Genomic DNA, 54707 nt, shown 5'->3' on the forward strand with positions numbered 1-54707 from the left:
CCAACCAAAATAATGTAAATTGAGCTGAGGAGCAGGCATCAGTTATTTATAACAATATATGTCTATCTGTGTTCTCATGCATTTTCTAAGGAATTTTGAAGTGAAACCAACGGAAGCACTACACAGTCTTCAAGTCATTTTACAGAAATTTATGCAGAATCTGCCAACAGACTGCACAGTATATGACAATACACTAGATGCTATAGGGCATTGGTATTCACTTCGTAAGTATATAGAATACATTTTATATTTTTAAAATATATACTCTTTAAAGATCTAAAATTTTACTCAGTTTGAAGATTTTGGTACCACCCAATATGGTGCCGATATTGCAATATGACTCAACTAGGCCATATCACTGTACAGCTGAAGCTTATTCTTCATTAACATCATATCAATGTATGTAGTGAGTGAGCCAAAAACTACATAAAATGTGTAATCATGTACAAGACAGGACTTACGTTTTCTTAATTTTCCCACTCTTTGTTCAAACGAATTTCAATTAAATGATCAGATACAATTCCCATACTTTTATTTTCTGTAGGAACTGATGAGGTGCCAATAAATTGTAATATATGTTCTTTCCTTACAGCCTTTAACTGCTGAATAGTCACTTGAAAAATTATACAACACCCTTGACTTTCTTGCTCTAAAAATGGTTGCAAAATGTCTATCAGTGTGTGATCTACTCAAAGTAATCCTCATCCGTTCAAAGTGGAAATTAAATTCCAGAATTGTTCTGAAAATAAAAAGGTCCATTAAGGTAGAATAACCCTAGAATACCTCCCCCCATGTGAAAAAAGAAAAACACTGGTTTATGCGCATCAGCATTTTAATTGGACAAAGCAAGAAAACATTGATTACAGTAGCAGAGTCATTATCAATTCTCAGGGCTAACACCTTTCTAAACAAAAGGGTCTGAAAATGTCCGTAGGCACTGCCTAATTAAAAAGAGTGTATCATGTCAGCTAAAAGAAACCAGCTCTATAAGGCAACAATTATAATGTAGGCCTCCCCATTTCTCTGGCAAAAAGGGCAACAGTGTAAAGGTTGAATCCACTCAGGTTTGTGATACAAAATACTGGCGTTTCAATAGATATTAAAAAAAACATCAGAAGTGTCATACATGTTCACCCTTTAACATCTGAATTGTGTTAACTTTTAAGTTTGCACTGCATGGCAATGCTGTCTTGTCCCTGCATGGAAGAATCACGTGTGTTGCACTGTGCCAGTGTCACATTTGATAGTGCCACTCTGCTACGTACAATGTTGGAGTTAACTGTTGAGTTATCAAAACAAAAAAGAAAGCAAGCACCCACAGTTAACAGTAGCATTTTACTTACATTGTTTCAAATGAATGCATGGTTATTTACATGTGGAGAAAAGATTTGAGGCTGTCCGAAAGATATGAAGGAGAGATGGAATGCAAAAATTAAACACTCTTGGTAATCAAATTTGTCCAAGTACAAGAGAGGAAAAACTGTGCAATATTTACCTGCCCTTACAGAGAAACAGCAGTGGCAACAATCCCTGCAATTGGTTTTAATCCAAGAGAAAATGAGAAAAAATTAAACCGATTTCCATTCCTCAAACAATAACTAAGGTTCATAACTTAGCACATGATTCAGACTGAAACAGTTTTTCATCTTTAAAAAAACGACGACCCCTCGTTGACTGTCCGAGAGGGAAGATGTGAAAATGGAAGCAATTTTTGAGTCAAATGTAAAACCCAACAAAAAAAAAAAAGCGCAAATCCAAAAGTTTCTCCTTTACAGTTTTATATTCATTTACAGTTAACTTAAAAATGGTAAGAGCCCTGGTTCATGGCCAGTCTTGCCTACCACAAAGGGCGTAAATACCTGTGTGGGTCAAATTGCTCCTCCCTGGCTCCCCTTACCTCAACCCCCCATGAAATCCCATTTACATCTTCTATAGATGTCAACCTCCCCGTTAGGTTCCACGTCCCAGTAAAAGTCTTAGTCCTGCCGCAAATGGAGGCGGTGTTACACAGCCCCGCGGGGCACCTTACAGCCAGTAAGAGGCTGACGGTTGACAAATCTCCCACCCCACCCCCTTATCAGTGTGTGGGGTATCCCGCGGCTCCCATACCGGGCTGGTTGGCTAGCATACTCCCATTCAATCCCTGCGTAGGCTCCATAACCCCACCGTTACTGATGGCGCTCACGCCAGTCCACCCAGCACTGGCCGGTAAGTGACTGCAAAAACGAGGGAAAGAAAGAGAGAGAGAGAGACAGAAAGACAAAATGCCAGCAGGTTAGAAGAGACAAGGCGACAGGGAGCCAGGGGGAGGGCATATATTAGAGCTACTAGAATCTGGACAGGCTAGAATGAGAACAAGAAGGCAAACAGAGTTATCAGAGGTCGTGAGGATAAGGCAGGCTGGGCGAAAATGAAGCTAGCAAAAACAGGCTAGTAGAGAAAAGTGGAGGGCATTTTGGAAGGGCCAAAGGGAAATGTCATTTGACTAAAATGAGGCAAGCAGACAAAGAGCATACAGGCTAAGAGTGAGCTATATAATCCCTTCTACCACCCTCCCAACTGCTGAAGAACATAAAACAGTAGCGATAATCAAGCTAAAGTAAGAGAAGCTACATTGTGTAGGACAACAATGTAGATTATCTTGATTTGTCTTGCAACATTTCTACATTTGGCCACAATGTACAATACACTAAAAATGTAAATTGTCTTCCAATTCACATAACGTAGTTTGAGTTTTACCATCATTTATGTGAAAACAAAATCCTAAGAACAGAGTGGAGATGGACAGCTTATACAGGATAGACTTTATCTTCAGATTTCAAGTCAAAAAGAGAGGCTTAGCCTTTTTCTTAGGCATAGCGCATTTACATTAGACAATCAAACACACCACCTCTGCTTTTAATTACATTTACCTTACATCTTCGTACATAACCCAGTTCTACAGCGGTTTCACCAGGAATTTTAGACTCAACATATGGCCTTTTGTTTATTTTTTTAGGCGCACAAAAGTCATTGCACATATGTTGTCCTAAATAAAACAAAATTTGAAAACAATCTACAAATGATATTTCACATGGCCTACTGACATTCAGACACATAGCAAATCTTCATGTATTGATGAAAAATAATTCAATGAAATTAAAAAAAAAAGGAAATAATTTGATCTAAAAAGCTATGACATGGATGTAGACACAAATGACTTGACAGCCTTGGAGAACACAGTCAGTCCTTATACACAACAGAGAATCTTAGAAACCTGGGGAAGCTGATCTCCATCAACAAACTATCCGTGTCTAAAAAACTGGGCAACATAAATGAAAATCTTTGTTCCGAAATTTGAAAAACGATTTGAAAGAAAAAAAAAAAAGCAAAGAAATTATACATCATCTTACTGTCATGTCAGCAATTATGTTGTAAAACTCATGTGGGAAAGATAAGGGTAAGTTATCAGCTAATTTAAGACAGTTTCCTACTCACCAGTAACATTTTTGGAATTGTCTACATGTTTGAACTATTGAATGCTAAAATTCAAGTGACAAAAAAACAAAAATATGCCATTTTGGAATGGAACCCTTCAAATATTGAATGTGCTTTACCAGCGAGGGGGTTATAATGACACCCTGAAACACAGTCAATGATAAAATAAAAGTTCAGGTATGTATTTTTTTGGTGTGCTTTTGTCTCAATCTTCATAAGCTGAACATGGTGAGGGGTTGGCGAGGGGAAGAGGAAAGAGGTGGGGTTGGGGGGTTCACGGCTCCCTCCTGTGGCCAGAGCTGGCGCTCCCTTCCCTGGTCTTGGAGGGGGACCCTGGGTGGTGCTGGAGTAGGAGGAGGCGGAGGAAGGGAAGCCCTGTGCGCACCGTGCTACTTACTTGAAGCCCTGCTGGTTCCAGGCCTGGCCGTAGACGCCGTAGGTGGGGACCTGCCAGCCGTTGGGAACATACTGGCTGATCTGAGGCCCGTTGCCGTACCACTGGCCCCACTGGCCGTAGGGCTGGGCCGCGGGGAAGCCCATCTTGTTCTGCTGGAGTGAGAACGGAGCACAGTCAAACAGTGTATGACTTGAGGCAGATTTTTGCCTTCCAGAAAAATCCTTTGTTGGAAGAAAAATAACACTGTTCACTGTGTTCACCTATGCACACACGGCGTGTGGGGTGAATTCACAAGTAATCTGCAAGATACGTGACGATTGCTTAATACCTGGGCACTGGCCCGAGTTCAGCACCAGAGACATATTCTTCTGTCCCTAGGTTACAGTAGCTGATGTGGCCCAAAATTCACCAGCCAACCATTCAATAACTTACAGATTAAAATTTTGGAACAGCATAGGACCTCCAAATGATAGTTGATTATCTGCCAAACTGGCTGGTAGACTAACCCCCTTCAGCCAACATTCCCCAGCATTTCACTGTTGGTTGGCATTACTTTTCATCCCTGATTCAACAATACAAATACATTTCCTCCACGACAGTTGAATTGAGGCTAGAAAAGATTAATGGGAAGTGGAAAGCATCCAGTCACTGAAAACAATGGGCATTGTCTTCAAAAGGGATGGAGGTGAACGAGATACAGAAAACTTAATGTGCAAAACCAACAAACCAAACTGCCCAAACTCAAAATTAATCAGTTTTTTCAAGCATAAATTCTCTGAAAGCTTAGTGGTGTCATTCAGGGATCTGCTGTGAAATTCCCTGACTTTACCAAAAAATTGTATGACTTTCCTCTCCTGTTGCAAACTTCCTTCCAGTTGTAAATGTTCTGAAGGGATAAATGAATGTACAAACATCGGGAGGCCAACAAGTGATACAATAAATTGTTTTGAAAGATACTAATACAGTCAGGATGAGGGGTTCCATTTCCCCATGTATTTCAATGAGTACAGCATGGCTTAAGTTCAGCTCAAGTTGTATGCACTCACAGTACTCTACAGATTGGATTGGATACATGTGTCCATCAAATTGCAGATGTCATGCTTATGTTAGTCTTCAGAGCTTCCAAGAAGGCAGAGATGTGGTCAAGGCAGCCAGTGTTTTGTTTGTGCAGCATGTATGTTATTCTTACCTGGGGCATAGGCAACTGCTGCATGGGGTTCATCATGTCTGGAGTCTCCTTGCCCCAGTAGCATTTGACTATGTGGCCCTCTAGTGAGGTGCCATTCACTGACACGATGGCATGGGCTGCTGACTCATGGGAATTGAACCTGGACAAAGATGGAGGGAGAGATGAGGAAACACCAAGGAATAAAAGCCTCATTTCCTCTATAATCATTCAGCAATAATGACTTCTCCACTGCTGGAAATCTGCTCCGACTGTTAGAAAACTCTAAAGAGGATGAAAATCCATTATCTGGGCTGACTTGTCTCTGATAAAAAAATATATATATATATATACACAGCACAAATATTCTATAACGTGAGCATCCAAATGACATTTTTAAACTACATCAGGAACTAAAACTGATATTGGAACTACGTCTGCGAGCAAAGCCTGGCTCTCGCACCAAAATTATCCCTGCTACCAGAAATTGTAGAGGAAACACATAGGACCAAATGCTTTTGTATATAATTTATACCGGTCACATCACAAAAAAATACATTATACTTTGACTTTGGTTCATTAGGAAAACAAAGTTTAGAGGGCAAGTATAAATCTGCCAGAACTCGTGACATACCTCACGAAAGAGTAGCCTTTGTCTGGGAAAACTCGGATTTCCATGATTTGTCCAAAGGGAGAGAAAGTCTGTCTCATCAGTTGTTCTGGAAGCCACAAAGAAAGGGAACATCAGATATCTTTATGTTTCCATGTGGGTAGATGTGTCATGAAAAAACATTTGCATCAAGAGGAGAATAGTGGCATACTGGTGACGCAGCCTGGGATCCACAGGCCGGCTCTCTTGCCTATTCTAAGTTTAAATTAAAGGCCAATCACTATTTTGGCCAATCACTCATTAAAACACACTTTTATAGACTTGTTCTTAAGTAATTGATTTTAGAGAATTGATTATGTCTGATTTCTGTAGTTTTTAGTATTCCTTTTACTGTTATTACCTCCGCAAAGGAGGTTATGTTTTCGGTGCCATTTGTTTGTTTGTTTGTCTGTCTGTCAGCAGGATTACGGAAAAACTACTGGCCCGATTTTCATGAAACTTTGTGGAAGGGTGTAGCATGGGCCAAGGAAGAACCCATTAAATTTTGGAGCGGATCTGGATCCAACTCACGAACAAGCAATAATAGCACGAACCTTGGCGGAGGTCTGCGCTCTCCAAGTGCCCTTCTAGTTGAGTATTTATTGGCTTTCATTGTAAATAGTTTATTCAACACTTTCAATGTGGATATTTTATTTCCCTGACAGTAGAGCACTTTAGAACTTTGCCTTTGAAAGGTGCTATACAAATATTTTAATCATCATTACTATCATTGTCAGTTTCATTAATAGAAGTAGTAGTATTCTGACCTGTCAGTCCTGTGCTGACACCGCCACAGTACACGGTGCAGTTACTGGGGCTGGACTGGTTCACTACTTCATCAAAGGAGAGGTGCTTGGAGTTATCTGGCAGGAAAAGATGGAGACACGCCTGTTAACACATGAATCTAACAACCCGAGTAGCCAAAAAACTGAGTATGAAAGCAAACATGACAACGCACTTTCATAGGTGGTCTTTGGGGCAGGGGGCTTTCTTGTGGCCCAGTTAGTTCGAATCTGTCTGCCTCCTAACCACTGACCACCCATCTGCTGAATGGCATTCTCTGCATCCTGAAACACAGCAAGAATTGGGTCATCCCATCACGCCACACACTTAAATAATGCAGCATCTACAATGGAACCCCCCGGAAACTAGAGAAATTACAAAGCAAGATGTGCGGGAATAACTGAAAATGTCCATCACTACTTCAAACATGCTACTTTCTCAATTTTTCTACATAGAACGGATGTATTTTTAAGGAGTACGTTTTACAACAATGGTAGTGCTGTAGAGCCCTGCCGATAACAGCAGTGTTGAGGGTTGATGGGGCATCAACAACAATTAACCAAGAGTAGAGGCGTTTTTGACTACTCACCCACTTGTTGAAGAAAGACACAAAGCCATAGCCTTTAGATTTCCCTGTAGCCATATCTTTCACAACACGGGCATCCCTGTGGACAAACACATTGATGGGACTAGATCAGAAACATGTAGCACAACATAATCACTTTGAAATTTTATCATAATCAATGAATGACTAGACTTCAATGACATAAAAGGTGTGGAAGGATAATAATTTAGTTTCTCTTTGAAACCCCTAAAAGTGGTATTAAAGTGACACATGTCCACTCTGAAGCAAACTACACCATAATTCCATTAGATGTTCTGAAAGGAACTGGTAGACCATTTCTAGCAACATAGGTGAAATTAGAGCAATTTTAAAAACAAAATGTATTCAAAATGTCTATCACCTAGAGATTAAGTGTGAATAATTCATAATATGAAATGTTTGTGCAGATTTTAGACAAAATATCCCAGACGAACATAATTTTATTTATATATTGGTTGTGGGGGGGCTGTTAACAGCCACTGTGAGTTCCTTGTAGTTAAGTTGTATGTGCCGACTACCGCCACCTCTCCTTTTTGGATAATCCCTGCCATCACAGCCCAGCTTCCTTTCCCACTGTCTGTCCTTGAGTCAATAATGTTTGTCAGTAAATATTAGCTGGATACTTACGATATCCTGCCAAATGGGCCGAAGGCAGCTTTGACGTCTTCTGTGGTTATTTCTGGGCTGAGGTCTCCGACGAAGACATGGAAGTGATCTGCAGAAAAACACACTGCTTAGGTGACGTATGATATGATACATTTTCTAATAAACTTGCTACACAATCTCCATTTAAAAATGCCATAACAGTTCAAGAGCCTAATTTCTTGACTGGATTAGTAGATTTTGGTCAGTGTTTGTTAATAGTAGATGGGCAACAGGACATCCTGACAACCAAAGATTACTCTTCACAAGTAGATATCATGTGTCATGTATCAATGTGTGACATGACAGTGGTTCCACCACTACATAAAATCTGTAACAGTATGTGCAATGGGATTGAACAACAATAGTTGTACAAACTTTTCCAAAATTTTGTATGATTAACAATCATTAAATCCTAAAAATTATTATATGTGTGCATCAGACTTTCCAGACTGGAAAAACATATTCCCACTGATAAGTGCTTGGACTTACTACTTGTGTCTTTTTTCTGGCTGGTTGGCGTTGTGGCCCAGTTGACTTTGACCTCCTGTGGAGAGGGGCAGAGAGAGGACAGGCCAGGTGGGGTATGTTTACATCATTCACAGTATAACACTACTGCCTTCAGCTGCTGTAGCTCTAAAGAAATAATCTGCCTGTCGCACACACTGGTGGCGACTGGGAAGGAGCTTCACTATGAGCGCTCATAATTTAAAAGCTGACCTAAAGTACTGCGAAAATGAAAAATCCAAATGACTAGGGACATTAAGTTCCATTTAATATATCTCAAATTGTCCCTCATTAACTGTAAAGGATGACATATTGTACTGAAGTTACGCTACTACTACTATTACTGTTGGTATAATGCAGGTTTGACTGCAAAAAATATCCATCATAACAAGTAATTTAATCGTTTAATGAATCTTAAAATCTTTTCTCAAATATTTTTAAAACTGGAAAAAAACTGCCGCCAATAAAGTGAGATAATTTCACTTGTCTCAAGGATACCGTTTTAAAATGAATTGGATTACTCCTCTGATCTGAGGATTATGTCACTAGAGTCAAAAATTATTTTAACAAGTTGATTTGTCTTGAGAAACAAAATTAAAATTATCTTACTTTATCGGCAACTTTGAAAAATTAGACTAAGATTCAATTCGCAATTACATCACTTGTTTGCATGGACATGTGTTACAGTGTAGTCTAAAATTTATTGAAACTGGTCAAACTTAAAATTCTGAGAGCCAACATAGGCTGTTTTGTCGCAAAACAACCTGATGACTGGAATATCAATGCTAAGTAATACGTTAATTCTCTAGAAGGCATATCACATAAAACGTCCACACCCAGAACCCACCCGTCCCCACTCACCCTGTAGATACGATAGCTTACCTTACCCATTATTTTCCGTCCATTCATAGCTGCCAGTGAGGCAGCAGCATGCCTGTGCTCATAGAATTCCACAAAGCAGTACGGATCATTTCCAGCCGTCTGTCAACAGGAAAACAAGACTGATATCAAGTCCACAGCAAAGGTAACATAATATAATCACTGCAGATGACAAGAGCCAACCAGTATATCAGCCAACCAGTTTTGGGCCCCAGTATCAAAGATTGGTAGAGGAAAATTAATATCCGGTACATCTGTGGGTGAAGATTTTCTTTTGCGGTTGCATAAAACATCAATCACTCTTTGAATTCTTCACATTTGGTCCTTGCATAGCTATGCTGAATACTTGACCACTAAATGTTAGTTACTTGACAAACCATCATTATAGCCATTCTTTACACCAAACAGAATTCAGACAAAGCAAACACGCATCTTCTGGTATGTTAACAGAAATATTTTCCCTCAGAGGGACTACATTTAATGTGGACATAAAAAAAAAAAAACATGGATGGTTATGATAAATCCTAATTTTGTGTCAATACCATTGGTCCACCATATTGATGTAATAGGCCCTATTGAGGTATACAAATCTCTTTCAGGCCAGTGTTGATGGCAACATCATTTTTTTGGTCAGTCCCTGAAGACAAAAAACGAAAAGTGTGTCCAATACCATGGTGAACAACACTCACATCAACTATCATTTTACAGCTCTTGCAGGGTCCGATCTGTGTGAAGACCTGCAGAATGAGGGGCTCAGTGACATCCCTGGACAGGTTCCCCACATACCTGCAAACAAGGGGAGAGAGATGGAGGGATGGAGTCTTTGTGAAACAGGAAGTAGCATGCAAACAAAGGCTAGTTACCACAGCTAGCTACAACCCAACCTTCCAAATTTGACAAGAACAATTCATTAAAATCACATGAAAGCAAAAATAACAGTAACTTAAATAAGAATATGAGCAGTCTCTACTTTATATGGCCAAGTAGAGTGTGGTGACCACCTTCTTGGAGCCGTCTAGGCCTGTCTCTCTGAGCGTTGACGTGGCTTGTCTGCCAGCTAGCTAACGATAACGCTAGCCGGTGGAGAAATGCATTCAAACGGGCCTCATGCTAAGCGGTCTGGCAAGCTAGATAATAAAACGACATACTCCATCCGCGAAAGGCCCCATGATTATTCACTAACAATACACACAATTAGTAACTTTGTGAATGCATCATTCGACATATTTGTGCATTTTGGAACGAGTACCTCGCTAGCTGCGTTTGCAGTTTAAGCTACCGTTAGCTAGCATTAGCACTTCAGTTTCATTTTCAGACGAGCTACGGTCCCGTCTATTTACACGGCTCAAACAGACATTACGGAACACGCTCATGTCGAAAAGCCAAACGCTCATTATTACAGTTTTAAATGGTGCTATCGTCGATGTGGAATGATAGCGTGGAAATATCATCGATGTTGTATTAAAATAACAACGATTGGCGGTTTTTGTTTGATAGAACAACGTGGAAACATTGCTAGCGTTTAGGACGCGCCGTAGTTACACGGAGCCTTCCCGTTCCAGGACATAGACAGGGCCGCTGTTACTCACAAGGTTTTGGGTTGATCGTCGTCCATCATCATGGTTCAGTGGTCGCGTCCTGAGAAGTGTTTAATCCGTTGACATACAAATAGCTTGTGCTGAACTTCAGCGACCGCAAACGTAAAGGTTATATCTACTATTTTTATATCAATCGGTCCCCGAATCTGCTCACACACACCGCAGACAGCCTCAGTCTGATGCAAACAATGGGAAGTTGAAGATGGCGGAGGAGCGGCGTCAGCAGCGTCAACCTGCGCGCTGAAATGAAGCCAAAATCAAGCGCTCTCTCTCTCTCCAATACACACGATCGCGCGCGCGCGTACACTCACTAGGCTCTGCCGCCACATCTGCATCATAAAGTCGAAATCTATCGACTCAATACCTATAGTTAACTATGCAGAATAATGATTTGCACGAAGATATTCGTGGTTTTAGTCCAATCAACAAAAGTACAATAGAGGAAATAACAGCTGGGAACATCTGGGAAATGCACGTGACCCAGCCACAGAGTTCAACTACATGGCGAAAGATAGACAACTTGACTGTTATTTACTCGGCTTTTCTGCAGATACGGCGTTGGAACAGCGTTTTACCATTTTTACAACAATATATAATTGCCCGTAATGCATGTATGTAACAAAACACGTGCGCCGCCCGGGAATCGAACCCGGGTCGCAAGAATGGGAATCTTGCATGATACCACTACACCAGCGGCGCCGTTGTAGTAACTACAGGAAGCCCATTTTATTAAAGAATAGAAAGGAATAATGAAAAGTAAGGCAATTGATGGAGATAGGGGAACAAAAAGAAAAAAATAGATAAAACAAGAGGAAAAATAAAATCCATGAGAAACACATATGGCTCTGCTGCTTATCACAAGTTGCCCAAAGTCATTATTTAATAACAGGCCAACACTAATTTAAGAAATAATTGAAAATGTTACAGAGGAGAAGAGCGAGAAGTTTGGATACAAATTCGAGCCCCGCCTGGAACCAAGGTAAACCCAAACATTAAGTGGGAAGTTTTTTTTAAATATTTCGGATCAATTAAAAAATCTTTTAAAAAAAACAAAACAATGGTGGAATATGAAAACACATTAGTCTATATTTTAAACACGGCGTGTATTTAATACACATATGTATTATATGTCGAGACGAGAACTTTTAAATAATGAATAATTGCATTTTGTACTGTTTCATGACAGTGGTAAAATGGTGAGGTTATGTTCATGAACCAGTAGATCTAAAGCGGATAAAGTGCATGTCAGCAGTGTCTTCACAGCAGCAGTGGGAGCTGGAGTGAGGCTGGTGCTGGAACGGAACGCTGGTTGCTAAGGTCTTGTTTCTAGGTGCATCACTTGGCAGAGCTCGGCGTTCTAAACGACGCATTTTGCTCTTAAACACGGAAGGAAACACCCACGCAAATCTTGTTCAGCTAAAACTCAGACATTCTGTAATTCACCTTGAATTCAGCTATTTTGGCCTGTTTTATCGGTATTTTTCCGTCGAGACTTGAGCCCAAGTCCTAAGACTGACTTTGATGGCCAATATGCTAGGAAAGTAGTAGCCTATTATGTGAAATTATCAACACAAATGATGTGATGAATGCAGACGTCCCCTGGTAATAGCCTAGTAAAATCCTGCACAAGCCTAAACTGACTTGGCAGTAGTTTTGAAAAAGAAAACCGTTAGCCTACTTTCTTGATTTGTTTTGACTCCTTGTGAAAATAAAATATTGCAGATGGCACAGTCAGCTGCACATGTATCAATAATACTGCCAAATACACCATGTATCCTAACGTTTTATTTTTGCATTTTGTGCATTCATTGTTTTATTTTTTTCTGATGTGCAAATTATTTTTTTAGTCAGTAAACATGTCTGAATTTAATTAGTTATGAGTCATAAAAAAGTCAGGATAGTTCAATAAAAACAAATTGGTGGATAATTCTCATTTCTTTAACTTCAACTCCTCACTTAATAGGCCTAGAAGTCCCATGAGAATTGTAAAAGCCTATAAAGCCTACATAAGGGAAATGTTTCATTTTTTATAGGACGTATAGGAAATGAAATGCATCTTATTAAACGTAGCAATTCTTCTTTTAAGTTAACATATTCCCATCTTAAAATGTGAATTTACTGTTGCAGAGCTTTGATGTGCCTTGTCATGATTACACCTAGTGGAAGAGAAAGAGCATCACAAGGCCTCTGACCACTGACAGGGAGAAGGTTAAACACTGTAGCATCAACTAACATTACTGAAAAATCTGCTATACACAACTGGACTATGACACTTTTTTTCTTTTCTATGTCCAGTTAGTTTCATTCAGCAAACATTCAACAATCCTAGAGATAAGGCAGGTTGAGGGAAAATGGGTAGACCAAAAAAGTTAATTACACTTCACCACAAAATAACTCCTGGATTGAATTGAACGTGACAAATCGACAATATCTAAGAAAATGCATTCACCCCCGGGTCCTCAGCGGCTCAGCCAATGGCCTGTGAGGTCAAAGACTGCAGAAGAAGCAGAAGCTCCAGTTTGGTCTCCAGGCTGGCTGCCCTGGATCCTGGGAGGAGCTCCTGCAGAGGAACAGGGACACTTGGTTTGCAGGAAGCTATGGCACAGATACACTTCTAACCACATTGTCATCCCAAATACATTAAATGATGTGATGATGCTGAAGTCTTTGGTATGCCTTGTGTCTTTTGTGTTGTCCTCTGTGTAAATTAACTGTGAAGAACATTTGTCCAAGACAAGCCTTAGTTCCAGACTCCAGCTGGTGCACAGAGTCAAAAGTGGTTGCTTTTGCTGCTTTCAACGAACCTTTAAAGGTGCTGGTGTGATAATTTATCTGTGAATGGGTGGCCATGTAGTCTGTAAGGAAAATACAAATGGCAAGAGCCAGTGTAAAAATGCGCAGTATCCAGTTCAGCCGTTAGACGGCGATAATGAGCAGCGTGTCGTGATTCTGGATGACCAGCCTCGTAACACACGAAGAAAAGTCAAACTTTGAAGTAAAAATGGCTTCTCCTGCTGGATGTGAACATTATGTGCGCAGCTGTTTATTGAAAGTGAGTACGTTTTGAATTGTATTTTAGATAATAGCCATATTGTCACGATAGTGCCATATTCTTTGTTGAGTATGCAACATAACTTAGCTGCTAGGTGACGGCGCAGCTAACATGCTAACAACCGCACACAAATATAAAATATCAACAAGCAAGGTAGCTAACTGGCTAGCAGCTACGAAATATTTGCATAATAACCGGTATATTTCTGTGAATTCATTGTTTCATGTTACATGTCAGCTGGTCATTGCTAGCCCCAGGTAAATTATCTGCATATCCAGCATAGGGAAAATGCGAGGGCGACCGAGTTTATTGAGCATGGAAGTGATTGATTCCTCTGTTGCTTGTCAGTCAATCTGTCAGTCACGTGTGCTATTAAACCGTAACTTAAAAGTTAATGCAGCTAGTTTGCTACAATCCGATTCCTCTAGAAACCAAATGCAAAATTCACTAGGCAGCAGTATCAACAGACCTATCATATCGTTAAGCTTCATGTACCCATTCACTTCCTCATGCCACATGTCATAGCATTTTTTTTTTTTAAATCTGCGGTAGGCACCTTGCTGTGGCAAACTGTACGTGTGTCGACTGTGCCATGATGCAGAGGAGAACCATCAGATGGACCGCTTCAAAGTCGAAGAGGTGCAGTGCTCTGACTGTCAGACCGTGCAACAGGTAACCATGAGAGAGAAAACAACTGTACACAGATCATTGTTTATTTTATTCCAAATCCTGTCGGTGATGACAAAATCTCAGTTGATCTTTTTGGGCATCCAGTGAAGAGTTACATTGAATGTGTATGCTGTTATGTTGTTTTGATAAATCTAAACCAGGAAAAACAATTATATACATTTTGGACATCATTCCTCTAGGCACAGCAGACCTGCCAGCAGTGTAATGTGCAGTTTGGGGAGTATTACTGTGATATATGCCACTTGTTTGACAAGGATAAGAAGCAGTACCACTGTCAGCCCTGTGGAATATGCAGGTGAGCAACAGAACGGTTTACATGTCTATATACTTAAAAATATGTAACAGTGCCAAACCCTGGTACAATTACTTCAATATGGTCTCAGTGAATAATATTCTGATACAGGATAGGTATATCCAGTAGTGATATGGATACTTGGGGAGCAAAAATACAAATTTCTCTTAAGATAAAGACTTTTAAATTACATGAAAAAACTGTTTCTTGCAACACTGATTCAAATTTTAACAATCAAAGAGTAAACCCACATTGCTGTGTTGGTTGATTTTAATATTTTAATATTCAATTTCAATGTTTCTAAACCAATTAACACGGCAATACGAGTTAACACAGGTTTTGCACTGAAGTGCCATTGGTGCACGCCTCTTGATGTGATGTGTGAAGTTGCACACAAGATGGAGCCATGTAACCTACTGGGGGGTGAGACTTTTTCCCATCCAGGGATTGGTGGCGTTTACTACACTGATTTTCCAACTGTAACTAACTGTGTGTCTGTGAAATGAAGCAAGGAAGGTGAAGTTCAGTTTGGGAATATTTTACACGCAAGAGTGATGGGGTACATTGCAATTATTGTGATGCAATGTACAAATACAACACTACACTATAGATTATATAATCTTTAGACTATATTCAATCATCCATATTTGATAGATGTTTTTTATAGGCTATAAAATTGAATTACAGTGTTGATTTTCTATCATCTATGTATGCCTACTTTTAGGAAGAGATGATCATACTGAGGTTTTCCAAGCAATTTAAATGAAAAGCCTAGCCTATATAATTTGTCATTTTGTGCTTTCAGATGATGGTTGTCATTCTGCTCTAATGTGTCGGTCACTTTTTGCCGTTATACAATGGATTTAAATTGAACAACTAGCGATCATTTGTTTGTGAACATCGATCAAAGAAATTCACTACACTACACTACAAAGCACTGTAATAAATAGTTTGTGGCTGGTGGTTTTGGTGATGCTAGAATGCTTTGAAGAAACTCACAAATTACAGTTTTGGTGTGTCTGCTTCCAACATGAAGATACGTTTTGTATTGCTTGACATACCTGTCCATGGAGTCACACTGAGCTTTGACACTTACAGGATTGGGCCAAGGGAGAAGTATTTCCATTGTGAAAAGTGCAATCTGTGTTTAGCCAGTGATCTGCGGGGGAACCACAAGGTGACTGTTAATCTGTATCTGTTGACATGTTATGACAAATCATATGTATCATTCTTGATGAGCAAAAGATTACCCTCTCTCCTTTTTACTAATTATGTTCCATCATTTTGTTTGTTTCAGTGTGTTGAAAATGTTTCAAGGCAGAACTGCCCAGTGTGTATGGAGGTACTGTAAGATATTAAGCATGAGGGGACGGGATGGCGAGGGATATTTTGAATTTAATGTATTCCTGCGTGTTATTTGTTTTCATTCACAGTTAATATATACTGTTGTATGATTTCTTTACAATTCAGGATATCCACACTTCCAGAATAGGAGCTCATGTTCTTCCATGCGGCCACCTTCTACATAAGTATGCTTCATTATTCTCTGTATACTATCAGTGTAAAGCTAGGCAATATGGCAAAAATATCATATTATATATATTTACTATTTTGCAGGATTTGTTTTTTCTCTCAACACTAATTACACTTGAGGAAATATACATGAGTCTAGGACATTGACCTAGTTTCACAGTTTACTCTTTATACTGTTCTTCAAAAATAATTGCAAGTGATCTGTAGAAAAAAGGAAGATCAAAATAGGATGTTTGACTATATGTTTTAGAAACATGAGGACAGTTAAAACTATAAACTATTTTACTATTTTTGTTTATAGTTTTAATTTTGATGATGGTATTATTAAAAAACATCTTGCATTGTGTAGAGCGACACTTAAAAATGTTATATTTTCTAGCCTTACATGAGTGTTACATGCTGCAGCAGTTTGTCTTCATTCAGCAATCATAATTCAACTAACTATATTGCATAAGATGCCAATTAACATGTTTACACGTTTTCCTCTGCAGGACATGCTTTGATGAAATGGTCAGAACTGGGTATGTCTCAAAAGTCTTTTTCTTAATGACTATTTAGTTGCATAAGCATTAATGAAAAAGGTTTTGTTCCAGAATGAGATTCCCTCTATTTGGAAAAAGTGACACTTAGAAAAAGCACAACACTAAAACATAAATGGAAACAAAAGATGGGTAGTAGGTCCTTGGCTCACAAAATAAAACATTTTGGATATAAACTTTTCAGGCATTACTGAAATAATTCTAGTCTTTAACAGACTGTTAGTGAAATCCTTGCTCCAAGTGTAACTTTTCCTCCTTTGTCTCAGTGCGTATCGCTGCCCTCTGTGTATGCACTCTGGCTGGAACATGGAGGACCACTGGGATCAGATAGACAAAGAGATCGCCCAGTCACCGATGCCCACTGAGTACCAGGATGCTACTGTCAAGGTAGGAGCGGGACCTCGGTTCAGACGTTTCAGTGCTTAAGGTTTCAATATTGGATAGCATGCAAGTCATATGTAGTCAAAAATGTGTTTGTTTATTTATCTGATGAAGTCCTTGTGACACAGTGTTGTCTGTTGCCCTGGTTTTTGACATGGGAAAGTTACTTTCAAAACAGACTACTGATTTCCTGCTGAAAATTAGTAATTAATAACGGTAATGCATTACAGTTACCATGGATAAGAGAAATGTCTCATTTGATGGCAATAATAAAAATTGAAGAAAAGAATAATTCAAATGAATCAGAATTCATTTTGACATACCATTTTACAGTTTGCACTCAATTAGATCACTGAAATCCTAAAAAAAAGTTTTGTAAACTGGGCCTTGATGACTGTTAATGTGTTACCAGCAATCATCAGATTAATTGTCTTTATATGTAATCCATTACTTTCCTCTGGCCCGGTTGTAGATTATATGTAACGACTGCCAGGCCCACTGCACGGTGCCTTTCCACGTGCTGGGGATGAAGTGCAGCAGCTGCGGCTCCTACAACACGGCCCAGGACGGCGGACTCATCCAGCAGCCGCAGCGACAGCAGCCGGAGCCGGGCACCGAGCCCGAGGCAGAAACAGACACTGAGCCAGAGCAGCAAGACCAACCCGAGTGACCCACACCACATCCGGATCACACACCAGTCTCATCATCTCTGACCCATATTACAGTTACATTTTAAACATTTGGCTCATGGGCGAATGATGTACAATGAGTGTAACATAAGCTTAAATTCCTAAATTGCTGCAGCGCCCAGACAATAGATGAAACAAATAAGAATCTCACCCCAACCTAATTGATACATGCTACATTACACACTCTTTTCTCCTGTAAACAGGCAAGTGAAGGTTCAGGATTTTTAGAAGCCTATCTTATTGATCAATAAATCAAGCTCTTTCCTAGGATATAATAAGTTATCATACTGGAGTTTTTGATGAGAAATGGACCATTAGCCTCTTCTTAGCATTTGTTCATAGCGCTTGTCAAAATGAATGCGTATCGGAAAAATCACAAGTCCTTACACACAATTGTATTTATTATTGCTAACAGCGAATTAAGTAAATGGAATGGCTTGTGTGGGAACTTTTTTCAGTCTCCATTCACTTATACTGGCATTACTAGCAAATGCTAATAAGATGAACCATTCCATATCCTCACCCTCTCTGTTTGTCTCATGTCTAAGCCTGTAACAAAAAATAGACTTCAGAGAAGCTATTGATACAAACTGTCTGGATACTCTCCATTTCACCATCTTTCACCATAGCTTCAAGATTTATGTTTCTGGGATAAAACTATCTATCTGTCTTCTCTTAAATCCCTTGCTGATCCATCATGACACAGTGCACAGTGAATTGATTTGAACTTTTGTTGCCAGTATACATTGGCACTTTTCAATCAATAATGGTTTTGTTGAATAATTCTCAGAGAGCAGGCCCTGGTGATTTAAGGTTGTATAGTATTAGAGGATAGACCCATTGTGAATGGTTACTGTAAGACTGCCAGTGACCACAGCCTCAGCCTTTCTTGAATAAGTGCTAGGTAACATGCCATATTTCAGCATTTAAATACTGCTCTTCAGTACATGCTGAGTTGTCAAAGTTTGCTCTGCTGTCATATATACATCCGCCTGTGTGACCGTACTAAAAACTTCATCAATGTTGAAAATGTATCTCTGAAACAAATGGAAATATAAACTATCCTCACCCAGCAGTCAACATGATTGACAGTGAGGAAACCATCCTGCTGGGAGTTTGTGCCTGTTGACAGACAAGCCAGCAGCATGGCACTTGGAAACTTTTTGATAAAGTGGTGCTGTAAGCGATAAAAGATGCAGAACAAAATTCAGGAGACACAGGATACACTGGTTCTTTGGCTGTCTGGTTATATCTGGATCTAAACCAGTCAGCTGCTTTATGGACTAAATGCCCACCTCCAATACAGATGCATGCTTCTGGTTGTTGAAACCTGACCTGACTATTGGAAGATTTATTGTCAAATTTGTATTTAACCAACTCTTTTTCTAAAGCTAGCCAATAGAACAACAGTCGGACCTGACCTTTGGCAGTGGAAATTAGCTTGCCTATTTGTTAAACTCAGGTAAAAAAGTGTAACATCACAGCAATGAAAAGATCTATTAACCATTATTTTTAACTCATACAAGTATTTTGACATAATATAATGGATACCATTTGCCAGAACACCTATTTAGAATTTCCTTCTCATACAGTCAAAGCCTTGCCTGATTCCTGTTAAGCTGGTGTGACAAAAAGGAGTTAGACACTATATTGATTTTTTTGTGTAATTGTTACTTGCAAATGTTAGGTTATGTTTTGGTTACCTTTACCATGACAATAATACAATCTCCCAATAAACAACATGATTGTGCTAAACATGGTTGTATCATTTTGTATTCAGAACCATTCATTGAACATCCATACAGAATTGTGATACTAAGAGTATTTGTTAAGATACAAACCAATTACATGAACCTTTATTTACATCACATTTTAATTTCCAACTGCTCTACAGATAAATACATTTGAGCTGTTGTTAGTCAAGGTTTGTTAGTGTATCATCAAACTATAAATACCAACAATTCCTTAATTCTTAGTATTTTAAAGTTCAAAACCAGTGTTTCCTCTGTTCATTCAGCAATGATGTAGCACCATAGTATATCCACAAAAGTAACAAAAGTACCACTGCCGCTAGAAGAAATGTGAAATCAAAATAATATAATACAAACAAGTGTAGTCCTGATGTTTAGAATTAATGGTTAAGAATTAATGGTAAGATAAAGTATCCAGAAAACATGTCTAGCCCTGCAGCCTGCACTTCAACCATAACTTGGACCAAACCAGAAAACCAAAATGGAACCAAAACTAAAATTACTCCCAAACACCAATGTTACATGAAAATAAATGAGGAAAAACTGCAAAATGATACAGTAATATGTCAACACATTAGTAGAAAACAAACAGTCGATTTTTGTTCGATTTCTGTCAGTTCGTTAGATACTAGCTTCAGATGCTATCTCCTCTAGGCGGGCCCGGCTCAGGCGTGGTGACTTGGAGAGTGAAACAAACAGGAACACCGGTTATGACTTCTGCGGTTCCGATTGGGATTGGCTGGGGAGGGGCTGCAGAGAATGGTGGAGGCGTTGGTTTAATGATGTCTGGAGAGCGGGGAGGAGTGGCACCCTGGGGGAATACTTGGTATGTGGTGGTGGTGAGTGGTGGTTGATTCGTGCCAGTGCCATCAATGCCTATCGTAAAATCTGTCTCTGTAATCACTGGGTGTTGTGAGTCCTCCATATCTGGAAGAACATGTGCAGTATCAGCATTAATGGAGTCTTGTGAAGGATCAGAATCAGGCATATCCCGTGAAATGTCTATGCCAAGGGAGGTTTGTGAATGATCACTATCTGGCATGAGTTGTAATGGATCAGTGTCAGTGGAGATTTGTGGGTCCTCAGGATCCGGCAGGAGAGAGTTGTTGGTATCCAGTGTGGCTGGAGAAGGCCCAGGTTCTGCAGAGGGGAGTGGGACTGCGCTGTCTGGGGGGTCGGTCTCCTCCATAGCGTTAGGTATGTCTGTCTCCATGAATGCCGGCTGCAGGGTTGTTTGTGGAGGCTCTATATGAGTAGCAGTCTCCTCTGATGAATTGGATTCACTGGACTCTGATGACTTGGATGAATCCTCACCCCCATTTAGACAGACCTGTTTTTGTATAAAGGAATACTCATTCTAATGTGCACAAGACATTGTTATAAGTTCTCTTAGGTTGCATTACAGTGGTAATAGATTGGTAGTAGGATAGTAGAGCTACTCACAGGTTTGGACATTGCTACAGTCACCATGAAGACTGCACAAAGTGTAGTCCTTAGAATCACCATTATTGTCTTTTCTGTATTTGCTGAAATAAAGAAATGTTACTTCTTCTGCTATTACCACTACACTGAAATATGCTACTACACTATGTAGCATTTGAAGAGGGGGGCAAAATTATTTCTGGCATTAAAGTGAAACTCATTATTGAATATGACTGAACTTATTAGGCATTTTAAGCCGTTTACTTACAAAATGGTAACAGTAGAAAGTAAAATATTACATGAGAGCATGTAATCCTCTGTATTTTTAAATATTGAGCATTGAGCATATCAGGTTAATATTTTTTTCCATGAAGGATATGTAGCATAGGAATGAAACCCTTGTCATACCAGGCATTACCTTGATAGTTTGAGTATCCTCTTATCCCTTTCCAGCATGAAGAGAGATGGCTACAGCCAAACAAATTCTGAGACGATGTCCAAGTTATTTAGTCAAATTCTCAAAAATGCCTATAAAAGCTCATTTGTTGTTGGTCTTGAATGAATAGGACAACGTTTGAATTGGGCATCTCTTTATATAGCTGTTGAGATGTGTGGGTACAACAAAATGACACTCAATAACTCATCATAGTTCACATCCCTAGCAATGTACACTTAAGTCCTGACTATTGTTACAGTTAAGACTAAAATATTAAACACCCCAGACACGCTGAAATTAGAGACTACTAAAAATTCTTACAGAGGATAATAAGAGAACAAGTATACCAGAAGTACAGAGTCTTAGGCAAAGTAAACATGTTTTTGTGGTTTTGGTGTAAACAATGGGAAAACTCAATTTAGACCATTTAAATGCATGTCATCACAACTCCTTGGCCAAGTCTTGTCATGCATGCTCATTACGTTGACAGCAAAACAATAAAAATCTTGGAGGAAAGCTGCCTTACTCAGAAACATTTGAGAAAGCAAAGAACTCATTTTTTTCATTGATCTCCTTTAATCAGCCAATATGTCCACACATTTCATAGAATTACTCCAGCAATCAGCTGAATATATGAAAACATGAAACAGAAATGGAAACACACAAAGTGACCCCAGCAATTTACAGAGTTTAGAGTTCATAATACAACACAGTTTTAGTAATGAAAGAAATCTCTAAATATTTTGGAAATATGTTTGGCTTCCACTCCTTAATTTTTTGGCAACCCTCCATAATTCACACAAGATACATGTCCCCATATCTGCATTCATTCTTATGGTTTACAATGACAACAGTAGCTGAAATTCAGTTGAAATTCCAAGAACATTACAAGAAACCAGTAGTCAGGAGTGCAAGGGCCAAAGCCATAGCGCCTGAACAATAGGTGTAGCAAATAAGCCCGTGTCCCTAGAATGATACTGTATGATAGAGAAATGCTATCAATCTTCCATGTGTTTTTTCCCTAACATGTAACTAGTGTGGGACACTTGGTTTTCGGAGGATTGAGCTCAGGAATAGTGTTTTGGACCAGCGACCTCTGAACATCTGCAGCAGTCTCGCCATCCTCAGGACCAGGTATCAAGACTCCTGGGAAGATGATCATGGGTGGAAGAGATGACTCAAACTGTTGGGGATTTTCTCCACCTGAGGTCTCGCCTCCCAGGTCAATGCCTCCCCCAGTGCCAATCCTCTTGGCAACTTCAGGAGGATATACAAAGAGGGGTCCCCCTGCTTGTCCCAGTGCTGGCCCTTGCCCCCCCCCTTGCCCTGTCCATTGACCTCCTTGCCCTGCCCTTGGCCCTCCCCCTTGATTTGACCCTTGCCCGGCCCATGGACCTCCCCCTGGACCAGCCCACTGACCTCCCCCTTCCCCTGCCCTTGGTCCACCCTCTTGCCCTGCCCATTGACCTCCCCCTTCCCCTGGTCCTCCCCCTTGTCCGGCCCATTGACCTCCCCCTTGCCCTTCCCTTGGTCCTCCCCCTTGCCCTGCACTTGGTCCTCCCCCTTGCCCTGCACTTGGTCCGCCCCCTTGCCCAGCCCATTGACCCCCCCCTTCCCTTGGTCCTCCCCCTTGACCCGGCAGTTGAGCTCCCCCTTGCCCTTCCCAATGACCTCCCCCTTCCCCTGCCCTTGGTCCTCCCCCTTGCCCTACACTTGGTCCGCCCCCTTGCCCAGCCCATTGACCCCCCCCTTCCCTTGGTCCTCCCCCTTGTCCGGCCCATTGACCTCCCCCTTGCCCTGCACTTGGTCCGCCCCCTTGCCCAGCCCATTGACCCCCCCCTTCCCTTGGTCCTCCCCCTTGTCCGGCCCATTGACCTCCCCCTTGCCCTACCCTTGGTCCTCCCCCTTGCCCTGCACTTGGTCCGCCCCCTTGCCCAGCCCATTGGCCTCCCCCTTCCCCTGGTCCTGCCCCTTGTCCGGCCCATTGACCTCCCCCTTGCCCTACCCTTGGTCCTCCCCCTTGCCCTGCACTTGGTCCACCCCCTTGCCCTGCACTTGGTCCGCCCCCTTGCCCAGCCCATTGACCCCCCCCTTCCCTTGGTCCTCCCCCTTGACCCGGCAGTTGAGCTCCCCCTTGCCCTACCCTTGGTCCTCCCCCTTGCCCTGCACTTGGTCCGCCCCCTTGCCCAGCCCATTGGCCTCCCCCTTCCCCTGGTCCTCCCCCTTGTCCGGCCCATTGACCTCCCCCTTGCCCTACCCTTGGTCCTCCCCCTTGCCCTGCACTTGGTCCTCCCCCTTGCCCTGCACTTGGTCCGCCCCCTTGCCCAGCCCATTGACCCCCCCCTTCCCTTGGTCCTCCCCCTTGACCCGGCAGTTGAGCTCCCCCTTGTCTGGCCCAATGACCTCCCCCTTCCCCTGCCCTTGGTCCGCCCCCTTGCCCAGCCCATTGGCCTCCCCCTTCCCCTGGTCCTCCCCCTTGTCCGGCCCATTGACCTCCCCCTTGCCCTACCCTTGGTCCTCCCCCTTGCCCTGCACTTGGTCCGCCCCCTTGCCCAGCCCATTGACCCCCCCCTGCACTTGGTCCTCCCCCTTGCCCTGCACTTGGTCCGCCCCCTTGCCCAGCCCATTGACCCCCCCCTTCCCTTGGTCCTCCCCCTTGTCCGGCCCATTGACCTCCCCCTTGCCCTACCCTTGGTCCTCCCCCTTGCCCTGCACTTGGTCCTCCCCCTTGCCCTGCACTTGGTCCGCCCCCTTGCCCAGCCCATTGACCCCCCCCTTCCCTTGGTCCTCCCCCTTGACCCGGCAGTTGAGCTCCCCCTTGCCCTTCCCAATGACCTCCCCCTTCCCCTGCCCTTGGTCCTCCCCCTTGCCCTGCACTTGGTCCGCCCCCTTGCCCAGCCCATTGGCCTCCCCCTTCCCCTGGTCCTCCCCCTTGTCTGGCCCATTGACCTCCCCCTTGCCCTACCCTTGGTCCTCCCCCTTGCCCTGCACTTGGTCCTCCCCCTTGCCCTGCACTTGGTCTGCCCCCTTGCCCAGCCCATTGACCCCCCCCTTCCCTTGGTCCTCCCCCTTGCCCCGGCAGTTGAGCTCCCCCTTGCCCTTCCCAATTACCTCCCCCTTCCCCTGCCCTTGGTCCTCCCCCTTGCCCAGCCCATTGACCTCCTCCTTCCCCTGGTCCTCCCCCTTGTCCAGCCCATTGACCTCCCCCTTGCCCTGCCCTTGGTCCTCCCCCTTGCCCTGGTAATTGACCTCCCCCTTGCCCGGCCCATTGACTTTCCCCTTGCCCTGCCCTTGGCCCCCCCGTTTGCCCTGCCCATTGACTTTCCCCTTGCCCTGCCCTTGGCCCTTTTGCTTGCCCTGCCCATTGACCTCCCCCTTCCCCTGCCCTTGGTCCTCCTCCTTGCCCTACCCATTGACCCCCCCCTTCTCCTGCCCTTGGCCCTCCTGCTTGCCCTGCCCATTGACTTTCCCCTTGTCCTGCCCTTGGCCCTTGCCCTGCCCATTGACCTCCCCCTTCCCCTGCCCTTGGTCCTCCCCCTTGCCCCGCCAATTTACCTCCCCCTTGCCCGGCCCATTGACCTCCTCCTTGACCGGCCCATTGACCTCCCCCTTCTCCTGCCCTTGGCCCTCCTGCTTGCCCTGCCCATTGACTTTCCCCTTGCCCTGCCCTTGGCCCCCCCGTTTGCCCTGCCCATTGACTTTCCCCTTGCCCTGCCCTTGGCCCTCTTGCTTGCCCTGCCCATTGACCTCCCCCTTCCCCTGCCCTTGGTCCTCCTCCTTGCCCTACCCATTGACCCCCCCCTTCTCCTGCCCTTGGCCCTCCTGCTTGCCCTGCCCATTGACTTTCCCCTTGTCCTGCCCTTGGCCCTTGCCCTGCCCATTGACCTCCCCCTTCCCCTGGTCCTCCCCCTTGCCCTGCCCTTGGACCTCCCCCTTGCCCTGCCCTTGGACCTTCCCCTTGCCCTGCCCATTGACCTCCCCCTTGTCCTGCCCTTGGCCCTCCTGCTTGCCCTGCCCATCGACTTCCCCCTTGCCCTGCCCATGGCTCTGCTGCTTCCCTTGCCACTTGAGCTGCCCATTGAACTCCCACTGGCCCTGGCCATTGAACTCCCCCTGGCACTGCCCATTGACCTCCCCCTGGTCCTGGCCATTGAACTCCCCCTGGCACTGCCCATTGAACTCCCCCTGGCACTGCCCATTGAGCTCCCCCTGGCACTCCCCATTGAAATCCCCCTGGCCATGCCCATTGAACTACCCCTTGTCCTCCCCCGTGCCCTGCCCCTTGCGGTTGCCCTGCCCCTTGACCTCCCCCGTGCCCTGCCCCTTGCCTTCCTCCTTGTCCGGCTGTTTGACCCCCCCCTTGTCTTGCTGGTTGCCCTGCCCCTTGACCTCCCCCTTGTCCTGCTGGTTGCCCTGCCCCTTGTCCTGCTGGTTGCCCTGCCGTTTGACCTCCCCCTTGTACAGCCCCTTGTCCTCCCCCGTGCCCTGCCCCTTGCGGTTGCCCTGCCCCTTGACCTCCCCCGTGCCCTGCCCCTTGCCTTCCTCCTTGTCCGGCTGTTTGACCTCCCCCTTGTCCTGCTGGTTGCCCTGCCCCTTGACCTCCCCCTTGTCCTGCTGGTTGCCCTGCCGTTTGACCTCCCCCTTGTACAGCCCCTTCTCCTCCCCCGTGCCCTGCCCCTTGCGGTTGCCCTGCCCCTTGCCTGCCTCCTTGTCCGGCTGCTTGACCTCCCCCTTGCCTTCCTCCTTGTCCGGCTGCTTGACCTGCCCCTTGTATAGCCATTTGACCTCCCCCTTGTCCTGCCGGTTGCTCTGCCCCTTGACCTTCCCCTTGTCCGCCCACATGCCCTCCCCCTTGTACAGCCCCTTGTCCTCCCACATGCGGTTTCCCTGCCCCTTGCTCTCCTCCTTGTCCGGCCACTTGACCTCCCCCTTGCCCTGCCTCTTGCCCTCTACCGTGCCCTCCCCCTTGCCCTCCCATCTGCCCTGCCCCTTGACCTTCCCCTTGCCCAGAGTCTGGACTTTGTTCCCCAGTAAATATAAAAATAGGCATAGAAGGCACACCAGAATTGGAACTCCATGCTTGGGTACCGGAGGTTGAGGGTAGCTGGATTACTTGAGGCGCCTTCTTTCCAGAGCTGTCTGTGAAAACAAAAATGGGAGGTGCAGGCTGTCCGGGAGGCTCACCAGTTTGGCTTCTGTCCCCACGTGTGCGGTCTGAAGGCTGTGGATACTGAGGAGGGGGGCGATAGGACAGAGGGTCATGTGAGTATTCACAGTTTCCACTGGCACAGGGAGGGGGAACGTAACTCTGATCAGGTCGTTGCGGGATGACAGGAGATGCAGGGGGGCGTTGAGGTTGATAAGATGTCGTCTCCCTAGGTCGTTGGGGGATGACATGAGGTGCAGGGGGTTGTTGAGGTTGGTAAGACGTGGTCTCTCTAGCTGGGTTAACTGCCGGAGTTGGGGGCTTAGGTGGTGATGCCACAGATGGTTTCCTGATTTGGACCTGTCCTGGATCTGGCAGGGGAGGTCTGGCAGCATGTTGTGGAGGGTCTTCAATTCTGAAGGTGGGAATGAAGAAGTCGTAGTGTATCTCAGGTTGCTCCAAGGGTCTGAAAAACGGATCTAACTGATAAGATCCTCCTTTCAATGATGGCATCTTGAAAAATACAAAAAAAAAAAAACATTCTAAAGTCACAAATATTCAAAACTGGACATGCCTATGTTAAATCACACTCCTGACAAGTGTTATCAATTGGTAATTGTTACTCACTGGAAAACCGATGGAGACGTCAACACAGCACAGGAAAACAATTGTTGCCCTCATTGCCATCCTTCTATTGAAAAAATTAACCCATATTAATATAAACACTGCCTGTACACAACTCTGATTATGTGATCATTACTGAAATGTTTGAGTCAAATCAGCAGATATTCCAATTTAGGATTTCTAACAGTTATTTTATAAAAATTCCCAGGCATATAGCAGTAGCAATATAGTATTAGTACTGCATGGTATCACTACCACACAAGTCACAAAAGTATTAATCATAACAAAAAATGGCTGCTAAGAAAACCTTATTCCATTACTTTACCCTAAGCAGATGTCCATCGCGCTTCAGTGTCGTCCAATGTAATCTACACTGCACAGGCACAATCTAACAATCTAACAACTAACAGCCCTTTTAAAACCAGAAATCTTAGGGTGTGAACAAATGAAATGTGATGGCTGTTTCTCAGCTGGAAAAAACAAGTTATTAAAAACCATGTACCTGCAGGCATGTAAAGGTGTGAGGTAAGGGGTGGAGGCAGACCAACAAAACTTTGGTTTGCCACAGGAATGCTTAATATCAGATAAACACACAATACAGACTATCCAAAGATGCCAACAATATTGGGGAAGTGGTAGTGAGATGAGTCAATTTACAAAATGCTATAAATCTATTGGAAAAATTACCTGATTTTCATGATTCACCATCTCTGTATTATAAAGGATCTATTCTACAAAAATGTGAATATTCTCAATCAGGACTCAAAAACCCACTATATTTTATTTTTATGCAAACAAACATTTTGTGAAACCAAAACAACAAAATGTTTTAGATACTCAGTTTACCTGTTTATTGCTTGTAAATAGCCTACATCAACTTGAATTGACTGTATCAGGCCTTTTATAGGCAGAACATGTTTCATGACCCTAAGGCCTAGGAAACCCATAACATGTAAAATAAAGTCAATCTGAAAGCCATTTTTCTTAATTCCTTACAAGTTAGACTTTTGAAGATAAAGTTGACAGCAATAACTACAGAAAGCCACATCATTAACCACACCCTTTAAGACACATTTGAAAAATTAAAAGATTGTTCTCCAGTAAACACCAGGGTGGCATGCAAAATGAGACCAAGTTGTTTTGCCATAGCTGTAGGCTATTTGCTGGTTAATTTGAGCTTCAAAACCCATCATGATTCATTGCAGAATAGCAACTACTCATTACAAAGTATGGCTTGTTGTTTATGTGTTATGTGTTTTGTGTGAGGCAGCAAGTTAAATTGAACAATTTTACTTAAAATTCAGTGGAATATTAAAATCAGTGGTGGAATTCAGATAAAACCTGGCCATTATACATGCTACAGTCTCCACGTTAACAAATATACCATACACCATTGGTGGTCTAACTGATGGGTGCACAATGCTGAAATAACTTCACAGAAAAGTTGAAAATGCAACATGTTTATTCAAACAGAAAAACAAGTTGCACATAAGTCAGCCTCAGTCCACAGAAGACACCACTTCCTGTAAAGAAAAGAAAAAACATGCTGTCATCCCACAAGCACAGTAAAATAAATTGGGAGCTGCTGAAGCTACAGTAGCTTCTGGGAAGTTTACCTCTGCCATGTCTGTTTCGGTTGGGGCAGGTTGTGTACTGGGGGCAGTCTCAGCTTTGTTCTCTAGGTCGGTCATACTAGTTTCCTTCACCGCTGGGCTGGCTCTCCTGGAGGAGAGAAATACAAGTATGTAGTTTCTATGCCACCCTTTCTGTACGATGAGAAATGACTTGTTGCTATATTAGTATTAAAGTAGGCTCTTGTTATAAAAATGGAGGCTTATCTTTTTTTTTGGTACTTAAGGGATAGCCCCCAGTTTCTCTCTACTTTTCCTTCCATCTCCCTAAAATGGCTTGTTAGCATTGTACATTGACACCATCTGGCACAGCCAACAACAAACTTGTGGCTACCTGTGCCCCTTGGTTTCAAGGAGGAATGCTACCAGCAAGCCATTTTTGGGAAGCTGAAGGAGAAAAAAAAAACAAACAAAAAAAACACTTCTCCCCTTTGCGTCTGGTGAAGAAAAATTTTAATTCAACATTTCAGGGCATCTCTTTAATATCAAGTTTCTTACTTGTGCAGTAACATTGTACTCTTTTTTTTAAGTGGGATAGGAGGGTTTCTCTTTAAGTGAGCATATCAGAAAAACCTTGTGTTGGCATGCTTCTTCCTCTTAACCACCACTGCCAGGATGGCAATGACCACCACTCCCGCACAAACGCCTGCTGCCCCATAGACGATGGGACCCTGCATGGTCTTCAGGAGATGGTCCTGGCAGGAGTCACCACTGTAGCCCAGGGAACACACACAGCTGGTGTCCCCGTTGCTTTCTACACAGTGTCCATTGCCACTGCAGCGACTCTGGCTGCACTGCTGGGCGTCCAGGTTCATGAGCTGGCTGCTGACGTTCAGGGTGGTGATGGTCAGGCCAGGGGCTTCAGGCGGAGGAGGAGGAGGGGAGGGAGGAGGGGGCGAGGAGCTGGGAGGCTGGGTGCTAGCAGTGGCCTTGGCTCCTGACCCCTGCTTCAGATGGACACCTGAGACAAGAGGGGAACGTTAGAAAAGTTTCCATTCAAGGACAAGTGGACTTGCTGGGAAAAAAAAGAAAAAAAAAAAGAAAGGGACCTTCCCCAAACTAAATGATGATGCAGATAATTTGCAAGGGCCATGTCAAAATTTGAGGGTTTTTTTTTTTTTTTTTAGACAATAAGCTGATTACAGTTGCTGCTGAAATATGCAACTTTTAACATGTTACAATACGAGTAAATAAATAAAATATTATACATGATCTGTCTGTCCTTGTGTGTACATGCCTAAATGTGTTGTTCAATGATGTTTGGCATGTTTTGGGGCGTAGCCTACACCATTTGCTGCGGCTGTAGCCATCAGTGAGCTAGTTGTGGCTATCAAGGTGTGTCTAGCAGCCACAGTGCAGGGACGTCAGAGTCAACAGTGAATATCAGCATTGTTTTTGTTTGTTTGTTTTTTCACAACACCTGCTGTGGCTTTACGGTGCCAGTTACCAATTACAATAAGCCTCAGGGCAGATACTTATATTTCAAGGTAAATGGCTCATCAAAATGAGATACAATTGTTGGGTGTGAACTTAACCAACTTGAGGGGAGGGGGGCAGGACTAGGATACACTTGCCTCAAGGGGAAAGTTGCATATTGTAGCTTTAAGTAGCATGACTTCTACTTAAATTATGGTCCTCTTTGCTACTGTAAGGACTATAAAGACTTACAGTTCTCATCTGAATGGTCAGGACAGTCTACATGCCCATTACAGAACTTCTCAACAGGGTGGCATGGGAGCCCACCCAGACAGGGCCTGCTGCCAGCTGGGCAGCTCTGCCCCGGGGCGCAGTGGGTGGCGTTCACCAAGATGTGGTCGTCGGTGCACCTGCATGTCCGACCTCCTGGTCTGGCGAGGCACAAGTGCTGGCAGTTTCCATTGTTTACTGTGCACTGGTTGGAACCTGCCAAGAAGAAGATGTCAGTGTTTGTCAGACGTAGGCTAATCAATTGGAATTTTTATTATGGTTTTGTTATTTTGCCTGCTTTGATGCAAGATAGGTGTTGCCCTAAGGTTTGAACAACCACAGAAAAGCATTTCAAAGTCAGTTTAGTATTCTTTTGTGCAACTGATCACCTACCTAACACCATCTGATTCGTCCTGAGGTGGTAAACTCTACCCTTTTTGTATTCCAAGCAGGCTATAATGAACTCTAAAGAATCATTTGACACTACTATGTGACCCAGGTGTTCTGGTGTGTGGTTTCCTCACGTACCAGTCTGGCTGGACTTGCTGTACGCCTTCAAGCTGACCACTTCTGTGCTGACCTCGAACCACAGTTTGTTCTGCTGCTGCTCATCTCTGTACCAGAGCTTGGCCTTGTCTGAAGGAGAATGTAACATAAAACAAGGTACCAGAAAAGTTACCACCAGTGGGTTAAATACATGCCAAAGTATTTTATGCCAATGAAATAGGCATAATGAGTATTTTATGCCAATGAAATTCATAAGATGTTCACAACATCATATTTAAATAATATTTTTAATTGACCCTCTGGATGGCTGCATTCCAGGCTCAGAGACTAGGCTTAATGTATGCATAGGGAAACCTTTTATAAAAAACTATATTTAAGTATAGTGAATTAAACATGATTGATTCCATTCCGTACAAAACATTTTGCCTTTGATTGGCATTAATTTAGTTATAGCAGCCTAGAGGTGAATGCCATGTTTTAATACACTGAAGTTTTCTGTAGTTTTCTGATCTTGGGCATTCAAAAACAGCTATAATGTACCTATACAGCTGTAAAGGTAATGCAGGTATCTGTTGAAATTTTGCATTTGTCAATAAGAAAATGAATGCTGAATTTCTCATAAATGTATGCAACAAACATGGACCCTAGTTGTCACTTTACCCAGAAGCTGTTCCCCTGCAATCCACTATAGTTCCTGACCAAACAGTGCCACTTGCTGGCATTGGGAACACATGACATGGCATGAAGTGTTGAACCTGTTATATATATAAAGACTGTTACCACTGACTGTCACCCAGAGCAGCATGTCATCACTCAGAGCCAGAGCAGCCAGGCCATCGCCAGCCTTGAACTCTTTGTACCTAGAACCATCAAGCTGGACAGAGCTGATGACCCCTGAACCTGGGAAACAATTGGTTTGTTTTAGTGTTTAGGACAACCAATTTGTTAATATGAAGAGTTTCATTCCACAATGAGACCCACCATTGAAAAATGTGATGCCTACACGCACAAAATGATTCATAGCTCAAACTTAAAATGGGACTGACTAAATGGTTCCATGTGATTTTTACAGACCAAATCCTCTTTGAAAAAGATTGAGGACATTGAGTGTTTTTTGCAAAATGGACAATTAGCATTTCAGAATTGAACTCATATGATGCATGGAAATTAGTTAAATTAGAATTTTCTACAACCATAAAGAGAAAACTCCTTACTGGTATCAGCCCAGTAGACTTGATCCCCATTATTGGAGAAGACCAGAGATGTGGGCTGGACACCGTCCTTCCACACTACGCCTCGCTCAGCACCATCCATGTGGGCACACTCTACGGTGGCCAAGGTACCTGCATCCTGCTGACCCAAGTTAATGAAACATACTCTCCCACTGGGAGGGTGGAGGGCGATGGACTCTAGACCGCCGATATCATCTTTGATCAGCACAGCAGTGTGTGCTCCAGTGGCGGAGGTGACCTGCAGCCGTGGCTGTTTGCTGCTGCTCCAGTAGACATTGAGTGTTACCCAGTCCAGGGCCATGGCGATGATTGAGTCTCCCAGGAGTTTGAGGAGCTGGCCGCGAGAGGCCAGGTCCGTGTCCCTCAGCTTGAAGAGGCCCAGTGAAGTGGTGCCACCATCCGTCAGGAACAGGGTGTGGTCCCGCAGGCTGTAGTCCAACATGGACGCCTCATTGACGTTGGGCAGCTGCAGGGCCAGGTGTTCAGGCCAGCCCTTCAGCTCTACTGCCGTGTGTCGGGCCTGCAGGTAGATCTACAGAGAACATCAGCGGTTAAAATATCAATTAGTAAAATAGAGGGGTATATTCATACACTGATGTGATAAAATCAAAGTTATGATTTCCATATCCACCACACATGCACAACAGATGTCCTGGTTTCATGACCATAGTAGGTCACTGATGGTGGGTGATGACCAGATATTAAGAGTTGGCTTTTTATTTATTTTTTTTATTGTAGGCATTAAGTACCTTTTAGGGCTTGAACTTCTGTCTCATAATGTAGAGACTGCATCTTAGCTACTGTGTGATAGCAACCAAATATCCCCTTGGGGATTAACAATGTATATATTGTGCAAATTAGACTGAAACTATGCATTATAGCAAGACCTGGGTGACAGTGGAGGGAGACAGCATCAGCAGGAATGCAGAGTTGACCAGGTTGGAGCAGGTCAGGCCATCTTCAGCCAGTAGAAGACCAGAGGGACACTTGCATACAGCCTTGGGTCCCGGAGCCAACACACACAAGTGGGAGCAGTACATCATCTCGCAGGGGCTCTCAGTGGCCATCTGTAGCAACGGGTGGATGATCTGCAACCCGGGCATGGTAGGGGAAAAGGGAATGCTGTCAAGATCCATCAGCAATCAAGCTACCGTAACTAGGCTCCCAGGAAGAGAGTCATAACAAAAGCAAAGCCAATGATGCATGCAAGGAGATTAATACCAACTATAGCAGTAGAAAGTAATTTGTTTCAAGGCTTAAACATGACCCATTACATTATTTCCAAAGGACCATGCTAAAAATTAGAAATCATTGTTATTTGGAGAGAAAGTTTTTAAACATACAAAGTAATGACTGTAAGTAATTTTTAGCAAGCTACTCTAAATAGGTTCCACAAGTACTCTCCACTTTAATACAATTTATTTCAAGTAAAAGCTTTTCATCTGAGTATTATATCTCTATTATTTCCACCCCTGCCCAACTATCCTTAATGAGGAATATTTTGCTTGCCTTCACACCAAAAGGTTGTCTTGGCCTTTTGAGGAGAACCTGGCGGTTTTTGCCAGTGATCTTATGGGCGGCCTGAACAGTCCGCTTCTTGGCATCAGACCAGTAGAGCATGTCATTGAACACAGCCAGGGAGAATGGGTTGGTGGTCTCCTTCATCTGTAGGATCTGAATACGGCAGAAAAGAAAAGTCAAATACACACACATTTTATCTACACACGATATATACATTGTCTGTTTAGGAATGTCTTGTGACATTGGTATAGGGACACATCAGCAACTTCCAGGGTTTCATAGTACATTCTGACACACGATACGAGGACAGCAGGACCACACACAGTATAAAACGGGCAGATGATGGACAGTAGACTACAATTGGCAAACTACATAAATGAATTCAATCTGCTATAGCTTTGTGCTTTCAATCAGTTTGGTAGTCAGTATGAATGCAGCTATAGATGAAGTGTAGTGAACTAGAAGAGCATCCAGTGTACTGTGGTGGTGCATTCCATTTCAGTCTGAACTACAAGTGCCACTTGTGTTGTCACCATACTAGTGGAGCCATTTATAGTTTTGGGGAAGGAATGAGGACATTTTTCACTTTGACATTGACTGTAGTGTTGATTTTTAAATGAATCAATCATTTTTAAGTATATACAGACACACACACACACACACTAATGTTGTCTATATAAATATAATATCTTAAACTATACATACTAATGTGGTCTGTACAAACCGATTAACATGCAAGTCTGACCACTGTCTGATTAATGTACAGTACATAATCTCCTACTGGACAGTTTGTGATTTGGGAGGTAATGTGCCCACCAGCACTCCTGCTGATTGCATTCATGCTGAAAATAATTTCTTATGAACTATTAACTAAATGAACTTAACCAGAATAGTAATTTTTGAACTTAACTTGCAATGAATTTCATTGCTCTAAAATGCTGCTCAAGATTAATTTGTTTGCAATCAAAGGAAACTGTTTTCATATAGACATGGAATCACTCTGGTCTAACTCCATGTACTAAATTCCCTATGGAGAGGTCAAGCCTTCTCTCACAGACGCTGAAAACAACCAGAGGACGACATGACGACTCTCCCCTCCCCATTTGGTCTACCTGGATGTCATCTCCATCCAGCGTGGCGGATCCTATAGCCTTCAGCCTCTCATCTGTCCAGTAGACTCTGTCTGAGATGGTGTCCACAGCCACGCCGCCTGGCCAGCCCAGACTGGACTTGACCACCGCCCTCCTCTGCGACCCGTCCATCCCAGCCCGCTCAATCTTCACTACATTACCAACCTCTGACCAGAACATCAGCCTGAGACAAAAAAAAGAAAACTAACAAAAAAATATACTAAAAGGCCAACTAAAGACAAGTTTGCTTTAAAGTGTTGTTCCTCTCATCAAAATAAATAGATCCTAGAACATTCATGGGTCTGTCAAGGTGTTTACGTGGAAATCAAGCATGTTGATTGTGAAATAAACTAGACCAAGCAGGGCTGCACTGACCCCTTTTGTGGCAGCAGTGCCAGAGAGCGGGGCTGGTCCAAGTCTTCATCCAGGATGATGCTGCGGTCCAGTGTTTTGGCAGTGGCTGTGGTCAGTCTGACAGCAACAATCTGACTATTGACCCCATCGATCCAGTACATATTCCTGCCAAGCCAGTCCACCGCTACAGAATCAGACCTGACACCTGTGGAGAGAAAAGTGATGACAGGGTCGGCTTGTGGTTACAGACTGTCCCGTAAGTCACAGGTTTGATTCCTGCGACAGCCAATGGGTGTCTATTAATAGCCTAAGTAAATAACATTTACCAGGATCACCACTCCAATGGATTTTCAAAAGGCGAATGCATGTTCTTCAACTGGTTCGTGTTGCACCAACCTTTGATTAGAATTCCCTTGGTCTTCTGGTCCAGCGAAGACCACCTGATGCTCTGAGAGTCCAGACTGCCCCAGAAGACTTTCTTCTCCCTCCAGTCGTAGTCCAGAGACAGGATGGCCTTCTCGGCTGAGGAAGACAACACGTCCAGGCTGCCGCTGCGCAGGCCGAACAGGAAGAGATCTGTCTGGACCGATGACAGCAGGAAGGGCTCAACTGAGGAGACGATGACAGAAAGAGAATGTTATTACGGCTCTGGTTTCTCTTGGTCCCATTCAATGTGCCCTTTGACCCCGTATTTCACTTTGTTGCTGGGAATGCTTCCCCCCCAAAAAAATTGCCTAGTGCCTACTAAAGAACCCCTCACAATTATCACTTTACCAGTGATCTTGCAGTGGTGTCCATCCGCCTCCATAATATATCCTGGGTGGCACTGACACTGGTAGGAGCCTTGAGTGTTGACGCACAACTGACTGCACACACTTGGGCCCCGGCCTTCACACTCATCAACATCAACACAACTCACCCCGTCCTCCACGAGCCTGAAGCCTGCTGCACAGCCACATCTCTGCATAGCAAACGCCAAACACAGGTCAATCAGAGGAGCAACATCTTCATTACACACTGATCAGTGGACAAGTTACTATACTGACCACATACACCAAATCAGTTTTTATTTGATCCAAGGAAAGCTTGCCATGTTCATACTTGGAGCTGATCAGCACAACCTGTTTTTTATTTAGTTTAAAAATCACTAGATTGTTTATTTGTTTATTTCTAATCATGGTGCAGCTCCCCTGGAACAGTTGGGCGTTAAGTGCATTATCATGGGGACATTGACAATAGTTGAGGATGGGCAGTGCTTTACTCGTTCACTTTCACCGTCCAGGTTTTCCCAGTTCATCCGGTAACCTTTCATCACAAGCCTGCTTCTCTAACTCTAGGTTACCACCACCCTCAAGTCAACATCAAGGTAAGCAAGACTAGTGTGGAGCTGCAGGATCCTCACTGTTCCCTGTGGCGTGCTGTAGCAGCTCTGGGAGCAGCGGCTGCTCTCTGGACACTCGGTCTGGCAGCTCCCTCCCTCGTCGGAGCCGTCCGCACAGTTGGTGATCCCGTTACACACCAGGGCCGGATCCAGGCACTCCTGACTGCCGCACTGGAACTGGTGAGGGAGGCAAGTCGACCCTCCACCTGGGTGCACACACACACACACACTTTAACTCACCATTTTCATGTCAAATTCAGAAATTTATCCCCATCAACTAAAAACATGTAGTGAATGTAAATTTCATTTGTAGCTACTGTGACCACATCAATTATCCAGAGTTTGTTTCATTGTGGACTGTGAAATAAGTTTTGTTTATGTAAATTGTGTTTGCCGTCAATTTATTTTCTTGAACTTTTACGATGTACACCAGTAACCAAGGTCAATTTTCAGTACATGCAAATGCAGCAGGCATTCCAGCAATTCCATTTGTATGACAATACAGTACATCATCTGAATTTGGTTGCAAAAGGATAAAAAAGATGAGATGATTTATTTTAGTTCTCTTGCCATCTATGCATTGTCATTTTCCCCACTGTTGAGTTTTGTTTAGTTCATTTTTTGTCATTGTGAATGTCCAAATATGTTACTCACACTCATTCTCGTCACTGCCGTCGTCACAGTCCTTCATACCATCACACTTCCAGGCTGTGGGGATGCACTTGGTCTTGGAGGTACAGGACCACTGGAACGTCCCACAGCTCAGTGGAGTCACAGGACAGTCCTGGAAGAGTAATCAACGGGTCATCTTCAGTAATTAAGTTAAGATTATATGGAAGTACACATTATCTAAGTTACAGTTTGACCACCTATGCACAAACATGTTCTGGTAAAGTTTATGCAGGCAATTAAAATTATTTTGCATTTCCTACTAAGAAACTGAATGGATGCCAACACCTTTCCCCCCCCTCACTGTACCGAAAAAAATGTACCTCAGTAAATTAAAAACTGACAAATACATATGTACTGAATTGTGAGTTGCTCCACACCTGATTTGAATATCAGGGAATATGGCATGAATACGGTACTTCAACCATCTCAGGGATTTCAATTTGATGAGCTTATAGGATTGCAATTTCTGATCCTAACTCAAAACTTTTAAAACATTGAACTGGTGGGGACATGTTTATACTTTTTCCCAACCAAACCTTTGTTATTTTTGATGCAAATGCATCTCAACCCCCACCTTCTCATCAGAGCCATCTTTGCAGTCCTGGTCTCCATCGCAGATCCACTCCTGCACCAGACACTCCTTGCTCTGAGGGCAGAGAGGCTTGGTAGTGCAGACCGGCGGTTTGGTGCAGCGCTCCTCATCCGAGCGGTCCCAGCAGTCTGGGTGGCCGTCACAGCGCATAGTGGCCGACACACACTGGCCACTGGTACACTTAAACTCACTGTCACTGCAGTCCACATCAGCTACAGAGAGGGGGGGCAAGGGCAGCATTACACAGGGTTCCTATATAAGTAGGTCTGGAAAGCATGGACAGTGATTCCTGTGTAGTAACCCTGATGATATGTTCAATTTTGTCACTCACTGATCTTTGCCACATTGCCAAATAAATCTCTCAGTGAGTCTTAATCCAGTTAGTACATGTCTTTTTCCTAGTTCAACATATGACAACGTACCGCAGTTTGCCTCGTCACTGCCGTCCAAACAGTCCTTCTCCCCGTCACAGAGGAAGCTGTTCGGAAGGCAGCGGCTCTTGTTGTCACACTGGTGGGCACAGCCTTCCACGCGCTCGGCACACCCCACTTCATCAGAGAGGTCCTGACACTGGGGCACACCGTCACACACCTGGCCCAGGTCGATGCACTTCTTCCCGTGAGCACACTGGAACTGGCCTAAGGCACACATGGACTAGTTAGGACAGTGGCAGGGCTTTGCACATAGAAAACATTGATGACTGTGGAGGCCATTTGTTGAGTCTACATGCTGTATGTCCTGCATTTGAGTCTGATGGACTATAATTGAAATGGCAGTAAACAATAAAGCTCACCAGAGGGCAGTAAAGTCATGTTGACAACCCCTGCTAAATGTTCATGCGGTAAAAGATGAACCCGCTCATTCACCCGTTTGACATTCTGATGAGCATTCCCCCTCATCTGAGCCATCTCTGCAGTCTGCCTCTCCGTCACAGATGTGGTTGTAGAGGACGCACTCGGTGTTGTCTTTGCACAGCATGGAGCCCAGGGGACACTTGACGGGGCCGGCGGGCACAGAGGTTGTGCCGGTCCCTTCACCCCTCTCATCTTTGCTTGCTTCTGTGTCCTCTGATTCAGGAGCCATATGAGAAGGAGGATGGACATTAGGATTCAAAGCTTCATAATCAAAGAAGCATAAATGGTTGTAGCAGGGGGTTGATGGATAATCAAACTAAATACGATAATGATGATTTTTACAAGATGTGTAATGTTTTCCCCCTCCGTAACACACAATCTCTCTTCTCTTCCTCTCCTTCAAGAGACACCTCATTATCATTTCCCTTACATGTCAGTTATGTATTTTTTTTTATACTCTTTTCGGCCTTGCTGGTATTTGTTGCCATTTGATTTGTTATCAGGGATTTAGTGGAGGGTAAACCCACCTAAACTCTACCTAGCTTTTTAGCCTGATAAATCTTTATGGTATAAATTCATAGCATACATCATCTAAGTAGTGTCAAAGTGATTTAAATTGCATGATGGGGTATTTTAAGGGGTAAAACCATTAATTAATGCTTTTGAAAATAATGGATTTTTGTTTGTATTGGTGCTTGTGTCAGCTTATGATGATCACTTACTAAAGGCCATAGTTAGCCAGCCTTTTTATTTACTAGTACATCACTTTTTGTTATCCAGTTGAGATGTCTGTCATCTTGAGTTTTTTTCCTTTTGAGGCAATTTTACAAGCCTTTATGGTTCATCTTATCTGCACAGTATATTTTTTCCTGTGTTTTACCATTAGTATGTGCAAATGAGTTAAACAAAACTAAGGCTTTATCCTCAGATCGTTACAACCTACCACAGTTGGCCTCATCCGAGCCATCCAAACAGTCCTTCTCCCCGTCACAGAGGAAGTTGGCAGGTAGGCAGCGGCTCTTGTCATCACACTGGTGAACACAGTCCTCTGTTTTCTTCATACACTCCAGTTCATCAGAGCGGTCCTGACACTGGGGCACACCGTCACACACCTGGCTAAGGTCTATGCACTTCTTCCCGTGAGCACACTGGAACTGGCCTGTTGGGTTGGAGGGAACATTTAACATAAACAGACACGCAGTGGTTTCCACCTAGACAAAGGTTAATAGAGGTCAACTATGCTTGCATTCAAATCGTTATGTCATAGAAGTTACACAGAGCATTGAAACATAACATGAGGTAGGGATGGGCCAGAATAGTCGACTAGTCAGTCAGATTATCCGACTAGGCTTATTGAATGTTTCTTGTTTTGTTTAATTCTTGACATGGACCTAAGGTTTATTTTGACTAACAAAGTATATTGCACACTATGTTACTAGTGTTTTCATGTCTACTAATTTGATATAAATCAATATGGCCTAAATCTTAAAATTTTGAACCTGCGCATGGCGGCACTGCATGCTATACCCTATTCATCTTTTTTGTGACAATGCCAAAGTTGCCTAATCCCACCAGTTTTATAAAGGTTGTGGAAAGCCGTCTTAAATATGCCCTGTTAAAGTCTCATCATTCATCTAAAATATGTCATCACAGAGAAACTCTAAACTAGACCAAGGCTGCAGGTTTATGTTCAACAGGAGCACAAAGGAAGGAATAGACCAGGAATATCTTACTGCCTCTCCACAGTACAGCCCATTTTAAATATAAGCCTTTCTTGAGACTGACTAGTCGAGTAATTGTTCTGACAACCAACCGACTAGTTGACCTTGAAAAAAATGTTTTTACTTCTGCACATCCCTAATATGAGGACGTATTTTGCACAGTTACATCTGCCAGAAACCCACTTGTTTATTGATTACAGCCCTTAGTATTTTTCTTATTTTAGAGAGTAGGAAGGCTGAGCGAGATCTATTGGGGAGATGCAGAAGAAAGGTTTCTAGCAGAATTTGTTAGGCTAGTGGGGGTACATGTGGTTCAAGAGTCAGGAGTGTGAACCAGACCTGGGTCAAATCATGTTTTGTTGCTGCCAGGAGAAAACCTTGTGTCACCCATCTGGCTGAGCAGGCTAAAACAAACCACAAGACGTATTTACAGATATTATTTGACCCAGCTCAGGTCACAACCATGCACCATCTGTGGACACCATCTAGTAGCCTACCTTGTTCGCATCCTAATGCACAGTCCTCTTCATCTGAACCGTCACTGCAGTCGGGCTCTCCATCACACACATGGCTGTAGAGTACACACTCTGAGCCATCCTTGCACAGCTTGGAGCCCAGGCCACACTTCAAGGGAGTGCTTCCAGCTGACACAACTGTTAGGATCAAGTGAGCAGAAAAATGACAAAATTTATTCAGTGTAATAGTGAAGATTTCAACTGCTGATATGCCCCTCATTTTATGTCTGAACTTGTAGAAATACTACTAATAGAATTACAGTCTAATCAGGTTATTTGTGTAGAAAGTAACCGTTTTTTTCTACACCTGGCTCACCTTGCAAGGACCCTGATAACTGCAATATCACTGCACAAAGAAGCAAACATACAGTCATGGCTACAGATAAAATAAAATTGACCAAATGTTACAAAGTGCTTACTGATGCATTTTATAATGCTGCCAGGTGAGGTCAATACAATCTAATTGAACGCCTGAATGGGGGGAGGAGCTATTGGTGCTTGCCGAATATTCAAGAGACCATCATGAACAACCAGTTTTTATGGGCAATACATTAATGTAAACTCGTGTTGGAGAACATAATCTTCAAACAATAAACATATTCGAGTGTAACAACCACAGTTCGTTTGTGTACTTGTAATCTAGGCTATAGTTCTGTTTTGCAGAATGCTGCAAGTATTGATTTATTGGCCTGTCAAAATGCTTTCTTTAGTAACAGAGAAAAAAATCCTACAGCAAATTGCTGTAGCTTCAAACCCTCTCCAATGACAGATAACAAACCATGCTGTCAAATAAACAATAAGGATTGTCACTGACACGAGCCAGTCTTGTGCATTATTGAGCCTATCTCTGCTTAAAATCCTCCAATCATTTTTAGGAGGCGGGATTAAGACTTCCGACGTAGCTAGCATGTATGTCTGAGCGTTTTGTTCCGGTCTACCTAACCGGGCTAACTAGCTTCAGTAGCACTAGTAGCAACTTGAGAAGAGCCAACAAGCCCCTTGTCAAAAAAATTAGCTGCAATAGAAAACAATTCAGGCACTTTCATGCCAGCAAGGTGTTTATTGAGCTGTGCACATCTTTTTCTACAAAAAGTGGAGGTTTGGAGTCTAATAACTGGGGTAACTACCAAAATACTTTTTGTTGTTTTGTCGACTTTGAAGCGTGTTGTGTTTTGTGTGAGCGACCTAGCTCCGTTAGCTAGCGGGAGCCAGGGTTCAGTTTGGAAGAGTTCCGTTCAAGATGCTAACTCGTTTTCTCTCCGGTTCGGTGCCGTGTCTCTATTTTAGTACAAGTTCCAAACATTCAATAGCTGCATTGAAATACAATGTTTAAATTGACAATAAGCTATTTTAACTTTCTATGATTAGTTAGACCTTTAATTTCTTTGACGAGCTAACGTTAGTGAGCAAAGTAGCGCGACTTGACTGTTGCGCACAGGAGGCTTTTTCGTGGATCACAACAAAAGGATTTTTGATAACAAGCTGGCAGCTAGCTTAGTTGAGCTAATGTTAGCTGGCCTAGCTAGATAAGGAAGCCTCCACAAATAGTGGAGGTATCTGTTTATGGCTTTTTCAACAGATTGTAAATTTAATTTTAATACAGAATTAAACTGTAAAACGCAATTTCAATGATATTCGTTCGCTAACTTTAAGTGCAACAGAAAGCTAACGCTAGTGAACTTATTGTTGTGATTTGACTCAAAGCTAGGCCCCCCCCCACCAGGTAGCTAGCAGCCGGCCTTGCAGCTAACTTGCCAAGCCAGTTGGTGCTAGCAATGGGGGGCCTGTCACAAATACTCTCCTTGTTTAAATTCATTTGATTGCGCATACTAGCCAGCGTTATTCATTATGTTAATAGCTGGTGGTGAATGCTTGCATCCACGGAATGCGACACATTCAGGCACACCCTGTTTGTTAACTTTGTAAGTTTGCAAGCTAGCTACATGTCCAGCCGTATTTGTGACAAGCTAACGTCAAGTGGACGGTCTGCTTGTCCAACTCGCTGAATGCTCCACTTTCCATAAGAGGCAAGAGGCTCTGTTATGTAACGTTACCAATGTTGCTGCCAAAACAATCTTATCTTATTTCTCTATTACAATTTCCATTCATTTAAAACATACCTCGTTCATGGCGTGCGCTTTTATTATTTGGATGTTAGCATGATCCTAGATATGGTTACTCTTAACTGTATTTTGGTTATAATGATATACTTTATGTTTGACTTTCTCCCAAGGTGTCCATCTTTTTTGAATATATCCAGCTAGCACTGGCTTCCGCCCTGTGACTCCTTGGTCAGTAGAGGGGCCACACCAGAGCAAGGGCCCAAACTGTGCCTCCAGGTCCCCTCTGCCTCTGTGTGTGACCGTGTGTTGAGTTCACTGGAGACTCTCGGGTAGCCCCACCAAGATGTCCTCCATCTTGCCGTTCACTCCTCCTGTGGTGAAGAGGCTGTTGGGCTGGAAGAAGTCAGCCAGTGGCCCTGGTGGAGCGGGCGGCGGAGAGCAGAACGGGCAAGAAGAGAAATGGTGCGAGAAGGCAGTGAAGAGCCTGGTGAAGAAGCTGAAGAAAACAGGCCAGCTGGACGAGCTGGAGAAAGCCATCACCACACAGAACTGCAACACCAAGTGTGTCACCATCCCCAGGTATACCGACTGACACCGACTACCGTCCAAGTTAGTGTCAGAGGAAAGGCTGCTATTGTGCTAGTTAGACACTTGTGTCCCATGTGTCTGCAAGCCTACCTGCTTAAGACCTCTGTCTAATGCAAAACATGGAACGTCATGTGAATAGATAGGGATCTTGCACTTAGATTTTTAAACTTTTATTTCCTTCTACGACTGTCGAGATTGTTAAACTCCCAAACATGTGAAAAGGTTTGTTCAGGGATGTGATTTGGGATACAAAAAAGTAAAACAAAATCCATTTCCCATTAGAAAGGAATGGGAGTTGGAATTCCAAAACATGAAGTCCTGGTACAGCCGGGAAAATCACATCCCTGTTTGTTTTTAACAGCGCTGACAGTGAGGCTGATGTGTATTGCTCTCATAGGGGGAGATGTTAAAAGGGGTGAGAGAGGATGTTCTCTTTATCAACCAGCCAGCCAGCCTTGATGGCCTCCCTAGACTCATGTTCACTGGGAACGCTGTGTTAACAGACTCATTCCTCACTGATGTGCCGCCAAGTACCACGTCAGATGTTTGTATGTCTATAGATAGCTGGACGGTCGTTATCGCCTGAGAATTGTTCTAGGCTGCACTGTTGTATTTTTGTAGAGATATAATGGCTGGTTTGATGTGAATGAAATTTATTGTAGATGTCTCTGGAGTAGTACAGGATTTCTGCATGACAGAGGGTGGGTTATGAACCCCAAATAATGCCAGGGTGGGAAATTTCCACCAGCCATATGTTTGTGAATTTTGGTTATCGCTGATGAGTTTGTCTACCCTGCCAGCCACTTTGGCAGGTAACCATTCATCATTTGGTCTTATTCTATTATAAACACCTTGTTTGCTGGTAACACAGTGAAAGTAGTTGTTTTTTTTTTTTTAGGATTTTAAGATGTACAAGTCACTATGGCTGGTGGACAAAAGTTGGTTTCCCGCCCTGTTATGAACCAGAATATTGTGGTTTTGAATGGTAGATGAGATCCCACTTGAATTAATTAGTACATGGTGTTGTGTTTTTAGCATTACACAGAGTCTGTTCTTGTCCTGTTATTCAGAAGCAACTACTCTGTCATTCTTCCTCATTCCATGTTTTTGATTTCTTACCATTTTCTTGTGAATGTTTTGAGAATGTCTGAAAATGGAAATGTACTCCTTTCCAAGGTTGCCTCCTCCGTTTTTTCCCCCTTTTGTCCCATTGTGTGTCTTCAGTGTTTGTTTGAATGTCTCCAGATAAGTTCACTGCCTCTGACATAAACGGCTGTAGTGAAAAAGTTTGAGTTATTTTCAGTGTTTGATACAATGCCACAATTGTTTAAGAATGCTCTTTGTCTCACCAACAGTCTCATTGTGTGTTAGTGAATTCCATGTTATATTTTTTTTCCTTGATTCTGTCAAAAAGGCTTCTCTTATTTGAAGTTCCCATCTTTCATTTCCCCAGCTGAAAATGAATTTGATGTCTTTTTTTTCCCCATAAGACTCCAATAAAAGAGGCCTTTTAATGTTTACATTACCCATACTGATATTTCTGAATGATCCATGTCCCATGTTTATCATTTGTTTTTTGTTTTTGTTTTGTTGTTTTCTCTGTGCACAGCAATTGCTCTGAAATATGGGGACTGAGTACACCAAATACGATAGAACAGTGGGATACATCAGGCCTATACAGCTACCCTGACCAAACCAGGTGACTATCCTCAACTATTGTATGGTGTTGCATACAACTTTGATGTGGGAAAGTTGTCATTACAGTATTGGGGGGGGTGACGGACATTGAGAACATCTTTGCCTCTCGTTCTCGTGACTACCCCATTCGATCCATCTCCATTTCCCTCCCCTACCTGGCCATATTATGCATCATCCTCCCCTTTTCCCATCTCCCCTCCCCTGTGTACTTCCCACCTGTCTCACCATCATGTCCTGGTTGCTGTCCAATCAGATCCCTGGATGGACGCCTGCAGGTCTCCCACAGGAAGGGGCTTCCCCATGTTATCTACTGCCGCTTGTGGCGATGGCCGGACCTGCACAGCCACCACGAGCTGCGCGCCATCGAGGCCTGTGAGTATGCCTTCCACCTCAAGAAGGACGAGGTCTGCATCAACCCCTACCACTACCAGAGGGTGGAGACTCCAGGTGAGCTGGCACTGTCCGGGGGACATTTGTCTCCCAAGCATGAACCCTACCATAATTTTGTAGAGATGTTTTATGGAACCAGAGAAACATATTTCAATGCAGGGAAACAACGTTTCTGGCTTTTTCAATTTCTTTTGCCTGATTGTTGCCTGAAGTACCCTAAAAATCCATTGGCCCCCATCGGGATTAGTAAAATTTAACTGAATGTTAGGTGTTAACATTCTAGATTCTTGTTCACTTCAGTGCCACTTTATTCAACAGCTTCAGGAATGGCAATCTGTAAAACCTTAAGTGAAACCTTAAGTAGATGTAAACCTAAGAAATTAATTAATATAGGTTTCAATAGAGTTTCAGTGTCCCGTGATAATCTTAATGCTGTTTCAGAGGCTTTTTCACTCGGGCAAGAATAAAATTCCATTCAAAACACAGAATCTTTTTAAAATTTTGCACAAAAATGGTCAAATTTAACAAGATTGATATTGACACAACATATTGGCTATTTGCAGCTTCAATCCAAAAGTATTAGTATCAGCCTTCAAAAGCCTACATTGCTGTAACTGTAATCTCTACTGATACTTTTCTAGTGCTGCCTCCTGTTCTCGTGCCAAGACACTCGGAAATCCTGACAGAGCTGCCACCTCTGGATGACTATACTCATTCCATACCTGAGAACACAAACTTTCCTGCAGGAATCGAACCCCCAAACAACTATATACCAGGTTAGTCCATCTCAGGTTTGCATGGGAACAACTGTATGACTGATCCGTTATGTGATATTATTTGAGAGCTGAAACAGAAACAACTGCTTTTCCAGGGCTCATCTACTGTATGTTCTGTATCTGTATAGGTGAAATTATGATTTGCCTTTTTGACATTTTATCATTTTACAGTTTTTCTGAATCACTTAAAAGCAATCCTAAAATGACTAACTCCACAGCCCACAACACTATATAATTTCTCATTGCTTTCACACAAAATGCAAAACACACTGTAAACACATGTACAATTGACACAACATCAATAAAGTAAGTTTTACTAATCAAAATAGATTATATTGATTTCAGTCAAATTCTATCACCCTCACATGGATTCAGACGTGTTCATTATGTAAATCCGTACATACAAAATACTATGTACAGCATGCATTGTGTTTGTACAAAAGAAAAGGCCAGTGTGACGTGTGATTCCAGTGAGTCACTTCCCCACTGAGTTTCTGACAGTTAAGCAAAACCTGCCCTTTGAATGCTTCTTACAGTACTTGACTGTAATTATGGCAACATTGCATAGAAATGTGTTTTGTTTTCAGGACTGTAACAAGGCTTGCCTTTGTTTCATTTTGTCATTATCTGGAATTTTGGGATATATGAATACTGTATAAACATGTTCTTTTCATATTTGTGTGTGGGACAATCTTTTGAATTGTCAACACTTTACACAATCTGTCCAGTTTTGATGCGAATACTTTGCATTTTTGTGGCAGTTTTTACACAGTGATCAAAGGCTATCCATTAGTGTTGTAGTGATTGACCGACTTTATGTGTTTTGACATATGTGGTTACTGTTTTGAGTGTTTTAGGTTCTTTTGCACGAGTGGTATAGTGCTGTGAGAAACATTTTTACTGTTTTGGGAATTGCACTTAGAGTTTTGAGAATGAGGTTAGCGTTGGGGAAAATGCATCTAAGCGATTGAGGAAAACTGTAAACAAACCAGGGGAAAATTGTCATCCTCTATATCCTGGGTTACACATGCGGTTGTATCTTTCTGGCACATGCAGCAAAAGAGATGAGACTTACCTCTGCATTTGTTATTATATTTAAGATTAGTAAGTCACTTCAGACCAATAGTTGATGATAAACCACAGCCAACAACTCATGTCCTTCTCCCCAACATCATTGCCATAGAAACTCCACCACCAGGCTACATCAGTGAAGATGGGGAGGCCAGCGATCAACAGATGAATCAAAGTATGGACACAGGTACCCTAGACTAGTGCCTCCCTCTGTGTTTCTCTTGTCTGTCTGCCTCACCACCCCAGCTGAGTCAAAGTCAAGTCTTTATTGTCCTTCAAGGAATAAATCTGTTTTCAGAAAATACAAAAAACGCATACATGATATATAAACATATTACAGTCAACAACACAGCAGTTGCTCGTTAAGAAACAAACCCTGTACAGGACTAATATATAACAAATAATAAAGCTACTATTCCTCCTGACTAGTAAAGCTATTCTAGTAAAGGAATGTACATAATTTTGTCCCAAAATCAGGAATCCATTTGGAAAAATTGCATCACATTATACAGTCCTGATTTTCCATCTGTTAACAAATCTAACTATATGACCTCCTGTTTTCTGTCCATGTCAGGTTCTCCTGCAGAGCTGTCCCCCAGCACTCTGTCCCCTGTCAATCACAGCATGGGTAAGGAGAAAAAAAACATTAAACCCCACCCATCTGGTACTCTAGCCAGGTGAAATCAAGCAGAATTGTTTTTTGCAGATACTACATCACTCAGGTCTGATCAACACTGTCAAATGCAAATATACCAAAGACTGAAACAAAACAAACAGCAACCACACACATTACGAGTTCCTACTCATGTCATCATTTTCTCAAGAGCATGAAGAATGTTGCTCCAAAATGAGATGGTTGTGATAACATTTACTGACCTGATCTTCTACCCTAGACCTGCAGCCGGTGACCTACTCTGAGCCAGCCTTCTGGTGCTCGATAGCCTACTATGAGCTGAACCAGCGTGTGGGCGAGACGTTCCACGCCTCTCAGCCCTCGCTGACAGTGGACGGCTTCACAGACCCATCCAACTCAGAGCGTTTCTGCCTGGGCCTGCTGTCTAATGTCAACAGGAATGCCACTGTGGAGATGACCCGGAGGCACATAGGTAGGCACAGTCTTCCCCAAGAGCATTAGATGTCTCTGGTACTCTATTGGTCAGATGGGTAAACCGTTGGTCTATTTCCATGTTGGGCTTTTAACTGAGGTTCTTTTCAACTTGACATCACTGCAAACAGAGCAGGGAACTTTAATCCACAGGCCACAATGACTGTTAAACTTTACCAGCCACTTTCACTATTTCATTAGCCAAATGATTTTTAGAAAATAACCTTACAGAGGGGTGCCCCGGTGGCTCACCGAGTAGAGCGCGTACCTTAAGGCTCAGTCCTTCCCGCAGCGACCCGGGTTGAAATCCTGCATGTCCTCCCCCTCTCTCTCCCATACCTTCCTGTCTCTCTCTAACTATCTCCCTATCAAATAAAGCATGAAAATGCCAAAAATAAATCTTTAAAATAAAAAAAATAACCTTACTGAAAACCCTTACGAGCTGCAGCCAAAAATCACCAGCATTTGGCCAATGGCCTGTGTTAATTTCCCACCTAGCACAACAGAGATCCTAGATCACCTGCATTTCTAGCAAGTAGGGATGTAACAATATTGCATAATTTTTTCACCTCCACGATGCATATTGTCAAACTTTTGTATCACAAAATTTCCCTTCACAAACTTTTGTTTCATCCCTACAAGCACATAAGGAGCGCAAAAGTCAAGGCCACAAGGCCTTCCCATGACCCAGAAATGCAGTAGGCACATAACACTGCTCTTTCCAATGGCCTAAGAATAAAAAAAGAGCAAAACTAATTTGCTTCACATCTTTAGCCATCCATTTACACTCTTAATCTTTCTATATTTTATAATAAATGTAAAGCTTGTATGTCGTGTTGGTTATCAAATCACAATGGTGTCATCAGTGTAGCTAAGATGTGAAAGCTCACACATCCTATTACTTCTTGTATGTTTATTGTACTTGGAAACTAAATGGAATGATTCTGATGTGTGTGTTGGTCTGTTTACAGGAAGAGGAGTTAGATTGTACTACATTGGAGGAGAGGTATTCGCTGAGTGTCTGAGTGATAGCGCCATCTTTGTCCAGAGTCCAAACTGCAACCAGCGGTATGGCTGGCACCCAGCAACGGTGTGCAAAATCCCTCCAGGTAAGGTGTTGAAAATGTTACTCGTATAGCAATCAGTCCGGACGATTAATTTAACGTCTAGCCAACTAGTGTAAAATTGTCTCAGTTCTTTCTGTGCCATTTTGGAAAGCCAACTGGTGAGTGGGCATGGCCAAACAATGCTCTGCAATGCAATACTTCCATGGTTTCAATCCCCTGACCAGCTGGGAAAGTCAGTGATGAACATTCTCCCCCTCAACCCTCAACTCCATCAACTGTTGGGAGTGATGTACCCTTGAGCAAGGCACCGAATACCCAACTGAGTGAAGTTGAACATTGACTGAAAAGACTGTGATTGTACTAAGCAGCTCCTGGGTGTGAATATTTGATTGCTTCCATGTAAAGCAGAGCAGTGCTGAGCATGCTCAGCAGATCTACCCTAGATAAATAAAAGGTTTTTAAAAAGCCACTGGGACAACTGACACAAACTGCCCTTCTTTGTCTCTCCAGGTTGTAACCTGAAAATCTTCAACAACCAGGAATTTGCAGCCCTGCTGGCCCAGTCAGTCAACCAGGGCTTCGAGGCTGTCTACCAGCTCACCAGGATGTGCACCATCCGCATGAGCTTTGTCAAAGGCTGGGGAGCCGAGTACAGGTGAGCACTGCAATGTCTTATGGAAGGAATGTGTGACACTGCCACTAAAACTATATTTGAAAATATCCCTTTATTTTTTTTACACAAGGGAAAGTTGATACTGTCTTTGCAAAATAGTTAGAACTCCTGAACATTGTTTATTATAGTTTTTATCCATTGTAGCTCAAGAGATAGAACATGCACCTGAAACTGTCAGTTAAGGGTTTGACTCCCGCTGGGGCCTCACACACTGAACATAAATGCAGTTGTGGGACAGTAAGGTGCTTTAGATAAAAGTGTCTACCAAATGGCATATTTTCTCTCTGATCTGTGAATATTTGGGATGACTGAGGAATTGCACTGGTACACAGGACTGTCCACATCAGGGCTCCTTGCTACCGCCGAAGACATGGTCAAAATTAAGTCACGCTTTGCTTCCTTTACTTGAATTGTAATGTCAATCTTACATTTACATTTAAGGAGTTTAGCTGATGCTCTTATCCAGGGCAACTTACAATGAGTGTTTACAGTAGAACCTGCAGTAGAATAGGGTTAATTTCCTTCCAATGTTCCAAAGTAAATCAACAGAGCCCAGACATTAGATGTTTGTTTTTGTCTCCCAGGCGGCAGACTGTCACAAGCACTCCTTGCTGGATCGAGCTGCATTTGAACGGACCCCTGCAGTGGCTGGACAAGGTTCTGACCCAGATGGGTTCCCCGTCTGTGCGCTGCTCCAGTATGTCCTAAACAGCTAAGGAAACACCCAAAAAACGTCAGCCCATTACAAAGATCATGAAATTCTAAACTTGTGAGTCCTATCATGAAAAAATAGAAACCCCACAGAATGAATTTCTGTAACATACTTCATAGTATTTGTGGCCCAGTTCCACGTCCCTCTTTTAACTTTACACACACACACACACACACACACACACACACAAACAAACGCACCTACACTCGCACTCACACACATACAGACTTTTCAGTATAGAATTTGGCACTTTGTTACCCATCTATGTCATGCACCTTGTTAAATTGCTTTTCCCCAAATCCTTAATATTAGATCTATTTGTGGTACAAATAAAATGTATATTGGTTTTTAGTCCAGGAAGCAGGGGGAAATACCAAAAATATCTGTGAATAGTTTCTCAGTATTGAAGATTGCTTGTATGAGTAACACAAGCTTGAATGCTAAAATGATTTTTGGTCCAACCCACCCCAACCATTGTTCTGAACCTAAGTTTACTTTTCTCCGGGAAACTAGGACCCATCTTTTGTCAGGGGGAGTTGGCTTGGTTAAGAAACGATGGCCTTGGTGGCCGTTCTCCTGTGAGGGAAACGCCACATTGTGTTTATGAAATTTGATTGCTGAATTGACTTCACTCTTTGCCAGAATGGCCCTTTTTTAACTCTTGATGTGTGTCGTTATAAGACATACCTCTTAATGGACAAATAGGAATGTTAGTAAAAACTAAATCAAAAACCCAAAACAAACTGCAAACTCGGTCTGGCTGTAGTTTACTTCTTTGTCATTATATGGCACTCTTCCGTGTCCTTGGTTTAGTTGATTTGCACCCCCACTGAACAGCCTGGTATGGAAGCTAATGAGATCGTGGCCAGGGTTTGCCAGGTGCACTGGGCAGGGACCAGAGAATATCAGCTGTTAGCGAAAGCTTTTTTCTCTTCTTGACACGACACTGGGAGTCCTGGGGCTCTCCAAGGTGAAGCATTAAAAAAGTCTCTCACCAGGAGAAATTGAAGGTATCAATGAATTTCATTCTATGTTGTTTTTAGCCTATATCCCCTTTCTTTTGCTACTTTTTTTGTATTCTCATGTATTTTTATATATAAATATACTTAAAATTTTCTGTCGTTCACTTTTTATTAAAGTAATATTTTCAAGACCACAGCTGTTTTTAAAGTGACATGGAGAGCATGGATCATTCCTTCGTTTTACCCAAAAGGTTCAGCTTGAATCTATTTCCAATTGAAGCCCTTCGTCTTGGTAAGAAAATCACTGCCCCACATGATGTAGCTTGTTTTTATCTTTTGTTTTTCCAAAGAAAATCTGGTGCATTTAAAGTACACAAAACAATTGATTTGCCTGTAACCCAAATCTGCTTTCCTGTAATGGTTTTAATGATTCCAGAGGCATGTAAAACATATTAATGGACATTCATCTCTTCACCTTTTTGAAAACCTCACATTTGACCTCTTGAAGCCTTTTGGTGCTTAGTTAAGCGGGTAAAGGTCAACCAGATATAATTGGCTTTCAAAATGTTACAGAAACATGGCAGTATTCCAGTTTCTTACATCAGAAAGGAAGAGCGAATGAGCCTGCACACTGGGACATTCTGTGTTAATGTGTGTATTGTATTCGTTCCTGTCTATAAAATACAGTATGTACAACAAGACTTATTAGCTTGCACTCTGCCATTATTGTCATTATGTGGCTGTTGCGAGTTTAACATCTGTTTTTCCCCTTCCTTCTCCTTTTATTGATGTAAATGTGTTTACCTTACGGCACTAGTGATTGTACTTTAAGTGCACCTAGTGAGTTTGGATTTGGGGAACTGAACCATGTGTTAGGGTCCAGTGTTACATTGTTTTTATCTTTGGCCTACAACATATGAATGTGAAAAAATACATTACAAAACTGACGTGGACCAGACGTACATATACATAACAGTAGTACAGTATGTGTGTATTTAACAGTAATCTTTTGCAAAGCAGTCAGTACAGTAGATGTCGCAGTTGTTTTACCAGTAGAGGGCGGTATTGATAGAGCAGTTCTTTTTCTGACCATAAGCTTCTCAGGCGTGTGGCATATTATGCAGACTTCATAAAACACTAATAAAGATTTTTATTCTCATGATGATTCTGACTTTTGTGTGTGCCTTTTTTATGTAGATTCACTCACTCATCACTACGGAAGCCGAGAACGGCCGTGCTTGCAATTATTTTTTTTAATGCCGTTATGTCGAGATCACGAGTCACTTATCTCGTTATCTCGAGATAACAAAGCTCGTTTTCTCGAGATAACGAGTTAATTATCTCGTTATCTCGAGAAAACAAAAGTCGTTTTCTCGAGTTAACGAGATAATTTATCACGAGAAAACGACTTTTGTTTTCTCGAGATCACGGGATAATATGGAGACCTCGAAAGAGTGTCTGATTCATTTGATCACACCTGATTTCAGCCTTCAAGATCACTGTCATGACTGTCGGGGAGGATTCATAACTGAACAGGAAGCATAAATGTGTAGTTTTGTTTGCTGCAGTTACATTTCTAGCTTAAAAATCAGTTGCTACAGTTGTCAAAACGCCCTATGCATGCTGGCATGACACTCCTGATCTCTGATAAACATAAGTAATAGAAGGATACGACATTTTGTTTTCTCGTGATAACGGGTTGATTATCTCATTACCTCGAGATAACAAAGCTCGTTTTTCTCGAGATAACGAGATAATTAATTCGTGATCTCGAGATAACGGCATTAAAAAAATAATTGTAAGCACGGCCGTTCTCGGCTTCCGTACCCCTCATCAGTCACTTTGGCTACTGCAATTAGTGGAGGACAAGTAGTACTTGCTATTATTGAGTAGGGAAACACATGGTTAAAATCAACACTAATTGGCCAACTGCCTCTGCTGAACCACAATAATATAATTTCTTGCTTTAACCGCTCTGTCAATTTCAAATTACATTGTAACGAGGCCATGTTGCTTTTTGCAAACTGATGAAATGTTACTTTTGCAATGCTGCCAGTTTAGCTGAAATTAGTTATAAACTTTGGAGAAGAGTTCAGTCATTACTTTTATTTGGTGCCCACATTGTTGTGAGAAGACAATTACATATTCATTCGACTACATTATTAGACATTAATTGCGCCGTTTGAAATGTTAGCCTATTACTGTAACAAATCCTCAAGTCAGCGTGCCTCTAAAGTTCTCTCGTAGGGTTTGTCCTTTATCAACCACCGTAGGCTACGTCAGAAGTAAATACTGCTAAAGCAAGCTAGCTAACGTTACCTGAAGAGACAAGATGGCTTTTACTTTGTATTCCCTCATTCAAGCAGCAATTTTGTGCATAAATGCCGTCGCTGTATTGCACGAAGAAAGATTTCTAAGTAAAAGTAAGTGACTCGTTTGAATTGGATTTGTCTGGTGTGCCATAGGAGAAATTTGATGCGAAATCAGGTAAATTGGCTAATGCTAACTAGCAACCTGACAGCTCTAGGTTAATCCTAGAAGCAAAGTAAA

At 42.8% G+C, this 54707-nt stretch overlaps 4 protein-coding genes and 1 non-coding gene across 7 annotated transcripts; 2 read left to right on the plus strand and 3 right to left on the minus strand.

Moving 5' to 3' along the window:
• Positions 1-814: 814 nt before the first annotated feature.
• On the minus strand, positions 815-10894 carry LOC139667093 (cytotoxic granule associated RNA binding protein TIA1-like). Of its 2 annotated transcripts, none has more exons than XM_071546498.1 (12): positions 10693-10894; positions 9793-9889; positions 9107-9205; positions 8210-8264; positions 7703-7790; positions 7061-7136; positions 6647-6755; positions 6456-6551; positions 5674-5758; positions 5064-5202; positions 3875-4023; positions 815-2216 (listed from the first exon to the last, which is right to left on the minus strand). In XM_071546498.1, exons 1-12 carry the CDS (start codon positions 10722-10724, stop codon positions 2078-2080), a joined length of 1164 nt encoding a protein of 387 aa, XP_071402599.1. In that variant the 5' UTR covers positions 10725-10894; the 3' UTR covers positions 815-2077. The 2 variants fall into 2 exon arrangements, with proteins under 2 accessions (XP_071402599.1, XP_071402598.1); XM_071546497.1 differs by having other exon boundaries at positions 3875-4026.
• Positions 10895-11329: 435 nt separating this feature from the next.
• trnag-ccc (transfer RNA glycine (anticodon CCC)) lies at positions 11330-11400 on the minus strand. Its single transcript has one exon. It is a non-coding gene; the product is annotated as a tRNA-Gly (tRNA).
• Positions 11401-13695: 2295 nt separating this feature from the next.
• On the plus strand, positions 13696-19632 carry LOC139667095 (RING finger and CHY zinc finger domain-containing protein 1-like). Its single transcript, XM_071546499.1, has 9 exons — positions 13696-13753; positions 14306-14425; positions 14623-14738; positions 15834-15912; positions 16033-16077; positions 16206-16264; positions 16760-16789; positions 17074-17194; positions 17661-19632. The coding sequence occupies exons 1-9, from the start codon at positions 13703-13705 to the stop codon at positions 17856-17858; spliced, it is 819 nt and encodes a 272-aa protein (XP_071402600.1). The 5' UTR covers positions 13696-13702; the 3' UTR covers positions 17859-19632.
• Positions 19633-28755: 9123 nt separating this feature from the next.
• Positions 28756-41426, minus strand: LOC139667096 (very low-density lipoprotein receptor-like). Its single transcript, XM_071546500.1, has 21 exons — positions 41360-41426; positions 41035-41190; positions 39760-39975; positions 38829-39029; positions 38385-38600; positions 37945-38174; positions 37353-37482; positions 36720-36904; positions 36087-36278; positions 35714-35921; positions 35339-35522; positions 34946-35147; positions 33822-33986; positions 33200-33400; positions 32295-32844; positions 31861-31980; positions 31102-31209; positions 30556-30789; positions 29461-29848; positions 28873-28978; positions 28756-28779 (listed from the first exon to the last, which is right to left on the minus strand). Exons 1-21 carry the CDS (start codon positions 41424-41426, stop codon positions 28756-28758), a joined length of 4083 nt encoding a protein of 1360 aa, XP_071402601.1.
• A 601-nt stretch (positions 41427-42027) lies between these two features.
• Positions 42028-53322, plus strand: LOC139667092 (mothers against decapentaplegic homolog 2). Of its 2 annotated transcripts, none has more exons than XM_071546495.1 (11): positions 42028-42171; positions 43286-43694; positions 45313-45402; positions 45655-45848; positions 46433-46567; positions 47751-47825; positions 48213-48266; positions 48532-48744; positions 49715-49852; positions 50321-50465; positions 51068-53322. In XM_071546495.1, the coding sequence occupies exons 2-11, from the start codon at positions 43459-43461 to the stop codon at positions 51189-51191; spliced, it is 1404 nt and encodes a 467-aa protein (XP_071402596.1). In that variant the 5' UTR covers positions 42028-42171; positions 43286-43458; the 3' UTR covers positions 51192-53322. The 2 variants fall into 2 exon arrangements, with proteins under 2 accessions (XP_071402596.1, XP_071402597.1); XM_071546496.1 differs by having other exon boundaries at positions 47751-47813.
• The last annotated feature ends 1385 nt before the right edge of the window (positions 53323-54707 follow it).

The sequence above is a fragment of the Centroberyx affinis genome, unplaced genomic scaffold (assembly GCF_046629955.1).
Source record: "Centroberyx affinis isolate AG114_WGS23_722 - 3 ecotype Tasmania unplaced genomic scaffold, CSIRO-AGI_Caff_v1 ptg005288l_1, whole genome shotgun sequence".
NCBI classification, from domain to species: domain Eukaryota; kingdom Metazoa; phylum Chordata; class Actinopteri; order Beryciformes; family Berycidae; genus Centroberyx; species Centroberyx affinis.

Bases quoted from the DNA above. Each gene is read 5' to 3' on its own strand.
- LOC139667096 (XM_071546500.1), bottom strand. From the start codon at position 41,426: ATGACTGTATGTTTGCTTCTTTGTGCAGTGATATTGCAGTTATCAGGG. The intron at 39,030-39,759 runs GTAGGTTGTAAC...CTCCTGAATCAG, and splicing joins CTCGGATGAGGCCAACTGTG to AGGACACAGAAGCAAGCAAA. The intron at 29,849-30,555 runs GTAAGTCTTTAT...CTCTTGTCTCAG, and splicing joins TGACCATTCAGATGAGAACT to GTGTCCATCTGAAGCAGGGG.
- LOC139667092 (XM_071546495.1), top strand. From the start codon at position 43,459: ATGTCCTCCATCTTGCCGTTCACTCCTCCTGTGGTGAAGAGGCTGTTG. The intron at 46,568-47,750 runs GTTAGTCCATCT...TCATTGCCATAG, and splicing joins CCCAAACAACTATATACCAG to AAACTCCACCACCAGGCTAC. The intron at 48,267-48,531 runs GTAAGGAGAAAA...CTTCTACCCTAG, and splicing joins CCCTGTCAATCACAGCATGG to ACCTGCAGCCGGTGACCTAC.
- LOC139667095 (XM_071546499.1), top strand. From the start codon at position 13,703: ATGGCTTCTCCTGCTGGATGTGAACATTATGTGCGCAGCTGTTTATTG. The intron at 13,754-14,305 runs GTGAGTACGTTT...AATCTGCGGTAG, and splicing joins TGCGCAGCTGTTTATTGAAA to GCACCTTGCTGTGGCAAACT. The intron at 16,078-16,205 runs GTACTGTAAGAT...TTTACAATTCAG, and splicing joins ACTGCCCAGTGTGTATGGAG to GATATCCACACTTCCAGAAT.
- LOC139667093 (XM_071546497.1), bottom strand. From the start codon at position 10,724: ATGATGATGGACGACGATCAACCCAAAACCTT. The intron at 8,265-9,106 runs GTAAGCTATCGT...CCCTCTCCACAG, and splicing joins GACGGAAAATAATGGGTAAG to GAGGTCAAAGTCAACTGGGC. The intron at 7,791-8,209 runs GTAAGTCCAAGC...GTTTTTCTGCAG, and splicing joins CCAGAAAAAAGACACAAGTA to ATCACTTCCATGTCTTCGTC.